The sequence below is a fragment of the Streptopelia decaocto genome, assembly GCF_964273445.1.
Source record: "Streptopelia decaocto genome assembly, chromosome: 3".
Taxonomy (NCBI): Eukaryota; Metazoa; Chordata; class Aves; order Columbiformes; family Columbidae; genus Streptopelia; species Streptopelia decaocto.
In genome coordinates, this window is record NC_138656.1 from 81,900,679 (window position 1) to 81,972,767 (window position 72,089).

General features: G+C 39.3%; 1 long non-coding RNA gene across 1 annotated transcript; it reads right to left on the reverse strand.

The window, feature by feature from the left end:
• Nucleotides 1-4,952: 4,952 nt before the first annotated feature.
• Nucleotides 4,953-17,509, reverse strand: LOC309438106. Its single transcript, XR_014183709.1, has 3 exons — nucleotides 17,369-17,509; nucleotides 13,136-13,206; nucleotides 4,953-6,085 (listed from the first exon to the last, which is right to left on the reverse strand). It is a non-coding gene; the product is annotated as an uncharacterized lncRNA (long non-coding RNA).
• Nucleotides 17,510-72,089: the final 54,580 nt, after the last annotated feature.

A 72,089-nucleotide genomic window follows, 5' to 3' on the forward strand; every position in this document is an offset into this window, starting at 1 on the left:
ACAGGCAGGATGCATAAAAGCAGAAAAATGCATCACAAAAACAGCTTTAGAGAGGGAGAATGAGAAAAAGATAGAACCCATGGGCAACTTAAAAAATAAAAAGTAGATGTTATAGTTCACTGAATCAAATATGACATTATAGTACAGAGGAAATTGAATTCATATGTACTCGATAAGGGTGGCTTCATTATTCACTTGTGTCTTTGCTTACTTGTGACACTCATGACTGATGAGACCATACTCATCTCATGAAGATAAATTCAATATCCGTAGTATCATTCTAATATATTCTCTCTATATAGAGAATGCATTTAATGGATGGTGGTGGGACAGTATTTTTATCTTCACTGGCTCATGAAAAGAAGGAGCACTATTTCCCAGAGCTGACACTTTGCCTGAGTTTATGTGGGCCCCTTTTCACAACTTCTGTGTTGAGGGTGAAAGTGTCAGTATTGGGATATGGGAAAGGGTAGCACAGAGGCTGACTTCACTGACTTATCATCTAAGATCTGAATCAAGAATTGGATCAAAATGGGGAAGAGATTTGGCCGTTGTACCCTAATCTAGATTAGATACTTATCTGTGTATGAGACCAACAGCATCATAATACAGTCAATAAGAGGAAGCACCATTGAAATGTGCTGATATTCATCTAATGTTGCTCAAAGCTGTAACTCTTCCTCCATTCTTATTCAGTTTTCCAAACTAGCAAAACATTTCTCCTTGGTGAGGTTTCTGACTCAGATCTCCTCCCTCCTTCAGCAGTATTATGCATTCCAGCACAGCTCTAGCAGGCTACTTTAAAAACATGGAAATCTTGGAAGCTGTTCAGCAGAGATGATACCAGAAGAGATGTGTTTGATAAGTAAAGCATATAGGAGGGAGGTCAAAGGTAGCTATAATAAATTTAATTTACTATGCATTTGTAATTTATCGCAACTTCATAGAGTGTTCACAGGCCTCTTCAAGAGAAAGGTTTTTCCTGATAGATCCAGGGGAAGAGGGAGAGCACAAGCCAGCACAGGGTTCTAAAGTGCCATCTCCATGTGTGCTGCTGCTGAAGAAAACACACATCCACATATATACACACCAGTTCAAAGCACTGGTACAGCTGGCCACTTCAAAAAATAGGAATTTCTGTCAGGAAATTTCTGTCTGGATCATGACAGAGATCCATTAATTCAATATTCATACTCTCACAACAAGTGAGAGATATTACTTTCAAGTAAAAGAAACATTGGAGAAGAAAATTCTGGAATAAGCTGCACATACAGAATTTTCTTTCAAATCACATCATTTGGCAGCTGACATACATCCACTGATTAACGATTTATGTAAGTTCTTGTGTGCAACTTTTGCAGTGTAACTGGGCAACACCAATATTGCTCGGTTTGTCAGTGTCTTCATCACAGCCACTTTGAACATTTAATAACGCAACCGTTAAAATCTGCTTCAGCCTGAAACTTGGCACACAAGTGTATGAGGAAGCCACAGTGAGAAATAGTTACTTTAATTTCTAGAAAATTGTTACATACTGCTTCTGTTCTGGACTATGTAATACAATAACTTGCTTTGATTATCATGCATAAATTGTTTTTGGAATTTTCTTCTTGTTTGGTCTAAAACTGTAATTGTATAAATCAGACATTTTCTGTCGTCATCTATATAACAGCAATAATCTGTTAAGCATACAGCAACAGTCCTCCACTAGATGATCAGTAGCAAAGAGCTGTTAAATAAATGAATACCAGTTGTATAACCAATTGAAGCACAAATTTTGAACTAGGTCTAAACTGTTCAGAAGATAAATAGGAAACTGAATGAGGGAAAAGAGACAAAGCAGAACAAAAAACCACAAAACAGATCCTTTGTATTTTTTTTTCATTTCAGTTTGACAGAAGTGTAGTAAGAGTTTAGTCATTTGTTTTTACACACAAAAAGGACTTTACATGATCTTCTCAGCTACCTTTCATTGGTATATGTCCTGATTCACTGAAATAAATCTGTACATTATTCTCAGATTCCAGGAAGAACATAAAAAAGCCATTCTTATAACTTACCCTAGGAACATGTATAAGAAATTGCATATGGACATGTAGGTATATGCATTTATGAGTCATGCTTAGATTCACTAGCAGGTTGAACTTAAAGAGCTATGTCCTTTCTTAATTTAGTGGAGCCAGGCCAATTTACACCAGTTAAAGAACTGTTCCAGTAATGCACTATGACATTTCTACTTGGTTTTAATAAAGTTTTAAGTGTATATTTTTTCCTCTGATTTTCAAGATAGAATTTAATTGGTACAAGGTCTGAAGTATTATCAGGTAAACTCATTTCAAATGGAACTATCACTTTCCAAGTGATCAAACTGTTCATCTAGTTCACTCCCCATAAAGGCTCTGTTTGGACATATTTAATATTGATTTTATACTTTTTATTAAAGATTTTCCAGATACCATGGAATTTTGAAATCTCACACACAAAAATGTTTGACAGTATATTATTAAAAAATGGAAGGAAGCAAAATAAGGGTTTTTTTCTTTCTCCATATGCAGTGCATTGGAAAATTTTCCTACTGTACAGAATAAACTTTCTGCTGTAGCTGAGATAAGACAAATGCTTAAACTAAAACCTGAATAAATTCTGATCATAAAAGAGAAAGGCATGGTTATTGCACAGAAAAACAGAGAAAAAAAATGTTGCCTCATTAGCAGCATTTTGATAAGATTCTTCTGTATTTTCTCATAAATAAAAGTGCCCACTCAAAAGCAGAGGAAACATTACCCTTGCCTCCTCACAGCGTGCAATTCCATCTCAACAGTACTCCATACACGTTCATTCCCTGAGTGCTCCACTGCTAACACAATTGCGGTAATTACGGCATGAGCATGTTCTATGAAACGGATACTAGTTCATTAATTAGAAGATGAACGTAATTGATTATTTCAACAGCAAGGCTAAACGCAAGGGTAATCCCACAGAGAGATCTGTAGGGGGAGATCTGTCCAAGATGTGCCCTTGACTTAGTTGCTTCTCCCAGGGGGTGGCTTTAAAGGAGCACAGCCTAACAAGGTAATAATTACAGAATTTTATTAGTGATAGTTAAGCCATTCATGACCTGTTCCCCTTTGTAAATTGTTCTGGAACTGATGTGTATTTCAGAGGTCGCATTTGCCATTTACAACCAGCAGACAGACACTTAGAAAAGTGGCACATGGAGGCCATTGGCCACCTCTTCTTATGATGTTCTGGTCAGATAATGTTCAGATTCAATCTCACCTTTGCTGTTGATATGTCGCAGTGGCTTGATAAGTGTGTGCTATCATTTCTTTCCTGGTGTGGTAACAGAAATCTTTTGAACAAAGGAAGGCTGAGTAAGAGTGGGATATCCCTGTTCATGTCACCTTCCTTACCTTTGTCACTGAGCACATGGCTTACCAAGAAGGCCTATTGCAGATGAAAATCCCCTCATACAGCTTGTTAACACAGGTACACAAATCAGGCCCCTACATTTTGGCATTCAGATCTTAAGCAGGTGTTCTCAAACATCATTCTGCATTAGCTGATGAACACCTAATTAGGATCACCAAAGGCCTAACTACAGCAATGACAGCCCATTCATGTTTTAAAAAAACACAGCACTTTTCATTGAACCCTCAAACTGGCATTGCCAAAGTGGAGCAACCACGTCTTTCTTTCCCTCTCACCCTGTCACAGGCAGATTTATGGGTTATTGCATCTGGCTTGATTCAAACCTTGTACTCAGTCCAGCTCGTGGTTGACCACATATGGGTGTACTAGACGAGGGGGAAAACCAAGAAGCTTTTCCTTACCTCATTGCATTCCTAGTAATCACTTACTCTTGGCAGACACCAGTTCTTGGCAGCCCTTCGTGTTCCCTAAGCGCAGAAACAGGTCCAGTCTTGTGCTGACAGCAGAGACACCAACACCACCGCCGAGGGCAAGGGCAATGACAGAGTCTCTTGCCACCTCTCACCTGGTAAAAAGCTGCCAGTTCTCACATAGGAAAGAGTGTATATACCACACCTTTTCAAATAATGGTGCTCCCTTTCATGATTACTGAATAGTGAATCAGTCAGAGTTCATCCAGAAAATAGCTGAGAGGGCTGGGGTCTGAAGTTACCAGGTAAACCCTGGGCTGATGTAAATCAGTACGAGGGCACTGATCTCCATAAAGATATGCTTATGGTCACGTACTGAGAATACTCTCTGTAACCTTGCCCGAAATGATTAAATCGATCCAGATTCTTGGATAGGGACACTGTAGACAATAACAATATTAGCCTCAATAAAATCATACTAAGGGTAGAAGTCCTTTTCAGTATCTTTATTTGATTAAAGCAATTCTAGCTCAATGTCTCCTGCATATTATCCCATGATGTAATTGAATAAGGAGACTGAAGCAGCAAGCCGCTTCTAAGTAAAAGAATACTTAACTGGGGCTTTTGTTCCTATTTAATACGGTTTGACAATTCCTTCCATTCACTGATCACGGATGCCCAAGAAACCTGAACGCACCCACCCCGCCTGGATGTGGCTGTATTCCATGGCCCATCATGTTTGGAAGCACTCATGTTTGTAATGGATAAGAATCCAAAATGGTAAAAGCAACCACTCAGGTCAAGCTCTTCTTTTCCTCAGATACACACATTAACTCCAGGATATTTGTAAGTGCCAATGGAAAAAAATCTTTGAGTCTTTTTTTTTTATTGTGTCAAAAAGTCAAAGAAAAATGTTCAATAGCTTGTGTGCTGCTCACTGCTAAACTCTAAATGTCATTGTTGGTTTTTTTTCTTTCCTATATCATCTTCTGCTTTTTTCAGGACAACTTATGACAGTAATAGGAAAAAAAATAACAGAACTTTCCCAGTTTTAAACATCATCCTGTTGAATTTGATTCATATTGAATGTTTATTAAATAAGCTGACAGCATAGATGAGTATTAAGAATTGAAAATTAAACACTATGAATTAAACCTCTGCTGCAAGTGAAGCCAGTAAGAATAGGTTCAGGTCAAATACACCTAAGGGAAGCAGTGATTTGATCTATGGATCGAATGAATGTAGATGTTTAAAGATACGGTCTTCATTAAGCTTTTCCTTTACTCCACAATTAAATCTAACTTAAAAAGCAGATGAGGCTGAAGAGACAATTCTTCCCATTTTAAGAAAGCTATAAGTTATATATATATGTAGATATATACAGATATATATCACAAAGGTAAAAATCAACTTTCAATTACTAATTCTTTCTTTAACTAGTATTTCTAAATTTCTAGTTTCCAGAGTCTTGCAAATCTACTCAGCAAAGCTGGTTACAACATTTGTCATATGCTATGGGTGATAGATATAATCCTGTAATTTCCAATGCAATAATGAAAGGTTTAATTTTCCATTTCTTCCCTCCGTGAGATGGTGTCTGGCTTTGAACTCTCATTTATGTCTGCATGAGTACACAAACCTAATCTGCATTGTTGTGAAGTCAATACCTGTTCTGACTTCTTTTTCATTGTTAAAAAAAAAAAGCCTGACCTGCAATGCAAAGACATAAGAAAAAATTTATCCCATCAGGTGTCTCTCTCTTTACTTTAAATCTCCTCTGATATGAGGATTCATTGAAGGAGCAGTTTGTAAAAGGTTGCTGTCCTTTCTTCTTCAAGACTTCCTGTGAAAGGTTAACAAAAATTTTAAACTCTGTAAGCCAGTACACATGCAAACTCACTTCAATAGCATGCATTTTTTTCTGAGAAACAGAAATCAAATCCAAGACTAATTCATGAGGCACTTAACACTGAGAGAAGACAAAGCAGTTCCTCCCCACTGCCAGGGACTACTGGGACATGAGAGCTGGATGGTTTCCACCACCAAGGGAGAAGAGGAGGAGGGAAGACAAAGGGCCAGGGAAACAGTCTTCATTCTTCTCACACAGAAGAGATGGTTTGGAGAGTTGCTATTCTCTTGGCTTACTATGAAGCCTTTCCGTCTTCCAGCTACCCAGAAAGAGAGCTTTCTTTTTTCTCTTTGCTTCTTTCTTAGTGAGAATGTGGAGATAGGTTTTGGAAGAGCTGAGAACAGACAGCAACAGCTTATTGTTCAAGTATTTCCTGTCCAGAACAAGCTGAAAAACTCAAAAGTTAAATACAAAACACATTTACCCATCACTCTTTTATTGTGCTGAGGGATGGTTGTTAGTGTTTTATAATACACCGAAGAGAGTAACAGCTTATCTTTAATGCTTGGAACCTCTTTGAGTACACCAGCCAAGTCAGGCTGCTTATGTTTGCACATCCTTGTGCATGAATACAGCTGCAAAACTGTGCATTAGGATGATGGAAAGAATAGACCAAAACAAAAATGCATCAAAAATGGTTGCACATGTGGGAAGAAGGGTTCTCAAATACAATTTTCCAATATCAATGTCTTATTTCCACATATAATTTTGATTTCTTTGGGGGAAAAAAAATCTCAAACATGAAAACAAAGAGAAATAAAAACTAGTTTAGCTAAAGGCTAAAGAATTTTGAAGGAAAATATGAACATATGTCATCCAACTGAAGCAAAACATCTCAGCAGTCCTGTGAGCAAATGCTTCACTTCTGTTCAGTTCAATATTCAATCTGATCCTTGTAAGCTGTCACAATGCTTCGTAAGGAGTGCATTTTGGGATCCACACACCCCTATTTTCCCAAAACAATCCACTTCTTCTGAACTGCTTTCCAACTATGGTTCCCATTTTGCACAGTAACCAGTCCCTAAAGTAAAACCTGCTGCAGCACAGGCAGGGAAGGATGACCCATTGAGGATGAAAGGTATGAGTTATTTGTGCTCCAAATAATGAGAAAAAAATCAAAACCTACACTTTTTAACATCAAATAGTCCCAAGATGTAACCTCTTGGTCTGGTTAGATAAACTGAGACATTTCAAATCATCTGTGAGCAACTTGAAATAACTATTTCACTTTCTGTTTTCAGTCGAGGATTTTCATGTTTTTAAAGGAAAAAATAGAATTTTCCAAGAAACGTAGAGACACATTTTGATGAGTCCTACTGTTTATATCATGGGCCTGAATCCATTGTGGCTTAAACTGCCTCTCCTGGATACCATACACCAGCACCTCACATAATGTCCCTGGAATGCCCTGGTCCTCCTCCAGCTCAGTGTGGGACAATACAAAGGAGACCTTTCACTTCAACTTCTTTACTATGCCCTTAGTCATATAAAATCTCCAGGACTTTCAGTTTGCCCAGGGAAGGGTTTTCAAGGAAATCTATAAAATTTTGATCTATAGTTGAGAAAAATAGAACAACCCTTTAGGTATGCATATATGCCAACTGCAATAATGAAAACAAAGACTTTTATTCTACTTCTCAGTTTCCCAGATCCATATAAGCTTTATCCAAGTAGATTTCAGTGCCTATTACTCCAAGGTAGAAGAGTAAATATATTTGTGCCATTTTATATATTAATATAAGATTTCTTCTGATTGATTAAAACCACGGAAGCCACAAAGCAAATTTTTGAATTCTTGTTCTACTTTTCATCGTAGGTCAAATGGCTTTTCAAATCCCATAGTTCTTTCCGAGGTAGTCTTGGTATGCTTGGATAAAACCAAACACAAGTAAAGTAGAACACAGTTTTCCTGAGCAGTAACAGATAATTGTTTATTATGGAACAGCCCCACACATTATTAAAACCATACTACTATCATAATTATGTTTTTTTTAAAAAAAAAAAAAAAAAAAAAAAAAAAAAAAAAAAAAAGACACAGACCCGTGATTGTAATTATGTTTATCTTTACATAACATCGTGTTATCAATGTAACCTGCTGCCCTGACATGAAGATGCTTACTCCCTGAAAATGTACTGACAGGCACTGGTGAGGGATATATGTGTTAACAAAGTTACTCATCCATGCTTCAGCCCCCACACCCTCCTTGGAGTTTTTCATTATTTCTGTAACACTTTGTTTGCTATTAGGATTATGAGATTTATTTGTTCAGATTGGCAAGTCTCTTCTTGATGGGCTGCTGTGTTCAGTAAACAGCTCCCAACAACAAACAGGGATTTAAATAATCACTGTGTAATCAGTAGGCACCAGCACATTGGACCTCATATCTTCAAATCTAGGTAGCTGTCTGTCAAATCACAACACTTGTCACACTAAAAGTTCGATGTTTAGCTGCACCAGAGTCTTCTCACCCACTTTTTAAGGACTTTCAGTGAATTTACCAGGAAAGGGTAACGGACTTTCTGGTTTTACGTAGATTCTGCTGCAATAGTTCAGGTTTGTCTTGAACTTAGTGTGAAAATCCTAAGCAGCAACATGGGTAAGGAGGCCAGAGTACAGAGCAGCATTGACTGGCTGTGCCTAAACCCATTTTGTGCCTTGGAGGGAATATTAGACTAATCAAGTAATAAGCCAACAACATTCAGCCCCAATTAAACACCTTTCTGACAGCTGCAGCAAGTATCATTTGGGTTTGGCAGGCACATGCTTACTTGTTACAAATACATCTGTGTGTAAAATAGCTGGTCCTAATTAAATTTTAATAGGAGGTAATAGCTGCTTCAAAACTAGGCAAAATAATCATATTAGGCAGATAAATCAGAAATCCAAAATAATCTCCTTTTATACCATTAAATCAGCTTCCAATTTTATTTTTATAGGCTCACTTATTTTCCAACACCTAATATATTATCTTAAACACTTACGTTTTTGAACCCCTAAAGCACAACCAAGCACTTGCATTTAAGTTTAGGCAAATACTGATTAACTTTATTAAAAAGACAGGAATTTTATCATGGATCTGGAGAGTGTGTTATAACTTGGTTGCCACTGTGTCTTCTGGTTGCAGATGTCCAGAACCTCAAGGAGCTCAAATGATGATGAAAGCAACCTCTGAGCTACAAGGTGTTATACATGCACATCTGTGAGAAAATCTAAACAGTGGTAGGGATGCAGGCTTCTTATGTGATATTTGCCAACTTCTTTAATATGAAAAGATTCGTAAATCAATAAAGAGGAGATTAAGAGTAGGTAGAAGGAAAAGATGTTAGATGAGATAAAACTTGACTATCGATAAAGAAAAAAGGGGGACTTAAAGCAATCACTAGAGTATAGAAAAGGATTTTTAAATTACTTACCTGATTAGTGGGAGCTAATCTGTCAAATAGAAACAAATTCACATAAATATTCTGTAAATTAAATATTGTCTTGTCATTGAAGTGGCTTGCAATTTTTGGTGTTGTTCTGTTGGGTGTTTTTTTCCCCTCGGAAAGAAACAGCTTATTACATCGATTTCAGTCTCCAGAATGTGTTTTGTAATTATGTAGTTTTAATTGTCTGCCAATTTTATTTGTATTAATTTCAAAGCCAGGTATTGACATGAGTTAGAAAGAAAATCAGATCTCAAGTCTCAAAAAGAATCAGCTACAATCCTATTCAGCAATGTACAAAAATACAAGTTGAAGCATGTGCTTAAGTCCATTCCTACCCAGTAAAGTGTGTGTCCTATGTTTAATCCTACCTCTAACGGGATTTAAACAAGTGCAAAGCAACATGAGGACCTACTCTTCTATTCTTGTAGCTGTTGAAGGTGTGCGTTTTGCCTTACAGGTACACGCAAGAAGAAAGTCAAAGATGTCCATTTCTTAACACTTCAAGAATTTGTTGCTCAGCTGCTGTTTGTTCTCTCTGACAAGGATGTGTTATGCATGGCACTTTTGCCAGCTGCAATCTGATTAGGTATCACCTTTTCCATAACACTGCCAGGCCAGTCAAACTGTGTCATAGAGAGAGTTTAACCTTTTGTAGATCTCATAATAAACAACTCGAAGTTTCAGGAGAAACTCCCCGATAGAGAGACCCTGACTACAGCTTGTAAATCAAAGCGCTCAGATAAGATGTGAGAGCCAGACCTCTCGGAGTTGATCATGCTGACAGTTGAGCTTTAAATTCTTGCTTTATAAATCACTTCCTTACCAACCAGCTGCAAAATCAAGATTTGTAAGCCAAGAGAGGGAGAAAAAAAAAAAATAAAAAGGTTTTATTTTGGATTTATTGGTGTGATTTGTAAATCTGTTGTAGGATTTACAGATCTGATTTAAGATTTGTTAATCTTGTTTAGGATATGGGAATTTTTTTCTCTGACTTACCATGTACTGAAATACTTTAGTAAAAACCTAACTAAAAATCACTGTTTAAAAGGACAGTGTATAAATCAAGCGTTTGCAGTTAAGGTTTGTTGGCAGGTTCTATAAATTGCACAGTGCGTTTATAACTCAGCCTCTTACAAAGGCAGATTTATAAATCCAACTTGCAAATTGTCAGACAACTATTATGGGCTCAATTCTAATCTGAGAAACAACAGATGTGCTTTGCTGTGCTGGGTTTTTTTCCTTTATCGCCTGCCTCTCCTGCAGCCATCTCACTTGTGCCAAGGGGGAGTGAAGCACCATTGCCAGTGGAAGGACGGAGGGAAGAGCCCTTGGGTACCACACTCACACTGCAAACAGATAGCTAAGCAGGGAAAAAATGACTTGGGCAAGGAAAAACAGAAGGTGAAGTGTCAGTTACAGTCAGCCCCCCTGTTACACAGTCTTCTGGAACAGCCTGAGTCAAAGGCTACCTACTGCAATTTTAACTGATGCCTGGGAGGAAGAAAGAGAGCAGGTAGTCCTAACTAATTCCCAGGTTGCGGGTGGCAGCCACAGTGAAAAATTAAACTTCACATACAAGGCAGTGGAAAACTAGGCCTAGGAGGAACAAACTAGAGCAAGGTGAGGCATTTTTTTTCTACACTCCCAGTAATGCCTGCCTGCCTATCTCAGATTACAATGAGGAACTTCTGAGAGAAACCCTGGCCCTGTGATGGCAAATATCCCATTGATTTCACAAGGATAGGATTTCACCCTATAAAAAGGGCATTGGCCAGATTCACAGGAATGCTCTGCCTGCTCCACGCTGCCCTGGTCACAACAAGCAGCTGTAAACTCAGTCTCTCCTACGTGCTGTGGCAGCCACATCTCCTCTGGAGAGGAGAACACAAAGGCAGTGCAGGGGCTGCAGCAGCATCCCATGCATGGCTCCTCCCAGCCCTCCTCACAAAGCAAGTGCAGAAAGCAGCGTCCCTCAGTAATTGTAAGAAAATTAACACATGTACCAGGAATATACTTCCTTTCGGGCAGTTTTACAGTAGCCATCAGGGTTTATCCAGAAGCAGAGCATCATAACAGTGAAATAATAGCATTATTTAATAGCACTATTTTTCTGCTAGAATTATTGCATTTTATACAACATTAAAACTGTGTATGATAAGAAATGGCTACTCTTAGATCCTATGCAGGAGATACTTAAATGCATTAATGTCTCTTATTTTTTTTCCATCAGGCTTCTTTGACTTATCATCTTTTGAAGAAAAAGGCAAAAGTGATCTAAACTATTTAATTCTCTATTGTATTTGAAATTTGATTCTAAACTTTCACTACTGACTTCCTGTTCTCTGTTACTGCAATGTTCTTTTCCCTTAAATTGCTTGTTGCCTTGGATTTCTTACAAAATAAAATAAATATAAGGATGCTAGCAAATATAAATTATATAATTACTTCTTTCACCCTTGCTGGCATTTTAGACTCAAGGATTTGATCATTGCTAAACTCAGCAAATAGTCATACATATACATATATATATATATGGAGCTAAATGTTCAGGGAGTTTATGTTAAACATGCAGGATAAACTGCATGTTCAATTGAATCTAAATACTATTACAAGGGGTACTGAAGCAAGCAGTGCAATTAGGAACAGGAAAATTTGCTTCCATAGCTTTGCACCTAACTGAATACTCAATTCTACATGCAAAATATAATCAGAACTGGAGGATGGGGTTGAGAAAAAATGGTTAATATTCCATAACATGCTAAGTCAGCTTTTTACAGACTATACTTTTCAAATGTTTAAAAATCAATTATCTTGAGAACAGATGCCTTTTTTTCATTTTGGTTGCATGCTCCAAAGGATGTATCCTCACTGTCCCCTTGTGCATGTGTCAGACAGACACAGAAACCTACAGAAGTTTGGCCTCCTCCCTTGTGTTTAACCTAAATGAAAAGGGGTCAGAAGAATATGTTTGCAAGGAGAAAGAGATGATGTGAGACGTCTGAAAGTCAGTCCTCACTGTAGCTACAGTTGGAGAAAAACTAAAAATAATTGCTTTAACAAACAGCTACTACAATTTAGTACAAATAGTCTTTTCATGTTATTATCTTGCAGGTGATGAACGAAACAGATGTTTCCCACAGTAACCCAATCAATCTGTTGCAATGCAGGAACTCACTGCTATTTTCCTCATTCCTTCTCTGGTCTTCTATGGGGAACACAAGAAGAGTTCACCCACTTCAATAAAACACAGATTTAGACTCAACCCAAAGAGACCATTTCTAGATTGGAGGCAAAAGGGACTTCACAATGTTCCCCACAGTCCCAGTCTCTTGGTCATCCATATGAGGAGACTTGACAGAGTACGAGCCATGTCTACCTTCTTGGCTTTCATTTGAAAGGAGTGACACAGAAGGGATGAGGATGCCCCCTGAAGCAGGATAAGTATGTGGGGCACAACTGGACCTTGGAACTATGAAACTCTCTGGATCCCCAGGTGATATTATGACAGGGTCAGGGAGAACAACACAGACAAGCCACTGGAACTAGAGGTCTTCTTTGGAGATATAAAGGATTAGTTGCGAGATCTCTTGGCAAAATCAAGGTCCATAAAGGGTGTTTTCTGTAGCTGCAGTACAAAGAGAGTATTGCAAAATCATAAAATCTGTAGCATAAGGAGAGGAGTAAGAAGCACCTTATTGTGGCTGCAGTTGTACAGGTTTATGAAGCAATGAATTTCAGCTCTCCAGGGGACCAAAAACCTAACAGTAATAGTCTTCTATTTAAATTTTAGGTCAAAATATTTTAGTCTAAAGTTAAACTGAACATCTTCTAAAATTCTAAGTGTCAAGAGCACCATCCCATCTACTTCAGCATGGGCAGAGGAAAGGGCCAAGGGAATAGAAGTGATAGAGGAGAAGAGACAAACTGCCTAGCTTGCACAAGAAAGGACACATACCTACCAGACACCAGCAGAGAAGCACATCGGAAGCCCATAGCCTTCCTTTTCCTGTTCTAGCAATACTAGACCTACCAAGAAAAACAATCTGCAATGAATTGAATAATTTCTACACTTGTCCTACGTAAGCTTTTACATCATATCAGTCCATTCATTGCTCATTTCAGAAAAATGGCACTAACATATTCCCTACAAAACTTGGCAAAAACTCAGGTCGTTTAGGAACAGTCACTACACAAAACACTATACTGTTGGTAGAGACATGTCCCTCCATTCATCCTTGTTTCAATTCAATGAAATTCAAAAGAAAAAGGGGAAATAATAAGGAAAACACTGTAAAAATTCTTTTTTATGCCTTCATCAGCAGTGGTGGCAGTAAACATTTTTGTCCAAGGTTTCAGAGGCTACAAAAAGAGGAAAAAGTGGCCTAATAAAATTTTGATCAGAAATTTCCCCTTTACTGGGAAATTTCAAAACCCACAATTGTAGTTTGTCATTTACCCTGTTACATTTTCCCAAAGGTCAGTTCAACAGACATGATCAGGCACTGTAGCTCCATGGAAGTAGCGGAATTTAGCTTCAACATTTGTCTCGTTTATGAAGCTCTGAGTCTGCTGGTGGAATTTCAATAAGCACATTTGTTGTGTGCTGCCCATCATCTTGAGAGAAACATCTTCAGGTAAATCATCTGATCTATTTGTTTACTATCCTCTCCCCCCATAACTGCCTGGATAAATAAAAACTGGTCTAATGAAAGAGTTTGAACTCCAAGTAGGGATTGTAATTAAAGACTTGTCCTTCTCCTGGAAATCACTGTGCTTTACAAGTTTTAAACACCTGAATCCTTTACCACAAACAAGGCCTCACCTGGATTTTATAGTAAGGATGTCTCACTCACTGTTCACCCGCAGTTTGAGGCTGAGTCAGGTTTATGGCAGAAAGCTCACTGTCAGCCTTTCAGCTGATATTCACCTTTTCCTTCAGGGCAACATTTACTCTGCAGCAGAGGAAGCCAACACAGGTAGATTGCTACTGTGTAGACCCCAAAGTACCAGGGTGTAGGCACTCCATCCAGTCAGATACGGGAGTGACCACACAAATCACACCTACAGGCAGTAGGCAGGAGCCAAATGTCCTTCGGTATTGCCTCAGAGTCCCTCTCCAAGTAAGAATTTTTTACGTCATTTCAGCTAAGCTATAGTGCAGAGGTGACACAGGCAAACCTAGCGTGCACCAGCAGAAACAAAGATAGTTGTCCTGCACCAGTCTGGCCACCTTTTCATTAGTAATACAGACACTGCAACAGAAAAGGCAAGGCCATTCTTGGGTCTGACATGGGTCTGACAGACAGAACTACCTCCATAGCATCACCATTGGTCTGAAATAGCCACTACCGCTTCCATGCAGGACTTGAATTGCTGTGAATATCCCCTTTATTCACATTCTTGATTCTACATCTTCCTGTAGTTCCACTTCAATCACGTATGGGCCACCATGCCAGACTCCTGTGTCTTCTGTGACACACTAACCATATCAAGTATGTCTTGCATTATGTTCCTCAGAAGGAGACTGAAGTGGAAGAAAGGAGGTGGAGATTAAAAATACAGCCAGCTGTGGCCTAGGCTTAAGGGTGTTTTAGAACAGGAGTTCTAAATGCAGGGAAGCCTCTGGTGTATTGTGTGTCTGTATCTTGGGGATGAACAGCACCACTCAGAGAAGGTAGGCACAGGACAGGTAAGGAGTCATCTTATGGTAAGAACGTGCTTGGATTTTCTGTGTACATCGAACTCTGGAGCTCAGCCTTGCTCCTCAAGGGAACGGTTTCCAGAATTTGTTTTATTTGACTTGTTTACTTATTTATTTTGCTTAGGATCTCCTGTTGGACTTCTCTCCATAGAAATTTTAATACCCAAGGAGGACCACAGTTTTCTTCCTCTTAAGACACTTTGAGTGTTCTGTACTATGGGTGTCACACTGAATACACAGCATCCGTTGCAGCACTGTAAGGTAGAAGTCATGAGCCAAATTTATTCTCATCCAAACACAGACAAACCCTACCTGAATCAGATACACTAGTGGCATGAGATAGTTGGCCCAAGAAAGTAGCCTGAATTCTGGTATGGCTATCAAACACTTTAGTATCTATTCTGTATCATATTTTAAAATAAATGTATTGTCTTAAACTAAAATGAGAGTGTGTCATCTAATTCAACCACTACCCAAATCGTCACAAAGCTATTGCTGATGCCTAAAAAGACCTTCAAAGCCAGGTGGGGAATGCAGATGTACGTCCACATTTAAATCATTAGGCATGGGCCATCCCAAGGAGTTAAATACAACTTTCCCCTGCTCTTCCCAGGACACCAACAAAGAACATTGAAACTCTCGCACTTGGTGAAGCATGACCCAATTTCAACGGCCTCATAGGTTACCCTGTCAGCTGAGCCAATATAGTCCATAATGTGAATGCTTTTGGTGCATTCCAGTCACAACTGCTAACTTACTTCTCAGTGAAAAAGATTGAACTTTGGCAAGCTTAAAATTTAGCCTTAAACTTGTAGCATTTTACATTGTAGTGAAGTGGACTGAAAGCATAAAGGTAGTTGTGGCAGAATAACTTTGCAGGTCGTCATAATTTAGTTGTGACTACTTGACTCCAAATAAGTGATTTGGCCTTTTCCTTAAACTTGAAAGTTTGAAAATATTTCAAAAGTTCCACTTTATTAAAAATTGGGGGAAAACGCTTTAACCAGTACAGAGAGTGAAATGATAAATGGATCGATCTTTATTAGCAAACAGTAGTAATTAGGTCATACCTCATTTCTTTATTAGAGAAAGACATCGGTGTTTAATCATCATTATATAATAATCTAATCTTCTCTAATCTCTGTAATTATAGATGTAGCAGACTTGGGGCCTGAACCTTCAAATGGTTCTGAGCAGGAGGAACCCCATGACCGCCTATTTGAACCAACTACAGGATTTATACCATATTCTCATTGTACGGTCTGTGTTCATATGATAATGCAGATAAAACTTCCTGAAGTATGCTAGGGGGAAAGTTTAAAAATGAAAAACCTCTAAATGAAGACACTGCTACAAAAATGAGAGACTCTGAAATCTCTAGTAAGACACAAGACAAAGAACAGCCTACAGCATAAAACCATCTTGGAGAATGTCCAATTGCCCATTGTTGTCTGAGGACAGATGTACAATCCACCAGATATACCATGTGTTTGCTTTAGCACGGATCAGTGTCCAACTGTTCATTTTTTGAAATAAGCCTCTGAAATCCAAAAAGAATGGGAAACATAATGAATGAGTTCTAAGAGAAATAAACAATAACAAATCCTCTCTGAGCCTACGGTTTTACTCAAAGGCAGACATTTTCGTAAGCCCACTTTCTCTTAAATGAACCAGAAATGTTCCTATTGGCTGTTAAAATGTCAATCAGCAGTCACTTTTGAGGTTGACAATGATCAAACCAAGAAGACTTATTCTAATGGGATTTTTTCTTTCCCAAGACTTCAAAAATCATTTTGCTTTACAATGATCTCTACAGGGTGGAAAATGAGATGTTGACTCTGTCAAGTTCCTTAGTGAGACAAGACAAGTTCACACTTCACCACCCGATAGCTAATTGCTCTCTTTCAAACACAGGTTCACCTTCTCTTCAGGGGTGTTGGACTCTGCTACTTTTCATAAGAAAAAAAAAAAAAAGAAAAACAAGTAGAAAGTGTTAGATGTTTCCCAAAACCCAAAGACATTTTAATTAGAATAAAAGCAGCTTCTCCTTAGGCATTTTAGAGCATGTAAAACAAGTTTCCTTCCTAATCACAGAAAGTAAGACCTAAGGCCAACTCAAGGGCCTAGTGTCAGCACAGAACTATATTTTAGAAGTGAAAATGCTTTATTCACACTTTTTCCTAATTTCTGAGAGTCCCCATTGAGGAATCAGAAAAATAGCAAAGGAAACTCAGTGAGACCGGTTTCATAAAAACGTGAATATAACCTCCAAAACACCTCTGTCTCTTCTTTCTTTCACATACTTATATTTTGTGATAAACCTGATGTGAAACATCAGGCTCAGCCTCTAAGCCTCCTCCTGATCACTAAGCTAAACATGCAAACTCAGGCAAGCAGCCCTTCTTCAAGTCCTGTAAGCCCCCAGTGTCCCCAGCATCAGCAGAGTGGGGCAAGCCCTACCTCATGACTGTGTGCAATGAAACTCACCTGCCTGGGACAACTTCTGAGTAAATGTCCTCATTCTTAGGTCACTGCAGTTTCTTTTTCATTTCTTCAGCTGACTAGCAATAGTACCACATTTATCCTCAGGTAAGACAGAGAGCAACAAGCTGCTGCCAAAAAGAGAGGTTCCCCCTCCTCCTTTCTGCAGGCACACACAGTCCTGCCTCCTCAATTTCAGCATCCTGGTGCTCTATGACCGCTTCCCCTCTTCCCCTTTTCTTTTTTTTCTTCTTTACCCCCCCCCCGCCCCTTTTGCTAAGGTTTACTGAACCAAGTGAAAATCGAGAGTGGGGGTGGAACAAGGGAATGCAAGAGCAGAGCTGCCCCCTTTGGCAGCTGCAAGCTGCTGGAGCAGCACAGTTATCTTGTCAAATAGCATCCTTGCATGACACACTCTTTCAGCTTCATTAGTCCTCAAGTCCCATTTCACAAGGTGTCAGATGACTATTCGGTACTTAAAAAATAAAATAAAAAGAAGGTTTCACAAGCTCTGTAGAAAAGAAACACTAGAAAAAGATTGGCAATACTAAATAGGAACTTGTCAGCACCCACTGAAAAGAATAACATAATATAATGGAATGAAACTCAAAAAATCCTCCTTCCGCAGGATTGTTTTTCACAATGTTCCTGGTTTTCTCTTCCTTTCACTGCTGGCTGCATAAACACAAACCTTTTGAACTTATTCTGCTGGCTGAGCAATCAAGAGAAAAGGAGGAGGCAAACAGAGCCTTCACAACAGAGCACTGACAGCACTTATGACACACGACGATATCATTATCCATGGAAGAATGGCTCCATGTCAACACTAGTTAGACACAGAGGTTGTGTCTTGTAATACCACTTCTGACAGAAAATGTCCATACCAGCAGAATCTATTTCTCATGCACAGAATGAAAATGAAAATAAAAACTAAACAAAAAAAAAACACCACAGATCTCAATGGAGAGAATCAGGTACTTCTATGACCCAACACATCCCATCTTAAAGCACATGCTGGAAACCGGTTTTGCCTTAAAACTACCTATTTCTCTCCATTAGGATAAAGTGAGAGTAGGCTGGTTAGCTCAGGCATAGTGGTTTACATCACGAACTTCTGAAGTGAAAAAAAATGCACTTCATGTGTCAGGTAAGGTGCAATGATTGTCCAGGTCTCTGACATTACCTGATGGCACATATGGTGTGACTCAATGGAGGTTGGACCTCCGTGAACATATCCAGACAACTTCCCTCTCCACTTCTTATCTCTATATTTCCCAGTCTTTCTCAATTGCAACCCTCATCTCTCTTCTTTCCCATTTGTCTTCCAGGGGTGCCTCCTCCTTTACTACTGGCTTTCACTGTATTAAAGGGTATTTGGAAGATTTTTGTGGGCCTGAGTGCACGGAGGTGTGTCAGACACATCTGCTGCAGAGTATTCAGAACTAAAAATCAGTATCTATGATGGCAGTGGACTGGACTCAGTGACTCAGGCAGTGCCTTCTGTATCAAATTTTGTATTTCATGCAGAGCTGATGATTTTGCCTGCTAGTTTCCACCTTTCTTTAATGGAGGGATGATATATACTGTTAAAACATGGCAGCATTATCAGAATCATGAAAAAAATTATTTATATCTAATGTCTTCTGATTGCCCTATAAGAGTAAAAAAAAAAGGCATTTAACTGAACACAATGAATGAGTTTTGAACACCCATGACTGAACTACAAATACAGTTTTCTTCTGAGAACTTATTCATCTGTTGCTGTCCTTGCCTCAGCACTACTACCCATATAATAATAATATTCCATGTCATAAACTAAGTGGCCATTACAACCTACTCAATATAGGCAGAAGCCTGTACTCTTCAAATGCAGTATAAAGAAAATCAGTGAAAGAAATAGGGAAGAAATTATGTTTGCTTTTGTATTTAATAGAGTGACTTTCTTTATAATGGTTCCCTGGAGCCCATTCATATTATCATGGCTTTAATTTACATCAGAAGATATTCAGAAACCACTTGTTCCCGAAGGAGACCTATGTTGGCATCTTCTGCCTTCGCAACACAGTGACATCCAATCCATTTTAAAGGGCATCATGGGAGTGCAGAGATGGTTCTTCACTTCAAGAGAGCCTGTTCTAATGATCAAACTTCAGAAACATTTGACACACAGCTCTGTACCTAAGAGCATGTGACTATATTAAATGCTATTTATGAAAAGCAAAGCTGTGCTAAAATGCCTATTTGCCCCCTGCTGCTTAGCAATATTAAAGATTAGAGTCAATTGTTTCGTATACTGAAGAGCCTATAATGGCTTCTAGAGATGAACATGTCAGCAAACTAGATACGGTTCCTATTAAATTTTTGTTGCCATGGACTGCTGACTTGGGTCATTATACACTTAAATTGAGTTATTGTCATTGTTACATAACGAAATAGAGAGCTTTTTCCTCCAGTAATGTAGTATACCTTTAAAGAATGGGCATTCCTGATTGATATATAAAATAGCTCTGTTTGCATTACAGTACCAGGCTGTTGGGTGTTTCAAAGTGATTTAGATGAACTGTCCTAAGAATTCGTGCATATTTCAGAAGACAAATAGCAGAGTCTTATGTGAACCTGCTTCCAATAACCTTTGAAATTTATTCAGTGAAAGTGAAAGACACAACAAAATTACAATCCTCCTCACTTCCATAATCTAAGAACATTTCGTTCCAAAGAAAGTGTATTTAAGAGCTTGTGGAATTTTTTAAATTGCTGTTAATTATTTGTTCAGATTGAAAAAAAAAAAATACCCTTCCTGTTTTCCTCATTCCAAGAATATTAGTAATTCATTATCTCATATTTTTATTATTTAAAAAACAGTTATGTAAAGACTTATAAATTTGAATGAAGGATGTGAACAATGGAGAGATCAGATGACAGTAAAAATTAATTACATCTCCCTGAGCTACTTTTTTTCAAACCAGATATACTTCTGGGGGAAACCATAACCATTCAGTTTCACCATTTTCTTCACTGGAGCCAGGATTTCACTTCACACATTTTCTACAGCTTTTTCCCCTTAAATGCATCTAATGGCAGTTCAAGAGAGGATGAAACTGTCTAGGCATATGCTATTTTACTTAGATTCCTTTTAATCCCCATGCCTAGTCTCTAAATAGCTTCTGCATTTTAAGAGAAATTCCATGGTGAGTAGTAAAGAAACTGAAATCAGCAGATGTAGGAATATCTGACTGGAAGAGTCTCACTCCCAGCAGTCTCAGACAACTACATGTTCAAGCAATACAGGCTTATGCTAAATATTTTCTCAGTCTTCACTTTGCTCAGCTAAAAAAGACAAAGTCTTTTTGTTTGCTCTCCAGTCGCCCAGCCATCTTCCTAGCCTTTCTCTGCAGCTTTTCTGGCTGCAGTTATCCTTCTCAAACAAAGGTTACCAGGGTTGTACAACAATAGTGAAGACGTCCCTTAACCAGTCACATCCACTTTTCCCTTCCTCTGTTAGCCGTTCCTCAGCAGACACATCAGAGAATTGAATTTTCTTTCTGTAGTGTTGCATTATTTCTGCTACTTGTATCATTCTTTGATAAAAAAGAAGGTATTTTCTTCTGTCTCTTCTAATTGTAAGACCCTAAATCATTTTTGTATTTCAGATTTTTAATCTCATCCCATTTCTGTGATCACAGTTCTCAAGGTCATCCAGTCTTGCCACTGTCATAATATGATCCTTTTCTGCATTAATTGTGCCTCCCCAATTTATACCATGAACAAAATTAATTTGTGTTCTAAACATTGAGCCATTACACAGACATTAACAAAAAGATTGTAAGATATATGTTCCAATAGTTTCTCCAGAGGAAATCTAACAGCAACCTCCCTCTGCTCCATATCACAGATATGGCTGTCTCCTTTTTTAGCCAGTTCCTCTCCTGAGAGATAGGGCTGGCATTTTTACCACCCTCATGATCAAGTTTAACTAATAGGAACTTCATATACTGTTTTACTGCATTTCTGATTAGCTAGGTACACTGTATTTCCTTTGCCTTGGAAGTAATTCAATATACTGAAGAAGAATGTGAGAGGGTAGGCTTACAGGTTTCTATTTTAGTACCATTTTATGACATTTTTATCTAGTTTCTCCTTTGTTTTAATGTCATTTACTATTCTTTTACTCAAAATGTGTATTCAGCTAACAGATAGTTTTCCTCCAAAGCAGATACTATACCCATTATAGAACTACTTGAATATGAAGAAAACCATTGAAAAATTTTATATTGGATTTGTGATTCTATGGGGTGATCTTTTCACATTTCTGCAATAACAATTATATGCTGCTTTGAAATTATCCATTTCTTTCACTTTCATATCCAGCTACTCTTAGTTACCCAGCTCCATAGTCATGCTAGGTTATCTTTGTTAACAAAAAAAAAAAAAAAAAAAATCATAATAATAATAATAATTTGGGAGTATAGCAGTAGATTTGGTGATCTTCATGTCCTCATTGTGCCTGGTGAGCCTCGATTCTGTTTTTCTTGTTCATCTCCATACACAGTTAAATTAATAACCTCTGACTATTTTCTATAATATACTTTGCAAGGTTTACTTCAGCTAGATGTTCTGAAATTCGTGGTTAATCCCTATGGTTTTTGAGCTCCAAGATCTCTTTCTTTGCAGATGACATTTTTTTAGTCATCTGGATGACATGATGTAGGAGAAGAGAGGGAGAAGTGGGTTCATTTAGCCTTAAGAGAAGGCTAAGGGAGAGAATCTTATTGCTAGGAGAGTTATCCAGATTGGTTGTGGGATCTCTGTCCCTGGAGATATTCAAACTCAACTGCATAAGGTCCTGAGCAACCTCCTCTAGCTGATCATGCTCTGAGAGAGGGTTGGACTAGGTGACCTCTAGAAGTCATGGCACTATGAGTCCATTGCTCCTTAGAAGATATTTGACATTCCTAGGGTACCCCTTACAGTGAATAACACAGCTGCGCTTGCAATGTATTTTCCCCTCTTGTGTGGGACTGACATTCTAAACTTATTTTCCATGCTCAACCTATTTCCAAGTTTCCTCCACAGACAAGTCTATGAATATCTTACTCTGCTGCTCTCCCTGACCAAATCCCTTTTATTGAAAGAGCTTTTCTCAGACTGAGAAACCTACAGGTTTTCTTTTGTCTGTCCTTTTATTCAGACTGAAAGACAGCAGAGCTCTTCAATTCAAAGTAATATTCTATTAAACTTCTTTCTCAATCATTTTCCCTTCATGCAAAATCAAGCTTAAAATAGTATCAGCATTTGCTGGTTCAGTGACGATTTGGGAATAAATTAGGAAGACCACTCAGAAATAAGGTGGTGATTGACTTTTTCACAGCTTTTGTTCTCTAATTTATCCTGGAGAAGTTAAGATTTAGTTAAATAAATACATTTCCAGTGCTATTTATCTTTCTAAAATCAATACTGAATCCACAGCTATCACCACATCCAGCCCTGAGGGTTCTTTTCCAATATTATAGCTTTTATCTTTTTTCTTCAAAATAATTTTGTCTCCAAGATTGCTTTATCCATTTTATTTTGGTTTGGTTTGGTTTTTTCTTTATTTAGAGTTGATCACGTGGGTAAATACTAAGTGAAGGTAATTTCTTTAAATCTAACTTTTCTGATAATTTAGACCTTTCTTATCTTTCACTATTCCAGCCATGGCCACCACTTTCCTCTCTATGATATGCAATTTCATTCTGTATATTAGGAGCTCTAACGCCTCCATTTTTTGGCCCACACTCCTTGTATACCAATTTCACTTATTTCCTTGTGGTCAGCCTCAAGCCAGTGCCTATCTCCTCAAAGTTCCTTTTCCTTTTCTTTGTTTTCACACTTAATGATATCCATTTATCCATATAGCAAACTTGTAACATTATTGTAGTTACAATAATCTTGTATAAAGTTTATACAAGTTTCTCGGAATCATCTTCATCCATCATTTTAAAGTTTCAAAATCCTTTCTACCATTTTTGCAGGTCAGAAGCTAAGTACTCCAGTCGCTCATGTGAAATCCATCTACAAAGAAAAGTATTTTTCTGTGAATGTCTTCTTGGGGCTGAGCTTAACAAAGCTTCTTAAAACACCTACCTTTGATCCACGACTTGATATTTGTTACTTTGTCATGCTCTGAGCTCCTTTCAGGGAAATGAAACATTTCACTGAACATCACCCATGTCTTCTCTTTTTTATAGTTTTGATCCATTCCAGCCTGAATCTGGATACACCATATTGTAGTAAACAGGTAGTAGATTCTGCCCTACTTCTGTATGGAGGCTGTTCAGCATGGTGTGGAGAGCTTAAGCCAGATTTTCAGAAGAGCTTGAAATTGTAGCTTTGACCGTGTTTGAAAACTGTCCAGAAGAACCATATGTGAGACTGCTGAATGCAGTTTCAAAAATTTGTCCCTTACTTTAATACCTAGACAGAAGTTGGGTTATTTTTAAAATCTGCCTTTTTTTTTTTTTTATGGTGTCTGCTGAACACTATAAAACTTGAAAATCCTGACACAATTACTAGCGTTCATCTATAATGATAAAAATAAACCTCTCCAGTATGCTCACTTCTCTGTGGCTTTATATTTTTCCAGCAAGCATTCGCTTCAGTAAGTCTCACATTATTTAGTATTGCAGTTTCAGAGGCATTCCCATCCTGTTCGTGTGACTAACAGATACAGTAAGTGGATACATCTGTAGTTTTAACGAAAAATTCCGGAGTTCCATGAAAGTGTCTGAAGTGCAAATGGCAAAATCTTTTGCAAGAGTCAACAAATTATAGCCAGTTTTACATTTATAAAAATACATATAAGAGCTAAAAGGTTATGCACTAAGTCTTAGTAATTAGCTCCAATCCATCAGTATTCATTGCCAATGACATCTCCACCAAGGGATCCACTTAAAACAAACAGCCTTTTTTCTGGCAGACATTTCTGCAGAACCACCAGCCTTAGCAGCCAACATATTCAGGTTTCACCAGACCAGAGCCAGGGGGAATATGACACAGGAGTTCTTCACTGAGAATGAGTTTTCACAAGAGTGCTGAGCTGGCCTAACAGCTTCCTACCACTAAAAATATGGTTCAGCTTTCCCCTTTTTCTCCTTCCCAGCTGTGTGTACTTACCACTTCCTTTGTGCTAGCTCCAACAGTTTGATGAGTCAATTCGGCTCACTCAGCAAGCCAAAAAGGGAAATAATTTTCTGCCTGTCGAATAAGCCAAAATGTCTCATCAAGGGGTCAGACTGGCTTCAGAGGCAGCAGAAGAAAATAGGCAGGATCACACAGCCAGAGTGCAATGGGAAAAGCAGGCACAGGATCTCCTGTGCTGACAAATGAACACAAGCATCTTCTGAAATGCACATTTCTTGTCATCCACATCCCGACATTAAAAAAGGGACTGATAAAAGAGGCATCTTCAGATATGTTCCAGGTACTCCACTCTCCAGACACCACCTTGCTAAACTCAGGCAGACACCTCAAGAGCTTGATTATCTGAATGCAAACAAAACTCTATTGTCTAATTAGTAACTGAGATACTCATAATTCTCACATCTCTGTTTCAGACAGGATAGCCAGATATAAGCGTTCACTTAATAATTTTCTTTCAGTTGAAAGCTACAATCTCTGATGGTCTGTGAAGAATTTGACTAATCCCATCACACAAGACCCTCTTTCTTAGCTGCACAGATCATTAGAAATACTTGAAATGTCTGCCTAATGTTGTCTTATCTGTGTAAGCAGTGGATGTATTTGTCACAAGGACAGCACAGATCACACCTTGCAGTGCAGATATTAAACTAACAGCCTCTTTGAAATGTGTACCCACACAAAAACAACAAGGAATCTAGTGAGTTAGTCTGAAAAAACAGTATTATCAAAATACACCCTTTGATCCTTACTGCAGCATCTATTACACAAAACAGGAAAGCTGGTCCCAATATATGAGGCCACACCTTGAACACTCATTCAGTTTTGATATACTGGTTCAGTTTTGAGCCCCTCACTACAAGAAAGACATTGAGGCACTGGAGCATGTATGAAGAAGAGCAGTGAAGCTGGTGAGGGGTCTGGAGAACAAGTCTGATGAGGAACAGCTGAGGGAACTAGAGCTGTTCAGTCTGGAGAAAAGAAGGCGCAAGGTAGACCTTATCACTATGTATAACTATGTGAATGGAGGCTGTAACAAGGTGGATGTTGGTCTTTTCTCCCAAGTAACAAGTGATGAGACTAGAGGAAATGGCCTCAAGTTGCACCAGGGAAGGTACAGATTGGATATTAGGAAACATTTCTTCACAGAAAGGGTTGTCTTGCACTGGAATAGGCTGCCCAGGGAAGTGGTTGAGTCACCATCCCTGGAGGTGTTTAAAAGACATGCAGATGTGGTGCATGGGGGAGTGGTGGACTTGGCAGTGCTAGATGAATGGTTGGACTTGATGATCTTAAAGGTATTTTCCAACCTAAATGATTCTGTGATCCTATTTTATCTGTTGTTCCACAGCTCACTGACTGTTTCCAGCTTTGTTTATTAGCAAGCTGGAGGGGAAGGCTGTCCACTTGGTTTGTGTGAGGAGGTGCTCTTTGGGTCAAACAAAACCCTCTCAAAGGAGTGGGGGTCTTTCCCTGAGCACAGTGAGCTGGGAAAACTTTCTAGATCTCAGGGTGGAGAAAACAGGGACCCTGAGGAGCAGGGGCAGGCACACGACCAGGGGTCAGGCTGAAGACCAGACATTTTATATAGTGTTTGCTGTGACCTGTGAAGCCACTAAAACTCAGAGCAGAGCCAGAGGAAAAGACCCATCCTCCAAGGAACAATGGTTAAGAGAAATAGTAGTTTTCAAAGCTTTTCATTTTTGTTGTTATGTATCAGACTGGAATTATCTCAGTTTCAAAACTATTATAACTGAAGCAGTGTTCCAGTAAACTGAAACTGATACTCTATGCCCTTTTGCGCTCACTGGAGGAGAAAGATGCAGGCAGGTCTACCTCAGTGCTCTGGCTCTGAATCCTGTAACAGCAGGCTGTGCCTGTCACTAACCACCCATGCTATCCTCACCCTAAATCCTGACATGCGATCCTTCCCCCTGCAGACCAGCTTCTGCCATGTCTCACCACCACCGCAAGCGGTCAGCTTCCTTCAGCAAAAAACCTACCTATGAGGAGCAACTTTGTCCTTATTCCCTGGAAGCAGTTCCAGCCTTGTCCTGCATTCTGCGGGTAAATCACCAGCCTCTCTGCACGAAATAATCTGATATTTCACTCCAATCTGGGAAGCAGACATAGCATTTATCTCTGCATTAAACACAACAGCTTTATTTTTTTTAAATAAAGAATCCTAAAATAGTGATTCACTTCAAACAAAACTGCAACAGGCACATTTTAAAATTAATTTAAATATTATTAGAAGAGTAAAAACTTTTTTCATGAATAAACTTTCTGTACACTTGAGAGCAAAATATGACATACTGAATGAGAAAGTAATACTAATCTTTGAGAAAGACAGTTTTCCTAGTCAGCAAAAATTTGCTGAAGTTGTATACTTTTACAAAGAAATTAATTAATTGAGCTACTTGGAATCCTTTATAGCTAATAATTAAAAATCTAAGATCTTATTTTCATTCTGTAATAAACACAGTGAACAATCAAGATAGATGAGACAAAACTAGAAAGGTCTGTTGGATGATTTAAGTTGAAAAAGTTGCTACATCAATATATTGTACTCTAAAAAGGGCATGCATCATTAAAAAAGAAGGCTCTATAATTAATATGTTTTCATACAACCTACTTTATTTCCCCTGAGATCACTAACCAAACCCTTTTAAAAATCGATTAGTTCAAGCACTTAGCCTAGCACTACTCTAGATAGGAGCAATACAGATACTAGCTGAATTTAAAATTACAGCAATTTTATTTTTAATTACTTCCCAAAATGCCAAATTTACATATTATTAAATACATTTCAGTGGCAGAACTGACCAGTAAGCAATTTTTGGACAGGGCTAGAAAAATTAATTATATTCTTTATAAAAAATTCACTTAGCATTCAGAACATCTGCATTGTTGTCAGGGATAATAAATGTGATTAAGCTTGTATAAATTTCACTATATTAACCCGTACAATAACTCAATAGCTTTGCTGAACTGAGCTGATGCTATATATTGCAATATTGAAATACCTAAGTATAATGTAAGGGAGTTATAAAAAAATATACGAAATCTGGAGGGAAGAACTTTGTCCTTTCAAGGACTAATTCACCTTCTTAAACTGTCAGCACAAGGGAAATTTCTGAAACTGGGGAATTTTAACAGAAAATGTTTAATCACAGTTCATACACTGTTAAGGCTTAGCAATACAATTGTCTCACTAGTGTTAATATGTAGTTCTCAGGGTTTGGCTGTGTTCATCAAGAATAAATACTTGTAGGAGAATACAGTTTATGTTTTTGAGGCATTATGGTTGGCTGAACCTGGGGTAGTTGTGTAGTATCCCTGTGCCATTCTACAGGAAGCTGATGGAACAGCAATGATGTTTGGCCCACACGATGAAGACATACCGCTGATACTCAACCCCTGCATCCTGAACAAAGAAAAGTAGCAAGATTTCCAGGTAAAAAATATTTTTCTCTTAATGAGGTGAAGCTCCAGGCTCCAGAGCACTGTCTAGCTCAGGCAATAAAGCACCCCAAACATGTCTCGGAAACCTGATACCTGGTGCGTGCCACTGGTGAGACAGGAGGAGCTGGGCCTGGAGCAGAGATCCCAGTCTTTCTGCCCCCTTACATTCAGTGAGGATTTGTTCAGTGTAAGAAAAGGAGATAGTGAAGGCATAGGCCTGACATGTCTTTAAAGTTAGGCTGTCCAATCTAGACATCGCAGTTCCCTCAGATGCAAAGGAAGGACTATGGGTACCTGCAGAAGACAATTTCTCCTATGCAACTTAGACTCCTCTTTTAGGAAAAAATGATCCACTTTCTGTGGGACCTGTCTATTGACTACAGATGAAGCTCAAATAACAAGATGAGTTGCCTGTATTTAAGTAATATTAAAGATGTCCCCATCCTGGTATTAGTTTTGCCTTATTCCAAAAGATTATGCAAAACCAGAGCAAGAGTCTGTGGAATGACACCCAAACTCTCCAACTTAAAAATACAGCCTCTAATAATTAGAAAAGGGTACTTGAGAACCTCACTGCTCAAGTGCAGAGTAATTGATGTGTGAACAAGAGGTAAGAATGGGGATATGTGGTCTTTGTGGTTGGCTCAGTCAACAAGGATGGATGATATAGAAACAGCACCATACAGTGGAGTTAAAACTGAGGAAGGAAAATCAAGTTACAGCTGTATTAGAATGAGAAAATATCTCATCAAGCTTGGCATCTCCCATTAGTCACTAATAGATAATGTTGTCTCTTTGAAAGTTAGCAACATCATGAATGGAGAAAAGCACCCAGGGACCTCCAGTCAGCTGATACAAAAAGGGTAAATCACTGAACAAGGGTTGCAAGTAGAAGAGCATATTCATTGATGCCATACAGTTCAGAGGATGAGGCAAAGGCTGAAGTGTAAAGAAACATTTATAGGAATCTAAAAGAATATTTGAAAGCTTCTTATCCTCTTAAAAAATCCATCTCAATTAGTATAAAACCCCTTTGAAGTGTCACAACACAGAACATTTTGTGGTTAGGCAGCTCCCTGCTGCTGTGTGGGGCAAGTATTGGCTGATTTCTTATGTCATGGCCATGAGGAAGTAAATCAAAAATGTTTCCATTCACAGGCACCATCTCTCATATGAAGTTGTAACACAGCCATTTCTGAGGCAAAACTTTCAAACTGTCTTGCAAGACATGTTGATGCTCTATGGTAATTCACTAATTGAAATTCAAGGGATAACTGGAATAAATTATTCCAGATATTAGTAAAGCTATAGGAAACTGGTAAGAAAAGCAGAGATTAACTCTTGTATCAGTTTACCTAGGCAGAGGTCCCTCCACTCTGTTTTATCTGGAATACTGACATATATTGTACCCATGAGTGTCATAGCTAAGCACTGTTGTACATACAAAACTTGAATACAATGCAAAACACTGCCTAGTAGGTATTGTTTCCTGCAGCACATGGGCTCAAACTGTTATCACCAAATCTTAGCTTTGTCCTGCAGCCAGGACAAGGAAGGTCCTGGCTTAATTTCTAGATAAATCCAGGGACTGTGGTCCCAGTTCAAAACTTGTTGCATTCACCATGTACTTCCCCACCTCTGGGGAAAGGAAAGCCAAGGAAATAAACTTTCTCTCCTGAATGGCAAAGAGAGGAAGAGGCAAAATGAGACTCAAAGCCCATGATAGTCATCCCTTCCCCCCATGTGAGAAGTCTCCCTCTGTTCCTTTTTCCCATCTCTTTCCCTTCCAGGCCTGGGAAGAAAAACACACAACACTGCAATTTGTCCCCTTGTCAAGGAGTGAATAACATGAGGTACTACAGAAAGATCGGAGAACTAACAGTTCTTTCAGGCGCTTAAAGGTAAGGGGGTAGACAGGAACGAGAGTAGGGAGCAGCACTGCCTTATCCTAAACGTATGGCGAAGAGGTAGCATTATTAGTAGAATTACAGCAGCATACACACATGCACATACACACGCACGCACACACAAACTGTGGCAAGGAGCAGAGGGAGCTGAAAAATTAAAAACAATCCTGAAACATAATATACTCTTTTTAAAAGCAAACAGTCACATTTGGGGGCCAGTCTCAAATCATAAGGCCTGAGTCATGATTTTTTGAACCTTTAGTATTACCAACACAGCTCTTTCTGCTGTAATTATAGCACTCTTAATTAGATTGAGAGACTGCTCCAAGTTTCCTGAGACACCTTCTGCAACAAATATAGACACCCTCAGGGCAGTCATACCCATTTATGGAAAAAGCAATTTAAATAACAGCTATAAACACATCAAGTGGGTCTGGTGACATAACCACAATGAAAAAATGATTTTTGACAGCACTAGATGAAAAATGATTTTAAAAGGGAGTCATCCTCTTTTTTTTTTTTTGAACTACATCAAAATGCACTGATATCATTTAAAAATGCAATTGAAGAAAGCAAATGCTCTTCTTTCTCTCACCAGCTACGTGTTTTCCACTTCTTTCCTAGTCTTTTCTTTGCTAGCCAAATCTGGTTCGGTGTTAACAGACAGGAGACAAAAATTGCATTGACTTGACAAATTCCCTCCTACCAAATTACTGAATTACAGAAGGCAATCCCTATTTCAGTAGACCTTGGTTGTTTTGCTTGACCTCCAGCAGGTGTCCAATTAAGTCTGAACAATTTATATGATATTCCTTTTCCATTGATACTTCTAGAATTGAACTGATGAGATCTCTAGAGAAGGATCATCAGTGTTACACCTTTCGTTTTTAATTACACTGGTTGAAGATGAATGAATGTACCAGAAATATCCCAGCTGGGAAGTAGCACACTTATTAGGTAGTTGATAATTTAATATACACTCTGAATTCTGATTATTTCCTTTAAATATCTGAAGAGCCTTCAACATATCTTATGAAAAAATCTTAGCACTTATTCAGTTGGACACTGACTGCATTCTATTGTTTCAAAAAAGAAAAATAAACAGTGCACAGATGCAGGCAAAGAACTGTGACTGGCACTAGAGAACAAAGAGTTTTAGACAAGGTGAGTGAAACAGTCTTGGTTAATGCATCCAATCTGCTGTTTCTAAGAAATGCATATACATCATCTAAGAGAGTATTTAGAGGAGCAGAGTAGAAGACCCTGAGAGGACTCCTACAGAAGACTCATTCCTTCTGCTCCAGCACTGTAGCTCCAGCTCCTCTTTATGTATTTTACTTTTAAGAATGTTTTATTGGAAATGAAACTCTAGATGAGTTCAAAATCAAGAGTGAGTCACAGCAAAATGGACTTGCTAGGTAGAGCCCATAAAGTAGACACCGAACATTAGGTCTCAGTAATTAGACATGTACATCTGAGCTATTTGTCTGGACTCTTTATAGACTGTTGAAAGAAATAGGCATGGATGCAATTCCTCTCATCTTCAGGAAGAGGTATAAAAGAGGTCAGATAATACTGCAGAAGTACCATCCTCAGAAGTCAGCATGAATGCTGCGGAATTATTTTTGCACCTAAAATTGCCCACCTAAAAATTATTTAGGCCTTGCCCAAAGCCAACTGAAGTCAAGGATTAGGTTTTCTTCAGATATCTCAAGCTAAATAGGAACACACTGACCTATTTTTGCTCAAGTAAACTCACTGACATAGGAATGGTGTCTTCGTTCAGTCCTCCAGGGCTTCCCCTGGAAGAGAAAAGTTAGATATCATGGCCTAGTGCCTGTGCTCCTTCCTTTCAGAGTCCAGTGCAACCAAAGTGAACTGCTGAAGAAGGCATAGCCTCTGCACCAGAATCTAAAACGCAGATCTACTCACACACTTATTTTGTAGGCAAGCACAATTCAGAAAAGGGATGTTTTGGTAAGATTGTGTGAGAAGCTTGATTAATCCTTCCACTGGGCATATTTTTATGCTGTTTTCTGATGTTCTTATTGATTTGCTGTTTCGCCATTGTCCAAAAACAAGTTGAGTGGCTCACAAAAACAGACAAAAATCTTCTCAAAGATCACATACATTGAAATGACATGGTACAGGAGAAAGACTCAAACACAGCCATTGAGAACTGAAAAGAAAGTTGTGGATGATAGCACTAAGGTCTCACAACTTTTTTGATCAGTTGCACAATCCTGTAAACAGAAAATCCACCCACAATATTCTTTTACTTCTGTTGTACAGAGATTATCGTCTTTTGTACCAAATGGCAGTATTTGCTAGTACTGAAAAAAATGAACCAGAAAATAAGAATTCTTTCTGCCTCTGGAAATCAGTCAGTATTATGACATTTCAGAGAAATACTGTGATGCTTGCTTCATTTAAGCTGTAAAGAACTTGAAGAGCCATCATTTCAAACTAGATATTGTCCAGTGTCATGTCCAAAGTAATCAGTAACAATACTCATAGTTACGCTGAGGAGCGTGAAATAAGGCCTCTACATAGATGCACAGTATGTTTTACAGAAATGCACATATAGCTACAAGTGCCTTATACATTTTTTTTATTCTTCTATACACAAAAGAATTCATTCTTCTATTTCAGCTTCACTCTATTATCAATTATAAATGTTTTACAGCTCAAGTACAAGATCAGTCAACCAAGGGGCTTAGTAAATGTGTTATTTATACAGTTATTTATTAAAATGAGCTTCATTGCATTACAGAATGTTAAGACAAATTGTTGTGCCCTTTAGACTCATTATAGATGACAAAATACTAAATAAATCTTAAATGGATATTCACCTTTCATCACACAGGAACACAAATGGTTAGATCTTATCAACAGGGGAGTCTTTTTAATCTTCTTCCATTACTAACCACAGAAAAAAAAATCATTGTTGTTTTTCCTGTCTTTGTCTTTAAAAAGTCTTATAATCCTTGTTGGAGGGTCAAAGTAGATCTTCTTTCAAGTAAGGAACAAATCGATCTCTAGTGAAGGAAAGCCTAACTATCTCTACTGTCTCTGACCTGCCAGGTACTATTTCACAGTGGGACATTAGTAAAGCTTCAAAGGCAAGCTAGCTTTTTATAAGGGTACTTTATTGTTCACAAGCAAGGAGTGTATTATCTTATCATCTGGTCTTGTAACTTCTTGCTTCATTGTGCTGCTACAGATTAAAAAAAATACTTAGGACACAAATGCCATCTTCTGTGTCATTAACCCAAAATCTATTACAATTTTATTAGAAAATAAGTATTGAGACAGCACAGCTACAGTTCCTCCCTTATGCTGTGCTAAATTGCTTGTAAAAGTGATATATTATGATTCTAACACTGCATTCATTGCAAAACATGGAAGACAAGACCACATACTGTGTACATTAAATGGTAATGTTAAATCAGCAACAAAGCTATGAATATCTCCCTAAATCTCCAAGCACAATCTACAAATTTCCCTTTTGCAGGATACTAATAAATAAAGAAATTTACTCTATCTTGGACAAGCAAATGGTACCAGCAAGCTGCCTTCTTGATATATCCAGGTCACAAGCTATTAACCTTTTTTTTAGATATCAGGTTTTAACGAATAACCACCAAAAAAGAAAGTGTTGCTCTATTTCTCTGCTTGGGGCAGTCAGTGCCTTCATTATTAAAAGTCAGAGAAGTCTTCAGAAAGAAAATACATTTCTGAGCCAAGAATTTAAAGGCTATGAAATGTTATTAAGGTTTCTGCAAAACAGAAAAGGTCTCAGTTCATTTAGGATTTTAAAAAACACATATTGGAAAGCAGAAGTCAGGAGGGATTCAATTTATACCTGTGTAACTGGTCAGCACAAGGTTAAATAAAGACGTAAATTATGCATGGGCTTTAGGCTTCCTCCTTAGAGGTCAGTTTTACCCAGAACAGAGCACATAAAGAAACGGAAAAAGGTAGACCCAAAAAGGCAAAACATTGAATCAGCAAGTAGCAAGCTTAGGCCTCTCTAGGGAGCTCTTCGCTCACAGGAAGACTTGGCACTGCTGAATTTTCTGAATTAGTGAAAAGAACACCTCAAATTCTTGTAAGATTAAATCAAACCTAAGTCCTGCCCTTCAGGACAACTGCCGCGAGTCCCAAGCTTCACCTCCACAGCAACCGTCAGAGGTCTGGAGCAGTTTCCAGACACAGGCAGCAAATCTCTCTCCTCCACCTTGAAATTATCCCATTCTCTTAGCAGGACTCAGGTAGCCTCCGTAAAGAGCCCATTTCTAATTCTCCTGCTCCCACGGCTGCGGATGGTGATGATAGTCCACAAAGCTTTCAATCTGCACAAAATAGCACCAGGAGAAATTAAAGCTCTTCAGGCTGGAACTGCTGCTGCAGAATATAATCAACCCGTCCAACACTGGCAGCTGCTTTCCAGCCTTTGGAGATTTGAGTGTGTGTAGAAGGACACAGATTTCAGAAACTATAACAGTCTGTGGGTGGGAGCTGAACCAGCAGGTTTTCAATCCAGTCTTAGTTCAGTTTAAACTGGGACTAAAGTCCTTATAGTTTGAATCCCACTTCAGGCCCGTAACATATCATGATCAGGTCCAGCAATCCCTCGAAGCATTTAATACTGAAGAATACTGTATTTAAAAATAGGAATGGGTGTGTGACAAAGGCAAAATCTCAGGGTGTTCAGCCAGAGGGACGGTCCCTGCTCCCCCAGCAGTCCTGGCACCCCTTGCACTTGCAGCACAATGCTGCAGGGTCCTCCTTACTCCTTACCTCTGGCTTGAGAAGATGGATAGAAATTGCAGTGCTGTGCGGGTGCTGCTGTGCTGTGTAAGTCAAGCAGAAGAGAGGGGAAAAAATAACCCCTCTGCCATACACTTACATCCTGGACATACAGAAACTCACACACATTTATTCAGTGATGTACCCCACAGGACTGCAAAGGTCCAAAAGACATACTAAAAAATGCATTGCTCTCTATTTTAGGAGAGGTGAGATGAAAAAATATAGCTAGGTGAGTACAAAAAGTACCTGCATTGACAAGGACCCACTAGAATCTACCAAGCAGTACAGCCCTGTATCATGGTACAGAAATGAGGTTTCTTCTTCCCACACTGAAGAAACCCAGGGTTGAGGAGAGTCAGAGGAGGGGTTGGACCAGGAGAGGCTCAAGGTGATATGGCCTTGTATACCGTATAAGGTACAGAGAGACCCACACCAAATAGGTCCCCAACAAAGATCTCACTTTATGATCAACTCGGTATTCTGAAGCAGTAACTATGTGCTGATTCAGTCCCAAACTGGGTATAACAATGACTTCAAAATGATGGTCCAGTATAATTTCCTCTTCCAGTAAAAAACGAGGCTTTGAACCAGTACAAGCTCAGAGTTAGTGCTAGGTTTTGCTGCCTGATTTTGAAGAAATGAGGGCATAAAACACACCCATGTATGGAAAATTAGATCCATTTTCCTTCATAGTTAATAAATTGTACATAGTTAATAAATAAATAAATAATAGTTAATAATTGTAAATTAATTTACCAATTGTCTCTTTGTCCAGAGACAGAAAAAATAACTGGAGCTTCAAAGGTACCGGCATTGCTGTCATTGTCAGAAGGCTGTTTGTGAGCACGCTTCATCAAAGGACATTTCATCTCTGCATACACACCCTTCACATTCTTCTGCCAAAGTAATGTCAGGCTGGGTCATATGCCTTCAAGGCAACTTTAACTTGGGCACCTTTCTTCAAAAGACATTAGAAATGATTTACATTTTTCCTTCCTAAATCAGCATTTTTGGTATCATTTGTGTCAGCGCCAAGTTCCCTCATTCTTCACCTCTCTTCTGGCCTGCCTTTCCCTTTCTCATGTGCTCCTGAATACCACCTGCGTGCCAAGAAACCCATATTGATGAATGCAAAGTTTGTTCACTTTAGGAGAGGAAACTTTATTGTACAGCCTTCTATGTAACCTACACTAAAAATCTACCTGGTGTTGGCTTAAATCTTTCATGAATAGGAGTCATTTTTCTGAATAGGATACTTTTGTTACGAATAGCACATACCCAAACTTGGACTTCAGCCACTTTTTTCTCATTACATTTCTTAACTCATATTATGCAGTTTATGCCAAGATGACAGAAAGTGACACACTGTGACCTCTATCCTGCCAGGAGGAGAATGAGACTTGATGCAGATTTTTGGCTTTTGCACAAGCACTCAGGTACTGTGGTGATTATTTCACATTGATTACTGTTCTTTAATGCTGATAGTATTTTCCCTGATGGGTTAACTTTATCCCATCCATGTGCCTCTTTCACCAAGGTAAATTGTTAAACAATTCATTTATTTGGTTTGAGGGCTGTTGTTTTTGGGGGATTGTTTTTCCTTTCTCAGAAATACATTTAATTTACCAAGCATTAAAGTATGCAGCAGAAATCACAGTACAATTTCAGGAGAAATTATGCAGGGAACAGGCAAGAACTGCATGTTATTCATACTGCACAGAACTTGATTATAAGTTATTATTCCTCATTCTCAGAGGAGAAAGCTGAGCCATGAGAAGTGATTGCTGAGATATTCTGATGCTTCTGCGGGCACAATGGTGTGAATGTTTCCAGTATGGCTCAGTATACTGTCTTCACTTACATTTAATGCCGATGCCAAGCACACGACATGAGAGCACTAAAGTCCTTTCAGATGCTGATGACTCACACTCTTTAAATATGTCACATGCTTGGACAAATCCACCTTCCCATAGAAGGCACCAAATGCCATTGGATGAAGCAGATGTTCCCAGCCAACCTGACCATGACCACAAAGTGACCTTCATCTATTTTGGATTTATCAAATCATCAAAGGCTCCTGCTCCTGCCAATGAGACTTGGGCCAGGTGATTCAAAAAGGTCTTTATAGAATGATCAGCTGCCTGAGCCACCTGAGGCAGAAAATACTGTCTCTGGGGGAGCTGGATTCTTCCTGAGGGAAGAGGAGCCCATGGGAACCAAGGGGATCACAGTATAGGCAGTGGCCTTTCCTACCAGAGTGCTGAGCCACCGCATCTGAGAAGAAGGAGCCCCATGACTGTGACAGCTATCAACCAGCTGGTGATCATCAGACAAGGTGAAAGAGTCAGACCTGAGGTCCATCCAGGAAGACCTTTTGGGAACAATGGGAGGCAGGAATGGGCTTCTAACTGGAGCATAGTCTGGGGTCCTTCACGAAAGTCCCATCAGGAAGCCAAGACAGGACAAGACAGAGCTGTACCCCCAACATGTCTCAGCCATAACTGGGGATCTGTGCTGAAATGGGGCTCTTTGTCCATGGGCAGGACGTGCATGGGTGGTGATAGCAACAGAGGCCTTTGAGTGCCCTTGTGGCTCTGACAGTGTCCTTCCCCTTTCAAAGTGCAGTAAATATAAAATATTAAAAAACAAAACCAAACAAAAAACACAAACAAAAACACACTTACCAAAAAAAAAAAGGTTAGCCAGCCAGCTTCCAGAGCTTCCAGGATGCTTTCTTAGTGTCCATACATCAGAACAGAGGTAGTCACAAACATCTGGAGGGTAGGACCTTCAGTCAACCACGTAGCACATCATACCAAATAATCACATATCAGATATCAACCACATCTTCAAGAAGAGAAAGAAAGTAAAGCAAAGGATAAGTTCATTCATTGCTTACAGTTTTGTTCCAGAAAAATCCCGAACCCCAAAGCTTAGCAAAACAGATTTTACTGTAATTGACCCATAGCTCACTTACTAAGAAAAAATGCTAGAGCTGCAGTCACATAAGCACTAATAATGTTAAAACATGGAATACAGGAGAGGTTGTACTCCCAGATATTTACTCAGTAACCTTTCAGGATATTTACATGTGAATTACTTCATGAAACAAGAGGTTAGTAATGAATAAAACTAGTTGATAAATATGGTAGCAGTTTATTAGAAATGCAGACTATGTCAAGCCCTTTATTGTAATCATGAATGGAATAACTTCTATAGCTATGAAAGAGCAATTGGAGCAGACCACTGCACAGAAAAGACCTTCTTTATGGAGTAGTCAGTTGCTAAGAACCACTGAGCCAACAGCCCTTTTCTGCTTGGTGCCAACTCCAAGTGCTTAGTATTTTGCTGTCAGAGACTTAAACAATCAAAGCCTAAGCTGAAGATGATGGTGTCTGTTCCACATCAGGTAAGTGCCTAAATGTGGTTTCCAATCCCTATATTTAGGCACATTCTTTTTCAAAATTTGTTCCTCATCTAGTTTACCAAATACTCACCTCAAACACCTCCAGGTTACCAGTAGTGAGAAAAATACTTTTCTATTTCACATCTCCTGTTACCTTTGAGAGTTCTACAGTACCATAGTACCTCACCAGTTCTGGTGTAGATAGGGACAGCTTCAGACAAAGACAAAATCAGCAATTATCTAGGGCAACCGACCTCTGAAAAGTGCAAATTTCCTATGAGTGCCTTGCCCCCTCTGCCAAAGCCAGGGGCTGATGCTGTTGCTGTGGGGAGGAGGATGGGGCTGCCCGGGGTAGGCAGCTCCATAGCATCAGTTGCCAATTGCTCCCAAGCTCAGGTGCGCATCTGCCCCCTGCTTCCTCACCTTGCCTTCCCCATCCCCACTGCAGAAGCAATTTGTCCTCCCAGGGGGAAAATCCTGCTGCTGCCAATGCTGCCCAAGGCACTGAAGTGGGTTCTTGGGTCGACGGGCAAGGACAACTACACTGAGCTTGGTGGAAATCTGCTGATGCAGAAGAGGTCTTCAGTGATACCATGCTGCTGTAACCCCAGTAATAACTGACTTGGCAAATTTCTTTTCCAGACAATCTAGCTCAAAAATGGCAAACAGACTCTCTTTCTCTATTGTTTGCCTGTTAGGGAGCAAGGAATAAATGAAGCATGCACATGCATGTGCACAACTTTTGTATATTGGGAAAGTTACCTGTCCTTCACTTTCTCATTTATTAAACTCTTATTTTGACAGGTTCTTGCACACATGCTTGGACAATTTTTAGAAGTATCATCAATCTAACTGCAGTTGAGTTGCTCTCTCACCCCCCTGTTCAGACTGTGACTGAACAGTTTCTTTTAATAAATGAGTGATACGGCTGGGTGTTATCAACCTACTGTAACATTTAATAGATATTCATAACATATATTAATCATGAGCAAGTTTACAAAGGATTCAATGCTGCAAGGTGGGGAGAACGCTTGACTCTCCTTGAAGTCAGTGAAAGCAAAAAGAATGCTGTCCTCTCAGGTGCTGCATTACAACTGTCAGGTCTTCCTTCTGGACATTAAAAAGCTGAGCACAGTTTTCTGAAAAAGTGCATGTGCTTTATGGTTGGTTTCTTTTACCAGTACCCTGTTCCTTGTGGACTGGAAAAATTATTTTTGTTTTAAAAGCTGAACTAGAAAAATAAGCCTGCCCTTAAACGGAACTTTCTGCATTTTCTCTGTCTGCTTCAGATCAGAGAGGTGTTGCTTGGCATACAAACACCCATATAGAAAGAGAAAATGTTTGCATTCCTTTTCCAGATGCAGAAGTCAGAAAAACTTTGTGAACTGAAAATTAACCAAGTATATACGAACAATAACACAGCTTCCTAAAATTTAGCAACCTATTAAAGTGAAATAAGGAATTACAATTAAGATTAATGGGAGCCAACTAGAATGAATTTCAATCAGTTTTATTTTGAAAGTGTGTGGGCCCCTTTTCACCATTTATGTGAAATTACCAAATCTAACATCATTATTGTTGTTTCTTCCCTATCACATAAAATATAACGTATGCACACAGAAAAGAACACGCTGTTCCCAGAAGCACAATGCACCCTTTCTGACTTCTCACAAAAGCAAATACTAAAGAAAATACTCTGCTATGCAAGTGTTTGAATACGAATTACCACGGAACATTTCAGATAAATTAGTCTGTACTGTGCTATTAAAATTCTTGGATCAATTATTTAGTATGGAATTTTAAGAATAAAGTTCAAATTCCTAACATATAATAAAAGGGAAAACAAGTCAAAATGTTTAATTCTACGGAAATATTGGATTTACTTCTTTGACAACAGGAAGATGGCACAGCTGAAATACACATAGCTCTGTTCACTAAATATACACTGATTTGTCTGGTCTGTTTATAGATATATTCATGCTCTGCCTGGTGTTCAGTCACTTCTTAACATCAGGTAGTAACATTAGATATTTCACGAAAGATTACAAAAGATGCCACCCAAATACTATACGCCACAAGAGATGAAATTCTTTTCACTCCATCAGTGATGCTCCTGTCATCCCATCAGCATCTCAGTTCTGTAGTTCATTTTCATCTTAAGAAAGTGATTTTCCGTACCATCTGCAGCCCTGCAGCTTGTGTTTGGTAATCTGCTTCAAACTGAAGAGGTTACAGGTAAGGTCTTATGTCTCCGTAGATTATATTGAACAACAAGATTGTATTTACTTTTTTCCTGAGACGGAAGTCTTGACTAGCAAGAATCTTCTTCATAAGCAGTACTGAAATTCATGGGGCTGGTTTTCCAGTCACTTCATTCTCCTGAACATTTCCGCAAGAATTTAAACATGATAAAAAATATATACTTTCTCTTACGTCACCAGAGTTAGTGAAAAATCACTGGAAACCAGTACATATTTTTTTCCAGAAAGCAGTAAATCAAGTCTAGAACTGGATACAGGCCTAGGAATGAGATACTTGGGCAGCTGAGGAGGTTACACCATGTCCCCTGACCACTGTGAATAATAATATTCAAAACCATCTTCCCTTTTGCTTCTTCTGTATTTATATTTTTGGCTTATTTTTTTGTAATGTCCTATGCTATAATTGTTTTGCCTCCGTAGTCCATAATTAAATGTCATATCAGATGATACTGTAAACTTGCAGAATATTTAACTGCCATGAAAAAGCTATTCTTCACTGTCTTCTGGCTTCTATATGGTAATGTCGCCGTCTCTCCTTCAACATAATCTAGGTTATTTTAGGGGTTCTTTACCTCTGGACATGCTTTCAAATCTCATTATGCAAATCCAGGACATGACACATATGCAAAAAGAATATATTCAAGTTATTAAATGAGAAATCTGAGTTCTTTTCAAAGAGGAGTTAGATACACAGTGATAGAAATGAGAACTGTTAACTGTGAATCCATTTTCCAGCTGTCAGTTTAACAAACAACAATAAAAAGGTTTTTAATCAATTCAGTTGGCTACCCGATGTTTCCTTCAACAAGAGGCATTTTTCATAGGATAGGTTCTTGGGAGAAGAGATGACAAAGGCCCTATACATGGACAGAATGCCTGTAATGGGAGATACCCTGATAACGAGAGCCCCCTGTAAGAGCTCTGACACCCTGCAAGAGTGTCAAGCAGCAAGTGGAAGGTGTCCAGGGCTGAGTGAGAAGAGGAAATGGGGGAAGTATAGTTGTAGTGAGCAGAAAAAAGCAGACGGTGCCAGAAGGCTGTAGGGTTGTTGATTTTGGTTTGTAATTACAACTGGCAATCATTTTGAACCACTGTTGCTTTTTTTAATTATTCAGCTTTGATTGCAATTACAAGCCAAAAGCAACAATCCTAATAACAGAGCTCCGAGTCTTCTGATGAAACAGAAAGGCTCCCAAGTGTTTGGAACCTAACCTTACAACCCTGAAATTTAACAGAAAAACTTATTAACAAGAAAACCTTTTGGATCGTAGGTTGAGTGCAAATGTGCTCACAGCCTACAACTGCAAGTGTAAGAAGGTTACTGTGAGGACAGTTGAATTTTTCCCTTGGAAGCTGAACCACAGTGAGCAAAGCCAGCATTTACCAAAGTGGCAACCAATTTCATGCATCATTTTGCTGAAGAGCCTAGTTTAAGGCAACTGGATGTCTCAAGATGAAACAAAGCATGAGGCTTTCTAAAATAGTGAACATTTTTGAAAAGAGTACATCTAACTTCTAACTCATTGAGAACTGTCTCATGGCTGCAACAAAACTTGTCAGTCTTGTTAAGCATTTACGAGTAGGAGAAGGGTATTTTGAAATCTACCTGCCAGGTTAATCCAGTACCACAATCTCATACAGGATGCAAAAAGCCCATTTTGAGCTTGTGAGATGTGGTAACAAGCACATATTTGAGTACCTAAGTGGATATTAAGTCAATTTAGTATTTTTCTGCTAAATAACATGTTTCACTTCACAGTCACTCCTGAGGGTCAACCTTATCTTGAAAGGAAAACAAAAATAAACTCAGCAAAATGTAGAAAATTGGACAGGAAGTGACGCAAAAGTACATCTAATCCTTCTCCCCACTGAACTATATCCAAGCCATACCTGACAGAGCAGGTCCTCAGGTGGAGCTCCCACAGTCTTTCACAGTTTTTGCTACAGTTTTTCTGTCTTTTCTCTCATTACATTATTCCCAACTCTCAACATAAAAACCCATTCCTTTAGTTAAAGACTGTTATCTCTAATTCTGTCAATAGAAGATGAAGGGAACACTGTACCCCCTCTTTTCAGTTGTGCAAAAACGGTTGTATTTCCCTCTGATATTCTCCTTTCTTTACTTAACTATCCCAATTTCTGAAGTCTTTCTTTATACATTATATTTTCTACTCCTACAACTACTGTTTTCAGCAATCTCACCAGTTGAGACAGGTCTTTCTCAAAAGTTTGTCCCGAAAGCTGGGCATAATATTCCAAACAAGCCTTTACCCAAACTTTATAATAGAGCAGGAGATGATTCCACATAGCCTACAGGTAATACTCCTGTGTAACTATCCTATTAACTCACAACAAAATTACATTTTTTAATCTTGTTCAGTATGTGATTCACTGTGACGGGAGATCCAGCCTAACCTCTTATTCTCCAGTAAGGAGAATACTCGATTCTCCAGCCTCTTATTCTCTCTCTGTGTTTGTATAAGAAGATTATTCCTGTCCAAGCCTAATATCTTGAAATTCTTCTTGTTGAACTGCATTGCACTGCCTTAGACTGCATCTTCAACTTGTCAAACTCATTCTGAAGTCTAACTGTTCTCCAATATGCTCCTTAAATCTTGGTATCATCTCAAAGTTCATGAAAATACTTAAAAGTGACAGTGAGCTTTTGATAACTAATTTCTACCTACAGTTTTCCAAACAGTGTCACACTAGTCTTATAATAATTAAGTCTATAGAGTGCTTTCTTAGCTAGTTTATGAAAGAGAGATAACACCAGAATTTATCAGGAGAAAGCAGCATGTCATTTACCTCTTTCTTCCCTTTCCATAAGGGCAGTTATTAGTTAGGTCCAGAAATAAATTACATCATTGACATAAATGGTTCTTGGCAAATCTATTATGGCTGTTAACTCATTTTCTTATGGTCTTCCAGGTGCTTAAAAATACTTTGAATATTTGTTGTGATATTATTCCAGAAATCAAAGCTAAGCAGACCACTCTATGATTTTTAGTTCCTCATGTTACCCTTTTTCAAAGGCAGACACCCTGGTTTCTCTTTTCCAGTCTCCTGGAAGCCTATGCATCTTCCAAGAATTATCAAAGATAGCTCTAAGCTAAGCTTAGAGCTAAGCTCTAAGCTAAGCTCTAAGCTCTAATAGCTCTAAGATTGCTTCACCTTACAGTGAATTTCCTGAGACATGAAACCTCTTTTCTTTCTGAAAACATCCAAGACCTAAATATCCTCTAACTGGCCTGTCTTCTTTGTTATTACTTTCTTCTGAGGTTAGCTTTGTTAAATTTATGAGCACAGCTGACCACTTTAGTGAAGAATGACACAAAAAAAAAAAGCCACTAAACGTGTCAGCCATCTTAATTTCATCTTTTGGCTGCTTATTTTATTATTCTTTTAATAGTGAAGTCAGCTTTCTCCTTGGTCTTTATCTTGCTTCTAACATACATGAAAAGTTTTCTTATTAGCCTTTCTGTCCCTTGCTACTTTAACATGATGATTATTGAGAATGTGATAACTCAAGCATTAATTCAAACAGCTGGTCTAAGAAGTACAAGGTATGTTTTGGTACTTCCAAGTGCAATTCCAGTTGGCTGGAGCAAGTAGCTGCACAGCAGTCTGCCTTGCAGCAACCACTGGTGCATTGGAGCTGGTGATTGTAAATGTTCACAAGCAGAATGAGAGTTGACATCAAGTCATGTGCCAAGAAGAAGCACCATCAAAGAGATCAGAAGAGCAGACAGCACTCTAATGTAGGCCACAGTGTCATCTCCCTCCTTCTCCTCATCGGGCACACTGGAGGTCAAACGTAAGACTGGAAAGTGGGATAATTATGCATTCAGTGGGCTTACTGCACCTTGTGAGACATCCCACCCTGTTGTACCTACCTACAGCTGCCCTTGCTGCTCCTAGTGATGAGAGCAAGCACTGTTAGTCTGCTTCTGCCCTAAGCCTCAGGCAGACTGAGAGGTGGACCGACAGGCTCAATTTCTCCCAGTTTTCTTGTCAGATCCTCTGTCTGTAAATAGTGGAAAATCTCTCTCCACCATGCCTCCCCCTTCTCTGATCAATGCAATTGGAGCTGTGTCAGGGCAGCCAGTTCTTTCTTTGCTCTGATTGCACAATAATGAAAGGATGGGAAACAAAGACTAACAACTTCTGAGATTAATTCCCCTTCTGTTCTCAGCTGTCAGACTTACTTATTTTTTCCTTTTTTCAGCTAAATCAGATCATTATACTACAAATCTTTACTCTGAATGAGAGATTAGACTCAGGTATTTTATTTTCATCAGGGCATAATATGCAGCACAGAATAATTGACTATAGTTTCATCTGGATATTTGTGTGGGGCCTCCTATCAAATTCCACTAAACCCTTACTGACCCTTTCCATTTTGTTGAATTTCTTAGGATCTTTACTGTAGTAGACTCCTGGCAAACAGAACTTTGCACTCAATTATACCTATGTCCACATCTGAGATGTCATGTTTTCATGAAGCCTCTTTAAACAATCATGAGAATTAAAAGGTCTTCAGGGCTGCTTTGTAATAAAAATAGTAATAGAAAAGAAAAAATCCATAACCTAAGTGTTTGTCCTGGACATAGCATTTTTTCTACAATGAGAAGTAAAAAAGGAGGAAAAAAAAAAAGGCATCAGGAAATAAGACAAGGCTTTCAGACTATGTTTAACTGCTTCGAAGCCAACAATAAAAGTACCGCAGTTAAACCAGAAGACCAAAAAGGCATAAGGTCATCAAAACCAAGGGTCATTGAGCCAGTGTATTTGGATAGATGTCACTTCCACTTTGCCTGTACAAAGAGTGCTATAGAGTATATAGAGAGCAGAGCTCATGCTGACATAAAACCAAAACCAAAAAATATCCAAAGTCTATTATGGTGGTGTTATGAGAAGCAGACAGGTTTCTTATACATGAACAGACTCTCTGGTGTGACTATTGGATCTCCCTTGATGTTTCTTACTTTACTGATTACTTTACTGCTATTGTCTTTTTAAAAAAGACACTATCACAGAGGGAACGTATTTTCTCAACCAAGAAAAATTGGCTTTATGCCATTTCTGCTCTACCAGAAATTGACCCAACAATAGCTTTGGGACTTCATTTAAACAGGGAGAGACAAAGCATGATAAAAGCATGGAACATAACAGCCCAACATGGGCCTCTGTTAAAGCATAGGAGGCCCTTGGTGTTGCAACAAATTAGAATATTTCCAGACTTAGTGTTTTTGTTCATGTTTTGCTTTGTTTTCTCTTAAAAAATATTGTCAATTCAGAAGTAAAACACTACTATAAAATTATATTTTAGAGGTAATAAAAGGCAATGGGACTGGCTGATGTTCGGAGCCCTTGAAAAGTTATGCCACTTATATTAATGCCTAAAAATATTTATGGAACATTTTGGGTAATTTCTCTTAGAAGTTACAGATTTTCATGACATAAAGGTCACAGGATGAGTTCATATCAGACTAAGTTCTGCACAGGCTATTTTGTTGATTCCTTTGCTCTCTTAAGAATGGGTAGCATTTCAGTCACATTTTTAGCATACACAGCACAAAGGTGGGTTTAGTCCTTGTGCTGTGTGATATAGTCAGCACATCGACTTTGGGCAGGCAGGCCCTAATGAGAATTGCCAGAAATACTGCTTGAATCAGCAGCTGCACTAACAAGTTTGAAAGGTACAAGGCAAGCAGTGTCCTCTGCATGTAGATATCTACAACTCACCTCTTCTTCACGTTACTCATTTCTTCACTGATAGAAACCATTGAGTGTTTTTTCAATTTTCTCCTTTGGCTCAGCTTTGAGTTTGTCTTGCATGTACCACAGCTGAAAAACTAAGTACTTCGTCATGAGGAACAGATAAAAAAGAAACAGAACCAGTACCACGTCCCAGTAACAGTAGCAGCAAAATGTTGCTCAAAACCTGCTGCTGGGTAGGGGTTGGAGATTCAGTCATGGCACCTCAAAGTCACTGCTCAGGTAGGACGAGGGAAAGCCTTTCACATAGACTATCGTTATGGACAATCCTAAAAAGCCAAACCACAATTTACATTCTATGTAATAAGGGGCTTCATCACCAGCGAGTGGGTGAACCATAGGAATAAGTAAGGAAATCAGCATAGGTAAAAAATATTTGCAAATATGACTCAGAAATTACTTAGTCTTCTAGAAATTTTGAATTCCACTCCTCTGTATTTACTTGCTGAAGAGGCCTGAAAGGCAGGCCTCTTTTCCTTTATAGCAGGAGTAAGGGAGACTCTATTTTCCTGAGCAGAAAGGTGGGAAAAGGAAAAAGGATAGAGTTCATGCTGACTGATGGTAGCTCAGATGGAGCATGGAGAGGGCTAAGAAAGGGTGATCACCAGGAAGAACCATCCTAGCACCTATGTATAACACCAAAACCCTGTCCCGCCACTTTAACCTGCATAAGAGGTCTTTCACTGAAGGCAACAGGAGTTGCCATGGATGTACAGGGAATTTGTCATGCAGGTTGGTTCACTGCCATACCAGATGTGCTCAAAATGGAGTGCACATTTGGCCCAAATTAATTTGAATTAATCTGCCTTGATCACATTATGTGAAGTTCCCTGTTGTATGTAAACTGATGGTCTTAAAGTGTCAGCAATGCTCATTAGCTCATGCCAAACTATTTTTTCCGATTGGGTCAGCTCTGATTTGAGCCTCATCCTGCTACTATGGGACTCTGCACCAAGCACCCTATTCTTGGGTGAACTTCCATTCTTGGCGAATGTAGGAGGCACTGCCTATCTGCCCCTACACTCCTAAACATCAAATTGCAACATTAAAAAAAATGCACAAGACTCAGACAAAGTAACTGCAAGACAGTTTAGGAGCCAGGGGTGCTATTTGCAGAGGCAACTTTTAACCCTTCTTGCTACTGCTGTTATGGCCGTTGCCAGGATCACCACTGAAAAGCTCCTGTGGCTTGTCAAAGCAAATAACTAACTTTAGCTCATTTAAATATACAGGTCTGAAAACAAAGGCAGTTAAGAGTTGTTTAACATGGAATTCACTAATCACTGTCACAGAAGTGCACACTCTGAAAGAGGCCCGGGGCAGCAAAGCCTCACCCATTTCAGTTGACTCTCACACCCCGAGTCACGTTTCCAAAGTGATTTAGGCACCTGCGGGCTCCAATGTTTCTTGATCCCAGAGCTCCTTATTAGAATCATAGAATCACAGAATCATTTCAGTTGGAAGAGACCTGCAGGATCATTGAGTCCTACCATAACCTAACTCTAGCACTAAACCATGTCCCTAAGAACCTCATCTAAACACCTTTTAAACACCTCCAGGGATGGTGACTCCACCACTTCCCTGGGCAGCCTGTTCCAATGCCTGAGAACCCTTTCTGTGAAGATTTTTTTCCTAATATCCAATCTAAACCTCCCCTGGCACAGCGTGAGGCCATTTCCTCTCATCCTGTCCTTGTTACCTGGGAGAAGAGACCAACATCCTCCATGCTACAACCTCCTTTCAGGTAGTTGTAGACAGTGATAAGGTCTCCCCTCAGCCTCCTCTTCTCCAGGCTAAACAGCCCAAATTCCCTCAGCTCCTCCTCATCAGACTTGTGCTCCAGGCCCCTCACCAGCTTTGTTGCCCTTCTCTGAACTCTCTCCAGCACCTCAATGTCTTTCTTGTAGTGAGGGACCCAATACTGAACACAGGATTCTAGGGGCAGCGCCACCAGTGCCGAGTACAGTGGCACAATCTCTTCTCTAGTCCTGCTGGCCACACTATTCCTGATACAAGCCAGGATGCTGTTGGCCTTTTTGGCCACCTGGGCACACTGCTGGCTCATATTCTGCCGGCTGTCAATCAACACCCCCAGATCCCTCTCTGCCAGGCAGCTTTTCAGCCACTCTTCCCTGAGCCTGTAGCACTGCCCGGGGTTGTTACGATCCAAGTGCAGGACCTGGCACATGGCCTTGTTGAGCCTCATACAATTGGCCTCAGCCCAACGATCCAGCCTGTCCATCCTACCCTCCAGCAGATGAACAATCCCACCCAATTTGCTGTCATCTGCAAACTTACTAACGGTGCACTCAATCCCCTCATCCAGATCATTGATAAAGAGATAAAACAGAACTGTCCGCAATACTGAGCCCTGGGGAATACCACTCATGACTGGCTGCCACCTGGATTTGGCTCTGTTCACCACAACTCTCTGGGCCCAGCCCTCCAGCCAGTTCTTTATCCACTGCAGAGTACACTCATCCAGGCCATGAGCTGCCAGCTTCTCCAGGAGAATGCTGTGGGATACGGTGTCAAAGGCTTTACTGAAGTCTAAGTACACAACATCCACAGCCTGAAAACTGCACTCACCTCCTGTATCACCTCCTGCCCTGAAGCCAAAAGGTGTTCACAGAAGAGAGTCAGTTCTCAGCTCTTTCACTGGTGAGTGCAAGAAGGCATCTGCAGACCACAGAAAAAACTAAGTTAAAAGGAATAATAATGGATTTATAATTAATGTATATTTTTTACTGAAAAAGTTTCCCTCCCTTCCTTCCAATTGATTTAAACAGAAGGCAAGAAAGTGGTAATAATGTTGATCTCAGATATCTAGTAAGGAGAGGTCATTCCCTGACATTGTCCAACAGGCTCCTTCAAGTGAAATTAAATATATCTCTTATGCTAAGCATTTCACTAGCATTCAGAGACCCTCGTTCTATGATTATTAAAAAGATATGAAAGTATCTTTAATGATTCTTCTTCTGAGCCTCAGTTTCTTATCTGTAAACTTCTGATTACAGTAGCTCCTTACCTCATTATGAGTAACAGTGTAACATTCAGAGTTGTACATGTTATACATTGCTGGTGGCTTCTATACTTAGCCAGTGACATTGGGTGTCTTAAGTAAGTGAGGGCAGTCAGACACAAATTTATGCTGCCTAATACTCTGAGCTGGCTAAAAGCTACACAAGCTGCCCTGAACCTGAGCGAGTAATCTTCGGTTAAAGTAAGAGCATGTTGGCCTGTTTCCATCCCGTAGGGACATGTAGGGAGACTCCTGACACAGGTTTCAAAGCAAGTACAGTTTCAAATGTACCCTGGAGAGCAGTGGATTGCAGTGAAGTTACCAAACAACCCAGCAAGATGCTGAAGTCTTTCAGAGGCTTGTGGGATTTGGGAACCGAACAAACTTGCTTGCCTTAGAATGTCTCAGGCAGGTAGACAAACACCACACCACTATCAGAAATGCTGAATTAAATCAAAACACTACTGAAAACTTCATAAAAGTCAGTGAGGAAATCCTTCTTCTGCTTATTATTGATGGCTGCAAGATAACCTTCATTTATAGTTCCCTGGGGACTTATTCAATAGGATGTAGTGACACTGATGAGGAGGATTATTTATTGTTTATACAGTTGCTTAAAGATGTAAGGCACTGCATAAATACTCTAGAAAGTATCATTCCATTAAAAAGCTCTCCATTATGCATCAAAATCCTTCCTGTATCAAAGTTATTTTGGACTTAGTCTTCACACCACAAGATACAGTTGAAATGCTCAGAAGTTCTGACCGCATCCATTATTTCACAATAGCTGATATGCAGTCAATGTAAGAATATTATTGTTTCTACCTTGTATTCACATAGTACCAACAACCTGCAAGGCATATTGATAATGGTCTTCGTACACCTAGAAGTTAAAAACAACAAGGAAACTGCAGGCTTATTTGACAGAATTAAAAAGAAGAAAACAATTAAAACCAACGTTAACAAACCATGGAAATTGCATTCAGAAACTATAATATGGTATGGTAAGGACTGCATGAGCAACAATAACCCAGTCATTTTGTCTAAACATATTAAAATACAGCGTGTAATTAGTAGGCTGTGTATGCTCTCAGAAATCTCTAAAGTAATGAAAGACACAGTTGTGTCCATAATTTCAGAAACAGATGTAAAAGAAGCTTTATGTACCCTAGAGGCCGGTCAGACAGCACAGAACAGAGTGCAAAACCTCTGGTGATCATCTTCAGTTCTTTTACTTTCATTATTGTCACTGGCACACCAAGTAAATATATTAATCAAGGGCTAGTTTCCACCACTTCCTTCTCTCAGAGAGTAGCTCCTCCCTTTACACTAAGATCAGAAACAATATTGATTTAGTGGTGAGTTAGACATACGAATTAGTCATATGACCTATAACAGAGCAATTCACACCAATAACTGTTCACACTGGAAGGACCTGCTGTTTGCCTCATGAAGCTTTTCAGCTTGTATTCTGTGCATCAAGCTTGTATGAAAACTTGGGGGTTTCCATTTTTTATGTCTACTGAATATGAATTTTTATATATTTTAAGCCTGTTAAATCAAATACAACCAAAATAATTCTATATCATGCTGCCTTATTCTCTAAGCGCCAGGTCCCAGGATCTAACTTTTCCCAGAGGAAGCTGGGACATCCAGGACATCAATAACCTCCAATCCATAGAGCAGGAAAAACACCTCTAGAGGTTGATTTTAAACACCTTCTACAGGGTAAAATAAATCTTTCTTAGGAGGTACTCAACCAGCCTCTTGTGTGAACTACAGAGCTGGCCACTCAGACCAGACACCTGATTTCTGGTGAGGAACATCAGGGACACTGAGTGCCACCATCCTTGGGTTCAACTGAACAAAGCTATAGCAGAGTTGTACTTAGCCCATCAACTATTAACAGGACACTGTTTAGGAAACTAAAAGTCTGGGAAGCTGAAGTGCTGTCTTTCTGAAACCAGTAATCTAATTATTTTTGTTTAATGGGGGAGGGGAGAGAGAGAAATAATATATTTATCTTGTGGGAGACATGGGAATAGAACAAAGAGCCTTTTTTGCTTTTACTGAAGTTGCAGAAAGCAATCGTCAGTGGTTTAACTCCACAGAAAGATTTCGTAGTCCCGAAAAGATTTTCCATGAAACTCTTCTGGGAAAACTCATCTGGGGTGTATTAAGACAAATCCAGTTATACTGATCTATTACTTCTGTCTGAGCACTTAGTTTTCTTCAATTTAGTAACAACATAAGCGAGTAAGAAAATGTTTAAGCAATGAGACATGACATACCACACCACGCTGTACTGTTGATTAATGTGTATCCTGGGTGGATGAAGAGTAAGACAAGAGCCTACACCATATGTGGCGAGTGCATTAATCAATATTAACGTGTATTAACAGGTACAGAGAGAGGGTGGTGAAGATAAGCTGGTTTTGGAGCTGAATCCTGCTGCGATGGCAATGGGGGACTGAATCCTGTTGACACAAGGAGTCAGTACGACCTCTGAGGCTGTGACCTTAGAAAAGCATGTGCATTTGATGAACTCCATGCCATAGGATGTTGCAGATACTAAAAGCTTATATGGATTCAACGAGGGGCAGGGCAAGTTCACAGATCAGAAATACTCTCAGCCTATAAACTCAAAGAAATATATCCAGGTCAGGAAGTCTCTGAGCTGCAAATTATTGGAACCAGGAAGAGAACCCAGTGAAGTATCATGTATCATGCACCCTGTTCTTGTACTCTTTCCTAGGCCTCTCCTTTTGACAGCCACCGGGGACAGGATCCCATTCAGTGCACTTACAGTCTGTGTTTTTATGTCCTAACTTTACAACGAACGACTAGTCCCCATCATGTCTATGCAAGTCTATGCATCTATGTGCATGCCTCCATTGATAAACTGAACAGCATCGAGACTTTTATTTAACTGGCTCACTGCAAACACCAGCTGAAATTCAGCATGATCTTCCACCACAGAGACCAGACACGACCAAACACCTGCTGCTGGTGATGCAGCAGCTCTCATTTCAAAGCTCTGGTGAAGCACAGTGCCTTGAGAGCTACTGTCTGCCCAAAGGTGAGAAACCAGCCAAGTGCATAACTCAGTACAGTATGAGGCACTTCAGGAACCCCACAGCATCACTGCTCCAGATGCAGGAGAGGAGTGGTACCCCCCTTGGTAAAAGGCAGCAGCTCTTGCCCTCCCCTGAGTTCAGAAACATCCCCTTTTTCTATTCTGCAGGGCAGAGACCTTATAAAGCAACTGCCAAAGAAATAACAATAACACATTGCCTATTGGAGCGTATTAACATGCCCCACAGCAGTCTCATTATGACTGTTAAACATTTACTCAAGATACTGAAATCTATTTTTTATTCATGGCCTTCCTTTTAGCCCTTCTGTTACTTCCAGTCCCTCCTACCAGCACAGGAACCAGAGTGGTTCAATAGTCCAACAGCCAAACAATGCTGTCAGCTGCCTACTTTCAAATTAAATTAAGCTCTCTAATGATTCTAATTTAACGTACTAATGCATATGACAAAAGAAAAGCTTTTGGGTTGGCTTTTCTCTGATTCATGTGGTTCTGTGCTTCAAAATATTTTCTGAGAGGCTGAGGTGCCTTTTAAACTATACTTTCAACTGATAAATAAACGGACTTGAATACTGATCATTTTCCAGCACCATAACTTTTCATTTTCCTTTTGAATTTAAATAAACTACTATTTTAAAGGTGACTGGCTAAAGGCAAGGAACTTTAAAAACTGGACATGTCAGTAAAACATCTCAGCTAAGCCTCATCTTTTGTCTCAGTTTTAGACAACATGAGGGACCATCTGTAACTTACATCACACTATTAGGATCTGGCCCTGGGAGGATCAATAAAGACCACATGACTTTACTCCACACTCCAGTCCAAAGCTTTAACTACTCATTAGACAGCCTGTAATTTCAGCAAGGAAAGACAGTGCCTGCAGGTGTTGAATTAATGCACCATGAAAGCAGAACTCCACTGTGTTGTGAAGGAGCTAAAATCAGGCTTCTCTGGTATTGTTGACAGTATTCAGTTCCCAGTGTATTTCTGACTTTGGATACATAGGCTACCCAGTAATTTTGTCACATCTTGAAAATAGAGCAGAGGAAAAAATCCATTTACACTCTTACAGCCATAGGTCATATTTACCATTCGCTAACAGAATGGAGCCTGCTTCTTCAGTCTCACAACAGAGAAAGTTTCTCTTGCATCATTAAAACTATCAGAAAGGAACTCAATAACAAAAAAGTCACTGATTTCTAAGAAAAATAATCTCAATTGGGATGTTAACTAAAAGTATCATCAGTAAGAGTCAAACTTTTGAAAAAAAAACCTGTATTTTGAAAGATGTTTTAGTTATAAAAGTTTTAATTTTAAAACCAGAGCTGAAACAATGTACTCAAGTACTTTCAATGCCACTGATCCCATTGACTTTGGATGAAAAAAGTGACATAGGCAGTGGAGAAAAACCATCACCCAAGCAGCTGTTTTTTAAGCAGACACCTGCTTGGTTATGCCTCTGTGGCTAACATCTAGTTGCTGTGCCATATGTGTGACATTTCTGAGGCCAGCTTGTGGCTTTATCTCCCAGTATCTCAGTAAAGCTGTGAAAATTTAGATTTCTGACTAAGGCCATGCTGACACCTGTCTCTGCTCCTAACCTGTACCACTGAGTCACCCCACAGGGAGGAACAGGCAAGCCTTCAGTATGGAGGTGGAGGCAAAGACGTCTGCTCAATATTTTGAGTACAGCTGCTCTGCTCCCTAGAGCAAGTTTGCAAGTCTTGATCAGAGCTAGTCATCAAGGTGAGGTGATGTAGGGAGATGCCTCAGGCAGCAGGCTGCTGGGGTGGAAAGCAGCCACTGCTGTCACTATAGCTGGAAGTGTGCAGGGCAGCAGCTACTTCTGGGTCGAAGAATGAGAGGTCTCATTTCAAGAAGTAACTACCATTCCTCCCCTTCCTCTCAGTAATGGTAAGACAGGTTCCCCAAGACTCCTCAGACTCCAAGTCTCACCCTCTGTTTTGTCTTCCTTGGTTTTACCTCTCTACTTGCTAAGAAATCTTACATGAAAAGATAAAGACTCTTGCCAGGTGACTTCTAGAGACTTTTGGTGTCACAGGGAGAGATATAGCTTAAGCTACCTGTGACCTTCTGCAAAGCTAGGGCAGGACAAATGTTCTAGTTAACAAATCCACTTGTCATGCCATTCCTCTAATATGCACTTAAGCCTGGTTTGCAGACTTCTGCAGTCCTAACAGTGTTGGTTGGAAAGGACCTCTAGAGGTCACCTTGCCCAAAATCCCACTTGAAGCAGGTCCACCAGAAGCACTAGATCAGCTTTACCCCACCATGCCTTTAAAATACCCAACATTAAAGATTAGACATTTTTTCTAAATAACCTGCTCCAGTGCTGCACTTACAGTAAAAACCTTTTCATAATGACAAACCTGAATAGTCTCTGACTGTTGCCCCTTGTATCATCTGCCACCACTGTGAAGTGCTGTAGTTGTGTCATCTCTGTGACTGGCCTGCAAATTCTTCTAGGTACAACCTCACCTGCATGCTGGGAGGAAGAGTAACTTTCCTCAGGTCACTGGCCATGCTCCTCCCCCCATATGCATGTGCCTCTCTTTTGATAAGGGTGCACTGCCAGCTCCTATTCAGTTTGGTGTCCACCTGGTCCTCTTCAACAGAGCTGCCACTCGGGCAATCAGTTCCCAGGATTATTGGTGTGAGAGTTTATTTTAGGCAGAGGACCAGAGAAAGGATAAAAAACAAAGCCTTGCACATCCATAGAAGCTTGAAAATACCATATTCAGTTCCCACTATGCCCTTAGTTCCCCCTTCTGCACTCAGTGTGCTAGGATTTGCCCCATGTTATTATTATAAATTCAGCTGTTGGAACAGTCAGTACAAGAGCATCCAAACATGGTTTTAAAATACAGCTTAAAATAATTATTTTCTCTGACATGATTAGGACAATTGTTATTGGCTGGGTCAATATTTATGCATGTTGGGTGCATGGGTAACAGCATAGATGTGGGGCAGGTGAAGGAGGTCCCAGTACATTTCACCTGCTATGTCCACACAAGCAAGCAGTGAGGACCAAGATACGTGGATTTGTTGAGTGAAGTAGTTAGTGCTGAGGACTCACTATACACTCAGGGGCATTTCAGGGCATTTTATTTCTGAGTACCTCCAGTTTGCTCCTACAGACTTGACCAGCCATGAACAGAATGAATTTGCCACAAGGTGGGACCATATATTTCAGTTTATTGTCACATACTCCAAGACCTCTCTACAATGTGAACCAAAGTATTCTAAACTGGAAAGATTAAGATTTGTGCTTCAGAAGTACTCTCCTGATTTGAACTAAAATGCTACTGCAGAGGTACCTGTAGAGTTTCTTCTTTGCGCGCTTCCTGATCCTGCGTCTTGTCTCCCAATAGCATATAATGTGCCTTACTCTGGGACCCTGAGAACCAACATATTCCTGTCATTACAAGAGGATTTCAGGTGTTCAGTACCATTTTTCTTTATCTCATACCTACAGTTCAAGAATCATTATTGTTTCCTTCTATGCCTCACATCTCTCATTACCTCTTTTTTATGGCACATACTAGTGCAAGCCTACATCCTTCCTGAGGCATTTGAAGGTTGCTCAGTTTATTTACATCCAGTAGCACATTAATACTTTCCACTGTGGCACATTAATACTTCTCACCATGCAAAATGAGCTCTTAGATATTCCTTGGACATTAATTTAGTTGAATATGATAGTCAGAACTCTCTGACATTGTTAAGGTTAATGATCTGGTACTTTACAAGACAAGAGACATTTCAAATCAAATTTATCGTATTAATAGTTTTATTGAGCAACATTAACAGAAGTGTGTTGTTCCAAAATGTCCTCAAGCAAAGCTTTTATTGGCACATTAATGGTGACAGAATGTCCAAATCCGAAGTAAGAGACACTTTTTATTTCTATAACATACAATTACAGATAGCCTAAAATTCTATATTAGAAACTGATAACCATATGGCTCTTCTTGAAAGCCCTATCTTCTGTTGAAATGTATGGATAACTGCTGTGCACAAATCACCTCACTTTATTGACAGATTCTCTGTGTTTCCAGCTGCCTGTGCCAGGGAAGAGGAATATCTGGTGGAAATGGGATGAATAAATTTGTCTCTGAGGTATGGAAGTGTATAGGAGTGCATTTGATGTTAAAAGGAGGGAAAGGCACACTTCATCTTGAAAAATAAAACTTTTTCTAAGCAGTACAATATGACAGCACTTCAGGTCTATGTGATGGATGGTAAAGAAAACCTGCTAAGGACAGCAAGAGAGAAGAGAGCTGGGAAGAGCAGGTATACTGCACCTGAGTTAAGTAAAATAAGCCCATTTCACAGGTGTGATATAAAGCTGCTGAGAAACCATTCACACTGTATTTACTATCCCAGTCTACTAGACTTAAATGGACTTATTCAATCCAAAGGTTTTATCAGCCACAGGAATGCCACACTGGCCCTCACACACATGATCAAATGAGCAGTTTCTCACAAAAATCACAGTCCCAGTTCAACAAATTTTCTTCTCACAACAGCCATGTCATTTCAGTCAAGCTGAATGCTGAATGCCCAGTATCAATAAAATATTGCAGAATTTTAAATTTTTAGAACTTTCTACATGTCAGATTGCCAAGTGATCTTTCCAACACAGATATACAGATACCCTCTCTAAAGCATGGTATCTATATAAACAACTATGATCAATCAACTAATGCCACATACCTTGGAGCCAGTGTATCATCTGACAGTTTAAGGTGTTTTAATGAAGAAAGACTTTCAGCATCCAAACAGCTGAACGCTGGAGAAAGCACAGTTCAATAAAATCTTCTACCTCCATCCTTCCTTCCCATCAGGTGTGTTTGCCTAACGTGGCACATCCAGAGAAGAAAACTGTTACCCTAAATAACGGGGGTCATATATGATATAATAATTATCTCATCCTGCAAAGTACTTTGTCCAGACCACCAACTGAGAGGGGCCTACCTTGGGTGCTCTTGCTGTTTCTCTCTACTGATGGCATTAGGCAGAAAGCAACCTGAATTGCACATCGATCCCTCAGTGTTAGACACCGTACTAACCATATGGCTTACGTTAGGCCAATACACTAAGTAGTCTGATCACCATGTCGAAGAGATATTTTGGGTAAGGTTTGAACCTTGTGGCAATGGTCAAAACGGTGGCTTGCAAGTGCTTGTAGTTTTCAGGCTGTCTTCTTTCACAGTGCTTTCAACTAGAAATGCAAGGCAATCTTTAAGAAACAGCAAGCATGATCATTGAAGCAAAAGGCTTGGGAGCATTGCCTTAGAAGAGCAAGATCCTATCGAATTGTCTAAGCAGCCTTTAGTCACATAGACTTTTGGCACCCTGCTAGATCAACATATAGAAAAGGCAATAAAGACCATCCCAAATAATAGGGTCAAGAAGTCTATATGGTAAACCCATCTGCCATTTCTTCCATGCTTTACTGCCTTCTCCCCAGGTACAAATGATTTTCTGTGCCTACAGTTTTCAAAAGATAGCCTTAGAAACTTTATATGATGCAATGAAGTTTGACAACAATCCGGCAAGGTCTGCAGCTGAAAAAGGAGGCAGCAGCAATCAGGGGAGAACTGCAGACAATTGTTTCACAGCCACCGCTGCCGAATTGTAAGCCTGCGCTTGTGAACTAAAAAAATCTATCTTAGATAATTGACATTTATTTGATTGAAACAGCAGGGTGCCCTCCATCAGAATGGGAGGAGACCATATGGAATAACAGTATGAGTGGAGATAATGTTTGTCTGCTGAGTGTGTCAATGTGTTTAGAGATTATTCATAGGGCTCTAGGGATTCCAGTATGGTAATGTTTCAGCTAAATTAGAATCAGATTAATTGCTCTAATCTAATGGAAAGACAATGTTTATCAAATTATTGCTCCTTCACCACATGATATTGCAGTGTCATTACTCTTTGAGTTAAAAAAAAAAAAAAATCAAAAGGCTCTCTTGTATCACATCTGCTCAAGAGCTCCATAACAGTGCTGATTTCCGCACAGGAGAGTTAATGCAGTTTATAACTCTATGAAGGAGCTAACGAATTAGAGTGGAAGCTTTGTACAAGATAAATCTTCCATATTGTGGGCAGGCCTTAAACAATATTAATCAGAATGACTTGGCTGTGCTTTGGGCTTGAGCATTTTTGGAGGGAGCACTTCAATTTTGCTCAAAATTTGCTACTTTTTTGCTTGGTTTAAATTTTATTTCAGTGGAATGAGGGTCTTTTTCATAGTAAGTAGCACTAAACCTCACCAATACAGGAGCAAGTCAATGTTTCCTTCATTTGTTCTCACCTTCTTTAATTTTCTTTTCACCTGAAAATTGCAATGAAATGATCAAAAGCTGAATGTACAGATAAGATTACTACAACCCTTCAGATATACTTTACATTATTTAATGCTTAGGATCATTTCAGATCATTTATCAAATGCCAACAGTGAGACACAGAGCTGTTCAGCTCCTTTAAAATGCAACAAAAACATGCAGTTTTGGTAGCATTGAACTGCAAGTGTTGAGCACCTCAGAGAGTCAGACATTCCTTTAATCATTCAGTGGCTTGAATGGTGCAAGATTGGGCTCTAAGGTTGTCTTTTAAAAGCTGATCCAGGGGTATTTTCCCCCTTGGTATTTTAGATTACAAGTTTATGTTGTACACGGTAAAGCCCAACTTTAAAATATTAGTTTTTTTAAACTATTAGTTTTTTTAAACCCAGTAAACATGATCCTCAAAAGGAGGTGAAGCATGACCTCTTCTCAAAAGGGCTAATAAACCAGCCAGAAATATCCCTCCGATCCAGTTTTCCACTGTGTTACACTGACGTGATACTAGTGAAAAGCTTTGGAGTTCACAGAACTTTTTGCATCAAACTGGAACGATAGAAGACAGTCAGGCACTTTGTCTCTGCTTAATTTATAATGGCGACACTGTGTTTGTGAGGCATCCAGGCTGCATGCTTAAGAGAGCATTGAACAAATATTTTCTAGGCTTCTATAGTAACTAATAGTTGCTCCTGCCTTAAAAGGGTCATTTATCCTCTCAAGACATACTTCACTGAAATTCTATTTAAGAAAAGCGAATACCTTTGTTAGTGGAGTGTCTACAATGCATATTATAACACACAGTTTACAGAAGTGGGTCAAACAACTGCAAAACTGATTCAATGCTGAGCAGAAAGCAGTGCTTACACATTCTGTCCCCCGTAGCTTTCTCTCCCAGGTACAAGCTGGCACAAAGATGCTAAGTTTTTAAGACACTTGCCCTGTAGTGGCAAGGTATTTTTTGTGCTAGTATTTTAAGATTCATGGTTTCCATAACCCATTCCCCCATGCATTTTCCTCAGACACATATGACTGGCTTTTCTGGCACTTCTGGAGAGACAAACCCTCCCTTAAGCTTTTTTATTTGTGAGACATTAAAAGTTCATGTCAACTCTTCCACCTAAGGCTTTAAGTTTTAAGATCAAAGTTAAAGTGGCATACGCAATTCAGATTGGGCTGCATAAACCAGATGTGCTCTGAAGCCATGATAACAAAGCCCTAGCCGCTTGCTCTTTCCTGAGTTTTGTAACAAAGCTATTGTTAAGCCCTTTTTGGCTACCCATTTTTTTATACATCTGTTTGAAACTAATGTGAACATCTTTCCTGGAGTTTTTCCACTACTTTTGAAGGAAGTAAGGCTCCAGAAAGAGCTGTGGTCTATAGCAGAGAGACACTTAGTCTGTCATCAGTCAGTGCTTGGATCTAACTTCACACCTTTTGTTCTGAGAGCTCCAGCAATAGCTTCCCCGTTGTTTTCCCTGCCGTAGGAGCTGTGAACCGCCAGCCCAGCCACTTCCTGCTGGGCTCACAAGGTCTGTGCAGCACAAAGATCCACATCCATGTCGTGCCAGGGATGGGAAGACACTTCTTGCAGATATATATAACTAACTTAAGGATGATGTGACTTTCTGAGTAATACTGTGATTCACTGAACAACCCACATCATGAAGACACTGTTCAGGAAAAATATACTGGTTTAGTAGGGATCTATAAGCTTTGAAATACAGGTAGCTAATCTAAATGCTTAATTTACATAAATGACTTATTCATGATCTTTAAACTATTCACTATCATTATTTGGAAATGATTTAAAGTAGCTGTAGTCTCACATGGGAGAAATGGTAACATGCTGTTGCGGAACCTTTGTTGGTAAAATATACAGCTTTATCTGCTTTGAAGTAAAAAAATGTTGCGCACATAGGACACTCCATGTGGCAATGAATTGGAAGATTTGCAAAGCAGCAGCAGGGGATAGTGTTTCTGAAGGAAAGTCCTTTACTAGAATCTGCAGGGTACTTCAAAATTGCTATTATTACTATCTATTAAAAATCACAGTGTTAAAAATGCATAGAATGCTCTACAAAAAGATTAATGCTATGGTTTACTCCTTGCTACAAAGAATTTAAAATACAGTTCTGCCTCCAGAGATGTTGTTGCCATGCTCATGTAAGCCTGAAGGACCCAACAAAGTTGATAAAAGTTGCAGCATATGATCAAGAGCACAGCTGGGTACTGATTTCATATAGGCAAAGCATGCAAAGGAATGCAAAAAAAGCAAGATATTCAGGTCTGAGAATTTTGACCCTCACTTCTCCTACAGTCTGATTTAATTGCACTGCATGAAATCACGTTCTCACTGGGAGTTAACGGAAGTTTTATCATCTATTTCAATGCAAATTCAATTGACTTCAAGGAAGTTTCCCCTGTTTAGTTGTACATGATACTCCCAATCATCATCATTTGGGCCTGTACACAGGTAGCACTGCAAAATATATAATCTCAGCTGTTCTTCGGGTTATTTAACAAGGCAGCGTAGCTCTAAATGCTGCTTTCATTATTTTTGTGAATGTGTGGCATACATGTGTATGTAGGTATGCATGTATCCATATATTTGAAAGTATGTGAGTAAATTTTGGAGAAAACAAACAAACAAACAAACACACAAAGACCAAACAATAAATAAAAACAGGAAAACAATCACAAAAACAAAAACAAACAAACAAACAAACAAAAAACCACCAGAAAAATAACACACAAACAAAAAAAACCTGCTTGCTTTTTTAATTTTGGCAGAACAGTTTTCTGGAACCCCATCATTGTCCAGACTGGTATGTGCTAAGAAACGAAACAAAAGACCTTATACCTCTTTGGTTTATATACCCAAGTAACAGGATAAGAGGAAGATTCCCAGATAATTAATTTTGATTACAGTTTCGTTCTAAGTTCTTATTCACACATGTATACAAAATTCATAAAGATATGTAGTCTTCTATACAGAAAATCAGAGGCAGCTTTAGACGGAGTAATGGCTGCAGTGACAGGAGAATAAGAAGTGTCACTCTACTTATTTTACTGTAGTATTTCTTCATTATTTTTGAGCTGTACCGGCAGAGCAGAAGCCTGTGCTGGCATGACTGGGTAAATATCTGACTAGTTCAATACTCAATCATGACATCTGCAGGGCCATCACAAACTGTTGCATCAATAGATATGTACATATTTACTTGTATTTTAACTACATAAAACCCTTCTGATCTCTAACATAAATATGCAATGTACTAAGGGCACAGGCAATATACATGATAAACAGGCAGCAGAGTAGTGTTGCAGCACAATGGCAGCTTTCCACTGTTCAATAACTCAATTTTTATCTAATTATCACAAATTATAACATAATTTCTGAGCCAACAACATTGTTGTAACTGATTTTCTGCTTGAGCTGTGCAAACACAAAAAAACACCTGAAACTGGCAAGCTCATGTGTAATTGAAGAAAAAAAGGAAAAAAAAAAAAACAAACAACAAAACAGTTTGTGGTAAACAAAATGTGCCAAGGTTTTTTACCTGGAGCAAACTATTACAGCTGTTCATAAAACTTATTTAAATAGCTTTCATAATACATGAGAAACTGCTCGAATAGCTCTGGATATGGCTCTTTAGCTTTGTCTCTGGGCAGTAACCCAGTGACTGCACTAGAAATAAAGTAACCACAGAATTCAGTATTGCAGGACTGGTGGCTCCTGTAAAGGGATAGACATACTGCTGTTTTTCACAGTTGCAGGCTCTGAAAGACATATATGTGCTTTGCATCTATGTCTCAAAAAAAAAAAAAAAAAAAAAAAAAAAAAAAAGGAAAAAAGAGCCCCCAGCACTTCTTCAATTGATTTGCCCTTTGTCACTGTCACAGATATGTTTTCCCTATTTTGACAGGTAGTTGTAATTCTATTAGCAGCCCATCGACATCCCCATGAAATCGATCTGTGCTGGGCTAGCTGGGTCTCCTTAAACTAGCTGATTTATTGCTTCTGCCCGCTAAAAAAAAATAAAAAGGGGGTGGCGGGGAGAGAAAAAGAAGGTCCTTTCAGCCTCCATGGTGAAATAAGTACCTAAACAATGCCTGAAAATGAATAAATTTTAGCCTGGCTGCTGGTCAGATCAGTGGCAGATGAGCTGTGACCTTTCACCAGCAGTTTTGCTGAGACACCTGCTGATGCTGGCTCTATAAATGATTGTCTATTTCCCTTATTAATTTACCTGGCTGCCTCATGTATAAACTGGAAGATCTCATTCACCCTAAACGTCCTCAGCATCAATCTATCGTGTTTACCTAATTTTGTGATTTCACAGTGGGACACCGAACAGCCTGAAACTGGAGAACCACTTGAAACACATTCATTGCCTATTCACTCATGCAGATGGAAAATGGAAGCAGAATTTACAGTTGTTGGAGTTCTAGTTTAGGTCAGAGAAACAGGTTATCATCGTACTCTTCTTTTGCAGTGGCATCTGAAGAACTTCAATTATTCACTTGCATCTAAAATGATGTCCTGAAATTTTAAATTATGTCCTGGTATCTGTCTTGGTTGCTGTCACGAAGGCACTCCGAAGTTAGATTTAGGCAGACAAGGTCCAAAACAAGCTTTTATTCTGGTCAAAAAGGTGCAGCAAATTAACCAGTAAAGAATGGGGTTTTAGCACTCCAATAACATAAATACAGGTTCGAATATCAGTTGAGGAAATTATTGGGGTGCAGCAGATAACAATGGAGATCCACAGTGTGCATACACGTGGCTCACAAAAACAACATCAGAGCTGTCCCTGACTTCAGGAAACAAATACACGTGCTCATATTTAAGCACAGAATGCCCTCATTTTGTCTAGTGAGGAAAAACACCCACAAATCCTGTGAGGAAATCGGCAAGGAAAATACACTCGCTTATGCAGTGAGGAACTATTAAGTAGGTTATCACTCACCCACATAGTGCAGTGAGGCAGTCCCAGTCCTGGGAGATTACTTTAGGCAGCAGTCCTGCCTAAGGGAAGGGCTCTCCACGACCGCATTCTAGGCCTGCTGCTCCAAGAGGACACGCCAAGCGCATGCCTCGGCGGGGGTCCCGTTTATATAGCTGTGTCAGATCTGACTGTGGGCATTCCAGAAGCTTCTCTGCAACCCCACTCTGGCTATGGGGTGCCCTGAAACTTCTCGGCTCCTTGGCGCCTCTGCGCCCCCTCCTCCTCTCTCTTAACGACCCTGGCCAACGGGCTCTGGGGTCAAACAAAATAAGCTGTTAACCCCATTACAGGAGAGGGGGGAGGGAGAGGATGTGTTGAGGGAGAGGGGGATGTATCGAGGGTTCCTCGAAATCGAAGGAAGGGGAGCGGGGAGGGGGAAGAGAGGGGGTTGTGCAACTCCTTTCTGCTTTCCTCTGGGTCAGAAAAATAAATTACTTTTCTACTGGACAAAAAGCAAACTTATGTAGTTGTGGATTCCTCTGGGGAGCTTTTCTATTATCTGTAAATATTAATTTTTGACTGTGGATACAAAGAGATAAAGAATATTTTTGTGTACTTGGTTATCTTAACCAAAAGTCAGTTTCTGGCTGTTTTTTTTTTTTTTTAAGAGGCTGAGGAATCAAAGTAAAAATTGAGAGGAATAACTTCTGCTTGTAAAATTGCATACCTCTTCTTTTTAAAGAGTGGTAAGGTTATTCGTTTTTTCATTAAGCATATGAAATTGGCTAAACAATCCTCACTTATACTTCTATGTACTTGAAAAGGTTACAAGAGTACGTACATAAGAAGGAAGGTGGCTACCCAAAATTTTGCAGTAGTGAGTTCAGTTTCCTTTCCTTCAACACAATTCAAGATCTATTATGGATCTTAAAGAGCACCTTAAGGCTGACTCAGAAGGTCCAAGAGGAAAAAGGAAAACAATCCAGCAGTTATACGACTTTAGAAAAGGAGGAAGATTCACAGAAGAAAGTACACAAGTCTGCACCGTAGAAAGAGGAAGACAATTCAATATTGTCCACTTAAACATAGAGTTAAATAGTACTGCTGGAGGTGGATATTAAGGTTGATAGACTATGCTTAGTGGAGAAAAAAAAAAAAACATCAAATCAAAGTGAGACTGAGACTAGCAGGCAAAGGAGTTATCTTGCCATACTTACTACAGAAAAAGCATCCAGGAGATCTGGGGCTCTACTCAGTCCTTTGAAATATCAAAGCCTTAAGAAAAATATGTCAGACTACTGCTCAAGCCAACAGCTGTTAGGAAGAGACTGGTGGAAAGAGTTAAAACAAACTGGAAGGAATTTCGCAGGTAGAATTCCAGTGAAATATCTCAGATCAGGGTGCTACAGGTACACATAAACAAGATAAACATTATAAGTGGAAGAAAGCACAGCCTGAAAAAAAAAGCATTGGGCAAAAAGAAGGGGTGATTTCAGTGCAGCTTTTGGACAGGAGCATGCCACCAACCTCCATTCCAAAAACTGAGCTCCCTGATGGCGAAGCACCCCCAAAGGCCTCGAACCAGTTGGTAAAACAACCCCCTGCAGAGACGACAATGGGATCTAGACCTGATAACTTCCCACTTCTGTGTTTTTTCCACCTTCATCACATTTTTTTTTCTGTAGGTGTGACTCAGGCTAAGATTTTGTCAAAAGACAGGAAGATATTTCCCACCAGAACTTGCGACGGGGCTGGGGGTGTCAGGGGAGAGAGTCTTCAAACCCCTACTTATTTTAAAACAAAGCATTCATCTTCTCACTTGATTTTTTTGGTGTTAGATGTAACAGCAGGTTTGTTACACAATGTGATGAATGCCAGAGAACAGCCAGTGGGATCTTCCAGGTAAAACTGAATTGGGTTACTTATTACTACAGGAGGAGCTGTCCTTTTGAGAGTCTATGAAATCCAACATTACTTGCAGAAAAAGCCTTTTTTCATTCTGATAAATGATAACCATGTGTGGGACTCTCCACAGAAATCAAGGACTTTCCAGTCCTGGCAGTTGCCCAGCTACAGCATTTGACACTGACTTCAGCTGAGTATAAATAGAGAATAGTGCATAATGGACATCGGCCTCCAACAGCATGGAGACATTGAATTGAATTCAGTTACAGAAAAACAGGTTCTGGGAGGGATTGTGTTGCTGCTGAAAGGTCATAAAAAATGTTCTCCCTGCCCTCTCTTTTCCCAAAAGATTGTACCAGAAATCAAACCTTGGTATTTCTTTTCTTGGAGATACATGTAAGGATGTAAGACTGGAGAAACCCAGTGAAGAAAACATGAATGTCCAGATAGCAGCAGAGCTTGTCAGTCCTCGGGATGGATGGAAGGCATTATACATCAACTTTACAGAATTTAAAAAGGCAGCAGGTTCAGAATGAGTAAAAGGGCATGTGACAACATCAGCAAACTCCACGAGTACCTGAGACACCTCTTTCTCACCTGAGCCATTCATCATATATCCCTTAACAATAGACTTCCTCTTACAATGGTGAAGTTTAAAGATCAAGTCTACCTAAGTTTGGTATCTGACTTCCACGTACATTTTAGGCTGCAAAAGTGTGTTCATCTCATATTTAGGTCTTTACGGTATAGACGTGTACATCTGAGTTTAACAGTGACATCCAGAAAGTAACTTGTTTGGCCTTCATTTGGTCAGGTGAATAAACTCCATTGACATTCTTAGTTAGATTGGCAGTGACCACAACAGGAAACTAGTCATCTACTCAGCAGTGGACATCCTCACCTAAAATCAGGCAAAAGTAGTGATGTAGTCCTCTTAAAGAAAGTGTCCAAGCTCTCAGAGTAGTGGAGACATGTCCTCTTGACGGATTTTAGGCTTATTTTAAAAGTCCCAGAGAAAAAAAGACTTGTTAGGACTGGTAAGGAAACAATGCAGAAAATGATTAATGGGGAGCTATGATCACAGTGTGCTTGATTTGTTTTGCAACACAGAACAAATCTTCAAGTTCAGACTGCAGTAAACCTCATCCAGCGTTTGAAGGGAATACAGCCTGTTTGCCTTCACTGAACTGAATCCTCAACATTCAACAGCTAATTAAAGACTTCAAAAGACTGTAAATATTTTGATGAATATTGATATATCAGCCTGAGATCCTCACTTGACTAGTTGGCTAAGTCTTGTCTCATTTACTTCGGTGATGCTGAGAATGACTGTGGTGATTTCATCATCTTCAGCTCCTATTAAAATAACTAGCCCAAGCAAAAAGATTTATAAAGAGAATCTTGCTGATATATAAGCCAAAAAATTTACTTCTGAGAAAAGAAGGAAAATGGAAGCTCTCACTGTACATGTCTACGGCTGTAAGACATCTGGGAAGAATATTTCCCAAAGTCCTTTTCATTAAAATTAACAATAAAACAAAGGATCAAATTCAGAACTGACTTCCAGCAGAGAAATATTATGAAGAATTTAACTCTGCTAGAGTCAAACTATTTACACCACTTGGACCAACCTGGCATAAAATACTGAAAAATATGGTGGGTTGGATGCTTAGGGTCTGAGTCCTCACATTATCATGCAAGATTTACATGCTGAGAAATATTTTTTCTATCCATTTTCCTAATTCACTGTGCCACTGGCAGCAAAGATCTAGATACCAATAATTTTTTAAATTACTACTAAAATCTAACTATGGCATTAGTTTTTTATTATTTTCCTATCCGCCTGATGCTAAACCTACCCAAAGGTTATAAACATAATGCAAGCTGGCAAGCACAGGTACGTAATTAAGATGCATACAAAATACCCTGTGCAGCAAGAAAATATTTTCTTTTTAATTATATTATTACCTGGGTTTATGTGACTAAATTGCTACACAATTTCATATATAATTGATTTTCCAATAAAAATATTATCAAAGTGTTTCTGTAGTTCAAAACAGCATGAACTTAATAATATACAAACAATTTTTATCTCACAACCTATAGTGCTACATGGGATTTAGTATTCCTTCATATTAACAGTAATTTTGAATATAACATAAAAACTCAATGACTTTTCTTCTCTGTATTTCTTAAGAAGAATACTAACAGTGCCTCCTGTGAGGATATATTTCGTAGGTGCTTTTGCAGATTATGAAAATAGTTGTGAAGAAATATTTGGATAAAGGAAGACAAAGCTCCAGGTAGCAATAGGTTTCATACTGAGTTGATAAATGCAATTAGGGATCAGAAGGGTGAACAATTACTTCAGGGGAGTTTTGATACCAGAATGCAATATCAGATGATTAGAAAACTCGAAAAATATTATCTTTTTCCTATTGCAGAGGCACCCAGCAGCCTCAGCACAAGTTAGAAAACCACTGCGCTAGGGCAATGGATATTGCATGCCCTGAAGTATTCACAGGCTCAGTAATCAAATATGAGGAAGGAAAACCTGCCTGATCTTGAGAAACTATAAAGCTACCTTACCTGAGCACAATGCAAAGAGTACTGTGAAGAGTTAAAATGAAGGAAATCTGAGGGAGATCCTTCTTGTCCCAGAAGGTTTGAGATGGGTGGAAACGTTTCCCCCCCGCCCCATGCAGCAACCCAGAACCCACCACTACAGTTCTGATGAAGAGGTAGAATCATTTCACAGCCAATTTTAACGAAGGAACTATGAATTACCAATGTTAATATCTTGCCAAACCAATCACAGCAATATCACAGGGTTTGTGTTATTAATTGCCAGAATTTCTTGTGTAACTGATTCTCAAAGAACAATATTGCTGGCAGCACTCCACCGCTGCTGTCGGATGCTGAGCAGCCCAGTCTTCTGCTGATTGCATTGAGCTCCCATCGGCTACAGAGGACAAACAGCCACCCGAAGACTGCCAGGCATGGCACAGGTCTTCACAGGCCTTCAGAGGTGAAGCTTTTGTTGGAGAAAAATTAAACTGAACATGGTAACTTAACCTCTGATTTGGTCTCTTAGAACTTGGAGGAAAAAGCAATGGGATAATAAAACATGCTGATTAGCTGAGCAATTCTAACTCAGTTATTGTTTCCATTATGTGGCTAATAGCCTCCTCTGAACAGGCTTGATTTTTGTATCTGTTTGCATTAGAGTAAATTTGTGGTATGAGATTGATATTATTTATTGAATGCTACAGCCAGCTGCAAAGTCAAAAGTATGACAAGCTTCTATGAATTTAATTACACTACTGTGAGACACAGGTTTGTATAGATGCTATAAACTAAGTTTAGCAAAGATGTCTGATGTGGTGAATGGTTAAATGGAGGTTACCAGCTCCATGAAGTTACTTCAGCTATTTCAAAAGCTTTATGGATTGTTGTTTTGATCTGAGTTGACCAGACTTCTGGGACTTGCTTATTCTGTGCAGGTAGACATTCAAAATCAAGTCAACTTTATCTAAATACGTGAGGCTAATCTGAGCCTGAATATGTTCAAACTTGGAGGCAAGTTAGGATTCAGTTCATTCACTGAGCAATGTGACTGCACTGGTGATTCTTTAATATATTTGAAGCCGCAGAATTTTTTTCATTACTAAAAATACTTAGTATTCTGAAAGGCAGAATAAATTTGATAGCAATAAACATTAGCACCTTTTTCTATTTGGCTAAACCCTTCTGCTCTAAACACTACAGACAGTTTCTCTCTTTTCTTGTTCCAATACATAATTGACAGCTCTGCCCTATGTCCTTTTCTACCTTTTGATTTTTTTTCCCTAGCTGCTAATAGCATACACCATTTTATACAGCTTCAGTCTATTAACCAAGTGCCTGACCTTGTGGGATGCTGAACACCTGCTGGGATACACTCAACACCCGTAATTCTCATTGATTTCATTAGCAGGAGAGAGAACTTGCTCTCTCCCAGGTCATTTGGGCTGATGAACAAAACCTCAGTAGTAAAGACATAGCTCTTGGTGGAACCTTGTGGTTCCAGAAAGTGAGACCGACAAAAGAGGTAGCTGTTTCCATAGCATCCAGCCTGGGACTGATGCCAGACATTATTAATTGTCAAGAAATACAAATTAAGAGCACAGCTACTTGCCATTCCTTACACAATCAGTGGAGGGAAACATTAAGACATGCCTCACTGGACCTCACCAGTGATCCACCTAGCCCAGTACCATGCCTCTAACTCGCACAAGAAGAAAGTCACTCCTAAGGACAGCCCAGGACCCAGGCTGCTTTCTACAATCTCTTCTTCGTGTACACCACCATCCACAGCTCTTATTGTAGGTGTGTTGGAGGGTACGTTCCTGCCTCTGATACTGTCCTCTAGATTCAACAGCACAGGGTTTGGTGAAGAGCAGCAGTTCTGCCTTTACCTTAAACGGCACCTGGGTGACTTTGAAAACTTTAGTCATATCCTTCCTCAGTCTTCTCCTCTCCAGCTGAAGTGTCCCACATCTGTTAAAACCTCCTCATCAGGCAGCTCCCTCATCTTATTAATTACTCCACTTGCCCTTCTTCATCTCCTCTGGTTTCCCTATGTCATTCTTGACACAGGGCCAGAACAGTTCACAAATGGGGCACACTCAAGGTATAAGAGCAAAATGGTGCCTTCTGTCTTGTTCTGAGTGATGGAGGATCTGAGCCGCAGAGCTTTGTTTTCCTACACCAGGAGCTGTCACACCCATAGCAGCCACACGCATCCAAGCCAGTCACCCCAATCTCCTTTTAGGGAGAGGGCCCCTTCAAACATCAGTCATCCAATTTGTTTTTTCATCTATGTTAAGATAAAATAAACAGCACTTTCTAGGTGCCTGCTCTTTCTTGCTGCCTTTAAATGTGGACTACACAGCTTAGGGCAGGTATAGATGCCTGGGCTGTGGCTGTGTACAGCTGACCAGAAGAATCGCTCCCAGCACATCTCTGATTTCCATAACCACTCCCTGCCTCCTTGCATTGGGATTTGTGGAGAAAAAATCTAAGAAGGGGAGTCCTCAAGCATCATGCAGTGAACTAAGAGTTCTTTTGACCTAAGAAGAGGTTTGCAAAGAAAGGGAAATGTTCTCAATGTAGGTTCATCCAGGCAGGTTTTCTGGGCAGGTGTAGCTTGGGCTGGGCTTAGTTAAAAGGGAGCTTCTTTAGCAAAAAAATGAGCATTTGAAGCATTAAGTTTGCACAGTGATGTGAATGAGGCTATAAACTAGTGATAAAGGAATATTGAAATATGCTCTAGAAGACTGGGACTAAGAAAGAACAATGAAAGGCTGATGGAAAAATACCACTTTCTTTTGCTTTGCCCTTTCCTGGAGAGTGTGTTTTTCATTTCAGGAATATGATTAGTTTATAATCAATTGTGGGAAGTGACAGAAGAAAAGATTTAGTGCTAACTGCTACCCCACTATGATTTTTTGCCCCAGTCACTACAAGAGTGACTCCTTCTGTTTCAGTTTACATGCAGAAATTTGGCACTACTCAAGAAAATAATTTTGAGGGTTCAGTTAAAAAAAGAGAAGGTGAGTAGATGAAGTGATAAAATCCTACCACTGAACTCCAGTCCAGCCTTGTTTTGAGTATCCTCAAAGTTTGCACAGTGAATTAAACTCCAGCAAGACACTTCATGTGTGATTTATCAGGCATCTTGTTTTGGTTTTAGTGAACTTTCCTGTGAGGAAGCATGTTATAAACAACTTTGAAACACAGAGTTAATCACAGCCTTTAAGTATGGAGACACAACCATCTCTCCATAATATTTACTTACTGGTTTATTTATTTGCAATTCTCCTGGTAGTAAACTAAAAATAAGCTCCCACTAAGTCACTGCAAGTGATAATATCCTTTCACTGGCATCACTAAAACATATAATCATCGAGTATAACAGTTTAAAAACCTGAAAACTACAAAGATCAAAGGTGAAAGCTAAGAAATAAATATTAGAAATAACAACAGATTGCCCCAGAAGGAAAACAAATGAACTCATTCCTGGAGGTCTGGTGCCATTTGTAAGCAATTTACACTGGGAGTTTGTAATTTATGACTTAACTGTGCCCTTCTAGAGAAATAAAATCTCATGTTCACTATGGAGCTATCATTTGTATAAAATTATTTCCATAATTTTTATCAAATTCTAAACGTAACAAATATTGGTAAATTTATGTTTTGTATTTTAAGATGTATTTACCAGCAACCATTTGCTCTCACGTTTTTTGTTAGGTACAAATATGCAGAAGAGCATTTGCCTCATAATACGTGTATGCAGTCAGAAATGCAGTGCTGACACTTCTCACGGGCTCCTTTGCTGTACACTGCTCCTGCTTATCGGGTCCACCCAAGCCTGCTGCACCCTTCCCAGGGGATGTGAAATAAGCAATGAAGAATGGACTACACCTTACGCCAACTGCTATCCTTTATGCTCTTTTCTCTTCCATTTGTAAATGAATAAGTAAAACCAAAGATCAACATACGCAGTACAGCTGTCCATATGCACTGTTTACTTT